We start from the raw sequence: 60,948 nt of genomic DNA, 5'->3' as shown, positions 1-60,948 counted from the left end.
AACAAGGATGGAAAGAAACTTTTTGATGGGTCCCGCAGCAAAAAACAATCCACTCCAACTTGGTGAGAAACGTTGCAGAAAGTGTCTTTTTATTGAAAAGACATAAAACCCACCCATCATCTTGTTTATATTAAATTAAAATTGTATAATACATGTGTGTATATATCATTTTTATAAAAGGGTATAAATGACATTTACAAAATATAGTTTATTCCTTCCTTCCACTTTCTATTCACTTTCACTATAATCAAACAATCTAACAAATCATCTCACTTTCCATTCACTTTCTTCATACTTTCTTTCCTTTAACAATCTTTCCTCTTACAATCTTTCCTTTTACTTTCTTTGGTGATCCAAACACAACCTTAAAATCTCGAGACGAATAAAAAAAGAAATTAAAAAAATAACAATGTCATAGCAGCACATGCATAAGCAGAGAGCACAAACAGACAAAGAGAGAATCAAAATCAAAATTCATTCATATCACATTACACAAATATCAATGTAACATATTTATTCTATAAGAAATAGGTAGGTTTGGTCCCTTTCAAACTCATGTAACCATAAACCATTCTAGGTAATTATTTATTTCCACCAACAACTCTTGTTACTCTCAAAACCTAACAGTTTTTTTAAGTTGTTTTTTGCATTTGGATTTCTTCTCTGTTTTCCACTTTCTTTCAAGACTTGTTAGTTCCGTGTAACTCTCACTTATGAGTTTTCAAGTTATTTATATTTATTTTTATATGATTGAGATATATTTCATCCTTCAAAGTTTAACCTAATCTTTTTTAGTTCTCTGTTATTTTTGTTGAGCTTCTTTATTTTATTTTTTTAAACTGTGAAATCTTGCTAGAAGGTAATATATTGCTAGTAATTTATTTTAATGTAATTTTGTTAGAGCTTCTTTTTTAGTTATGTGTTATTTTTGTTGAACTTCTTTATATATATATATATATATATATATATATATATATATATATATATATATATTTTTTTTTCTACATTTGCATGCTATTTTAATCTGTGTTACTACAATGTAATATATTGCTAATGATTATGTTTAATTTGATGAATTTTTTTAATTTGATTGCTATAGGTAAAAAAAGGAAGAGAAATTTGTGTTACTATGGGTTCTGAAACTATACCACAGATTCAGCACATAATCAACATTCCAGAAATCATTGAGCCTATGTTACATGAAAAATGTTGCATTTACAAGGTTCCTCACCATCTCTTGAAGTTGAATGAAGATGCTTTTACACCAAAGTTTATCTCAATTGGTCCTTTTCATAGTCAGAATCCAGAACTTAATCAAGAGAAACAGAAACAAAGGTACTTTCATGCTTTTTGGAAACGTTTATCAAATAAACAAACTTTAGCTTTGGTACAATATAAAGCTTTTCTTGAAGAAAACAGAGAAAATATTGCTAATTGTTATTCCAAACAAGAACTTTGCCAGGATGAGAAGTTTTTGGAAATGATTTTGTTAGACTCAGTTTTCATAATGGAGTTGTTTTTGAGAAAAGTTAATGAATCTGAACAGAAAAATGATTTCATGTTTACAACATCATGGATTTACAAAATGACACAAAGGGATTTGTTGCTGCTTGAAAATCAAATTCCTATGTTTGTTTTGGAGGAATTACACAGAGGGGTGTTATTAGCTGAAAAGAATGGTTGCAATAGCAATAAGGAAAATTCTGCTAGTTTTATTGATCTTGCTTTTAACTACTTTGAAGATTATTATCCTCAAAAGTTAACAAGTCAAAAATTGGAGTTGACTCAAAATTGCAAACCTTGCAACCATTTCACTGATTTGATTAGATATACTTATCTTCCAAGAGAAATTCAAGTAAAGGGTGTGAATCCATCAAAAAGTTTCACACCTTTTAGACCAGAATATGTACTAAGAACAGCTACAAAGTTGAGTGAAGCAGGTATTAGTTTCGAGAAAGTTCAAGGTAAAAGCTATTGTGACTTAAAGTTTAAGAAGACGCCGATTTTGAGCTGGTTTTTGTGCTTAGGTTGTGTACCATGTTTTAAATTTGTCGAATCTAAGTTACAAATCCCGCATTTGAATGTAGACCAAGCAACAGAATGTGTTCTTAGGAACCTAATCGCGTTCGAACAATGTCACTATTCAGACCAACCTTTCATATGCAACTATGTTTCTTTAATTGATTCTTTGATTCATACACATGAAGATGTTGAGTTGTTGGTTGACACAGAAATCATTAGCCATGAACTTGGAAGTCATGCAGAATTGGCAACATTGGTTAATGGTCTTTGCAAATATGTTGTGGTGACATCAAATTGTTATGGAAAGATCATTAAGGAAATGAATGAACATTATAATAACTGGTGGAAACATTATATGGGAATGTTAAGGTCGGTGTATTTTCGTGATCCTTGGAGAGTTAGTTCAACTGTTGTTGGAATTGCTATTTTCTTATTTGCTGCTGTCAATTTTCTTAGAGTTATTGGTGTATTTCGTTTGAAGTAGTAGTTTTTAGTACTAGTTGATTTTGTTAAAATTTCCAAACATATCTTATTAGTATTTTTCATGAATTATATTATTAGTTTCTGGAGTTATATGTTATGTAATGTTAACATGATCATTGGATATACAAGTTAACATTCACAATTAGTATGAATATATTTCTTGGTGAAAGTACAGCAGACAAATGCTGGTGATTAAATCGTGTATGAAATTTTGGCGATAGAATTTTTTATGTCCTGGCTAACGATGAAAGAATCAATTTTTCATGCCCTGAACTTCTCACTGAAAAATATATATAACATGTAAGTTGGAACATGTTTGGATATAATTTTGAGTGGAAAAAAGTGTGTTTAGAAGTATAATTGATTTTCACATGTAGAATTCTTTGCGTTCACATACAAGTGTTGGATTTCGATGCATCGGTGCAGCCGTTGTAAAGATTTAAAATAATGTGAAAACTGTTTTAACAAAATTTAATGAGTAAATAATCACTTTAGTCCTAGAAAATAAGTGTGCCACTGCTGTCATTTTGATCGTGACAAAAAAAAAAAAAAAACTCTAAAATAGGACTTCCATCTATACGAATTAGAGCTCTCATAAAACTATCATTGTAGCATATGTTTGGGTGAGCATTTTGATAGCAGCCACCTCACGTTTTCTTGCATTTCACCATGATTTCTAGAAGCTACAAAGTGTCGCTTATGCTTCGTTGTTGTTTTCTTCTCACATATGTAATATGTTTGATCTTTAACCTCGTCTCATTTTCCCTCAATGGATCCTGAATTTTCTTTTTCTTCCAAACTACCAAAATTTTTGCGCAATCGCACCATTGAATTTTTACACACACATATATATTTTTTTGTGTTAATCCTCAAGTTCTTTGGAGAAAACGGGCCTCTTAATCTAAAATTCATTAGAGAGGATGTAAAATCCGACCAAAAATTATTGTATATGCATATTTAAAATAGACCTGTATTTAAAATGAAATTTAATTGGAATAAAACACGATTATACATATACATAGTACTTTTTTTTTTGACGTTTGTACATATACATAGTACTTGTATGAATTTGTAACCTAACTAAAGTTGATATCAATGCAAAGTCGTGGGGTTGAAATTTAATCAAATTATCAAATTTCAAAAGTAAAAATATCATTGAATATACGCCTCATTTTGTTATGAGGAAAATCTCATTAAATATACGCTTCATTTTATTATGAAATAGAGAAATACATTCTTTGATACTAGATATATAAATAACAATATAAATTATTCAAATTAAACCACCTGAAATTATATAGAACAAATTTGGTATAATGTTGTGTTATTTGAACAACCATTTCTATGATAATTTTTGGGATAACCATAAATTTACAAAGAAAATGAGGCATTGACAAAATTACCAAAGCAATAGAGAGAGAATAAAAACATAATGTAAATATAAAAAATAAAGCTGTGAAAAAATATTATATAAATACCATTTTTCCTTTTATAATTACATCTTATGACCAGAGGCGGACCTAGACTTTAAATATTGGTGTGACTAAAATATCAAAGCAACTATACATATTAACAAAGCGAATTAGTTACACATGAAGCACAATAGCAAAAATGGTTTGGACGTGGACATGGTGATAGTACAAGCGTTTTCTACCACTAGGCCAATTAAGAATACATGAAACAAAATACAACATATATTGTACATAATGCATTATTTAAGTCTATTATATGAAGGAAAAACAATTGGGAAATAATAGCCACACTATGTGTTATGGTGGATCCGTCCCAGCTTATGACCCATCAAACTTCTAATTATAGAAGTTGCTTATCAAAATTTCAAGCACACTAACCCATTATTGGGTAGCATTTGGGTGTCATTGACATTTGATGTTATCGTTCATATATATATATATATATATATATATATATATATATATATATATATATATATATATATATATCTTAACCACTTATCATCTCTCATCTAAATAATTTATTTTAATCATTCATTCGTTATCGGTTCTCGTCTAAAATAAACCAATAGTACCAATGGTCCCAAAGACCGATGACACCCAATTATTTCCCCCATTTCTGAATAATCAAATCATGTGAAATGGGGGGACACCTAATAATTAGATCTAGCAGAAAAAGGGAAAAATAATAGTGTGGGGATGAGTTCTAGATGTTTATTTTGATATAAGAGTGTTATTTGAACAACCATTTTTATTGACAACCTAAATATACAAAGATATATGAGTGTTGACACAAAAACCAAAAGAATAGAGAGAACATAACGTGAGTATGAAAAATAAAATTGTCACAGAAGTTGTCACAGAATGATTGTTCAAATAACATTTCTCATCATTTAGATAACACTCAATTTAGTCCAATTAGATCCATGAAAGCAAGACATGTGGTAAAAAAAACATCTAAAGGCTGATATTTGAAATTAAAACAACAATTATTTGTGTTGATAAAAAGAATTAACGAATCTTGTATCCTTTCTTCCTTTTATCGCCGTCTCTGGCTTCCTCATTAAGGAACGGGTAACTATATAAGAACTCTCTCTCCCCTAAGAAACTAACGAGTCTCACGTTTAAAAGAAGTAATAAAATATGTACTATAGTTGTTTTGATTTCAAAAAAATAATTAATAATTGTTTTAAATCTTATTTTATCTATTTGTCATCATTTTAAATAAAATGTAATTCATGCAAATTATTATTATTTTTTAACGAAGGAATGTAAAATTTGTAATGTTAATTTTTTCATTTTCAAATTATTAGCAAATGTGGCAGAAATTTAAGTTCATACGAATAAATAAATATTTTATAATTTAATTTTTTTTAAGGATTATAATTAAATATTATGAGGTAGTTTATAATTTAATAAATAAATTATTTTTGTTTAATGGTGTAAAAGTAGTGGGGCCTATTTAAGTACTTTTCATTTGAGTCCTTATTAGTACTATACTCTCATTGGAGTCATTGAGTCCTTAATAAAAGTACTTTTATTAAAATATTATAAATAAGTGATGTGTAACGTGGGGTCCATTTAAGGAGTCCATATTAAGAAACTATCATTGTGGATGCTAAAACTAGTGGCAATGCTAACAAGTGCCCTCAAGGTACTTGTTAAGAAGCTTAAAGAAGAAATTTTATTTTAGGATTGATGCATTGAACACATTAAAACTTGAAAAAGTAATTTTTCTTTTACATAAAACTTACCAATTATTTCTATTTTAAAATTTTTAACAAATGCTCTAAAGATACTTGTTAGCAAGACCCTAAAACTAATCATCACTTACCGCAAATAGTTTTAGTAAATACTGTACAAAATTATTGTTTTAGTAAAAAAAAAACTTTTAGTGGTCAATATGTTTCTTATCATCTTCTTTAAAAAAAGGGGGCTTTTAACCATGTGATTTTTTTTTTTGAGCCATGTGAATTAATTATCACGATCATTTAGTTTTTTTTTACAATACTACATCATTTAGTTGTATATTTAAATATATTAAAAAATTTGACTAAAGTTGAGATTAAAATTACTCCCTCCATCTCACAATAATTGCCTCTTTACTATCTTTTCTTTTTCTCAAAATAATTGTCTCTTTAGAATATCAATGCAGCATTTATTATTTTTTTCCATTATTATACCCTTATTTATTGAATTTCATCCAACTTAACTACTCTACTAACTACAATTAATAAGGGTGTTTTAGTAAATAATATTAATTTTACCATCAAAATCAACACAATTAATCATTTCCTTAATAGTCGTGTATAAATCTTAAATGACAATTATTTAGAGACGGAGGGAGTAGTTAACTAATCAATGCACATGTTTCCTTTAGATGTGCTTATAAATAATGCGCCAGTAAGTAGATAGGGCATTAAATGGGACGATTTCACGTGGAAGACGCTTTCTCACCCCAACCATTTCTGCATGAAAAGTTACTCCATCACTCCCATTAGTAGATGACATGATTGACAATGTGCACTCTTAATCTACTTCCTTCGTCTTAGTAAAAAAGGAAAAAATGAGGAACGAATAGTCACAATAGTCCCTCAATGTGCACTCTTATTTCTATTAAGAAAATGGTTAAATGTACTACCTCCGTCCCTAATTATAAGACCCTTTTGAGAATTTTTTTTGTCCCTTTTTATAAGACCCCTTTGCTATTTCCAACTACATTAATTATTTTTTTACATACATGCCCCTATTTATTATACATCTTTTTCTTCAATAAGCAATAAATAACATGTTGAAAACATAAACCAACCCTCTCTCTTAAGGGATAAAATTGTAAAACCAATAGTAATTACAAACATATTTAATACAAATATCCACTATCTTAATTCCCGTTATTTTTTCAAAAGGGTCCTATAATTAGGGACGGAGGTAGTATTGATTTTAATGATAAAATTAGTAGCATTTACTAAAACACCATTATTAATTGTAGTTAGTGAATTAGTTAAGTTGAATGAAATTCAATAAATAAGAGTATAATAGTGGAAAAAAATAATAAATGCTGCATTGATATTGTAAAGTGACAATTATTTTGAGAAAAAGAAAAAATGTTAAAGAAACAATAATTGTGAGACAGAAGGAGTAATAAATTTTGACTATATTTTCCTACTAATATACAAAGATAAATAATTCATATCAAATGTTGTTGGATTCGTCTCGACAAATATTTTCAAAATATCAAATTCTCATATTTTTTTTAATAGATAATTAAAACTATTAAAGATAAAAAAATATGTATTATATATGTGACAGAATCAACTGTATCACTTAATAGGACACAAGAAGTATTTTATTCCATATCTACACACTTCATTATCCCGTCCCACAACACATAATTTTTTTTGGCCAAAAAAATACATAAAATTTACAAAATATTCTATATTTTTTGTAACAAAAGGTAAGTTTGACATTAAAGACAACATTTCTCATACATTTTAATACTTAATTACGTAAGTATTTATCCATTAAAGTGAATAAACGGTTGTAAAAAAAAAAACGAATACTGTATCATTCTTTTATACTTAGAATAACGAATACAAACATTCCAGAGTTGGAGCTACCACACTAGATAACTTCCACCACTCATGTTTCATTATAGGGGTAATAGTCACTTTGGTCCCTGAATGTGTAGCAAGTAATCATAATAGTCCTTCAATGTATCAAAATTCTAAAATAGTCCCTGATTGCCCACTTTGTTAGTTAAAATAGTCCCTAACGCTTAAATAATCCCTTAATACACACAATAACTCTTTTTATATAGAGACTAAAATGACAATAAGTAAGTACATATAAGGACTAATATGATAATAAGTAAGTCTATTCAAGGACTAATATGACAATATTAATGAAATAATTTAATATCAAGGACTATTTTGACTAACAAAATACATAATCAAGGACTATTTTGAAATTTCGATACATTGAGGGACTATTGTGACTATTCGTTCCTCGTTCAAGGAATAAAGTGACTATTTCCCCTTCATTATATAATGAGATTTATATGTCTTGACATGTTAGATTTTGTCTTGTTTCTCGTTTTGGGGTTTTAGGCTTTATCCCAAAAACCAACAAAAAAAGACACAGATGTTTGTGTGTTAATCTTCTAGTTTTTAAGAGAAAGAGGTTCCGATAACTCGGAGTTTCCCTGAAATATAAGTAAAGTTTGACAAAAATTTATTCCATTGAACAATTGGAATTGAAATTTGACGTCAATTAAAAAATACGCAGGCAAAGGATAATATAGAAGCAAAAAAGTTATATGTAAATTGAATTATTGGCAGATTGATGGAACGTAGAGAGACGAAAATAAAAAAGGAAAAAAGGTGGGTGCATATAAAAAATTAAAAATCTTTTCAAATTATCTGCAAATAATTGCACTCAGTGTGGGGCAGAAATAGAGTGAGATTTCAGAAAATGAATAAAAACAAAACATGCAATCGTTTCTACAATTAGTGGAAACAGATTTTTCATGCACAAATGCACTTACTTTCCATCAATGATGGCTCAACTTAAAAAAAGATACATTTGTTAAATATTAGCGAGACAATTATATGACTTTTTAATGTTTATTAAACATTACATAATTTTTTTTTTTGAGGGAATTACATAATACTATATGTAAGGGAGTATGAGCTAGATTCCTAGTGAGTATGTGCTCTCATGCTACTTCACAATAATTCCATACCTCATGTGAACTACATAATATGGCGAGTGAAGGAAGAGGTGATGATAATTATTGAGCTAATAAATGCTCCAGAGCAAGGGATGTTCCTTCTTTCCATAGAAATATACAATTTACTAGCATGGACACCCGTGCCAAGCACGGGCTAGAATGTCGTTATATTTGATGGAGGGAATATTGTGATGTATCAGGTGTTACTTAAAATTTTAGATGGAGTTTTGGTTGTATCATTATCACTTGTGTGGTTTCTCTTTATCCAAATTGTCGATCTACATCAACTTAGGCTCCCACAGAAAGCCCAACGGTGGTATCACATCCGGGTTCGACGTTGTGGGGGATCGAGAGTTGTTCTTGGTGGTGGACTACAGACACAAAGATCCTAACACTTAATAGAGAGATGTTAATGTCTCAAGTGTGAGTTAAAATTCCGTATTGTATGCAAGAGTAGATGCGAGAAACATGTGAAATGACTCATATACATAATGCCTTAAGACTTTGAAAGAAGATAGGATGTGAATCTCACTTCTGTGATTGATCTTAGCTTACTGTGATAATACAATCCATTGTAGGATCCTAGCCTAATGTGATGATTTGTTTCGTTATTTTTTGAGTGTCATTTGTTTAATTTTTCATCTTAAATTTTAGTTTTTGAATGTGATTAGCTTTCATGCACAAAAAAAAAAACCTTTGTCATTTCAAATTCCTTCACTTATGGTATTTCATGGGATCTTGCAATGGAAAAATGTATATGTATGATGAGTTGACAAAATACATATTCGTTAGACATTTTAAATAGATGTACATATTTTCAATAAATCTAATATTTTGGTAGCATAGTTGCCCAGTAATATTCAACTTCTTCAACAAATCCATAAAATCACCAGCAATTCATTATGTTTCCTATGCTCTCAAGAATAAAACGCTCACTCCTTATTTTTTTTTTCTCTTTTCATTTCTATCAAGTTCAAATTCATTTTTAATCTTCTTTTCTTTTATAATTTACTTTATCTCTTCTCATGAAAGAAAGAAACAAACACCCCTCTATGAAACTGCCGCCAACCCACTTTTTTTTACCATGTTGTGTCTCTGACCTTATGTGATATCTCACCAGATCACATACATAATAGTCTCACACTTAAGGGAGAGATGTTTATGTTTCATATGTGAGTTAAACTTGTGTGCAATAATATACATTGAGTAACATATAAGCAAGAAGAACAATATACCTAATGTCTTAAGATTTTAAGCAAAGATGTGATGTCAATCTCACTTGTGGAGTTTCTCATAGTCAAACGTGATGGTCCAACCCATTGTAGACTCCCTCAGAACTCTAAACATTATAGTGAGTTAAACTTGTGTGCAATAATATACATTGAGTAACATATAAGCAAGAAGAACAATATACCTAATGTCTTAAGATTTTAAGCAAAGATGTGATGTCAATCTCACTTGTGGAGTTTCTCATAGTCAAATGTGATGGTCCAACCCATTGTAGACTCCCTCAGAACTCTAAACATTATAGTGAGTTAAACTTGTGTGCAATAATATACATTGAGTAACGTATAAGCGAGAAGAACAATATACCTAATGTCTTAAGATTTTACGCGAATATGTGCTGTCAATATCACTTGTGGAGTTTCTCATAGTCAAATGTGATGGTCCAACCCATTGTAGACTCCCTCAGAACTCTAAGCATTAATTTTTTTTTTTTAGTTTTTGAATTTCATTTGTTTAACTTTTTATATCAAGTATAAGTTTTTGGATGTCATTTGCTTTCATACAATTTTTTTATCCAATCAATATTATATCAAATACCTCCATATTTGGTCTTTGGGTGAACGAACATGCGAATGGAAAAATACAAATGTGTTATGCTGAATTGAAAAAGTACATGATTATTAAACATTTTATAAAGATATAGCGTTTTTTTAACCGAGTCTATTTTTTGGTGAAATATTTACTCTTAAATTTCCAACACTTTTTAACTGACCCATAAAATTGTCAGTAACTCGCTATATTTCCAATACTTCCATGGACAAAACACACACTATTTTTTTCCCTTATCATTTCTTTCATGTTCAAATTTTTTTCATATTCTAATTTAATTTTATTGTTGCTAAATTTATTTCTCTCGTTTCATGAAAGATGGGAACACAAACTTCCCTCCGCAAAAACACCATTAATCCATTTTTTTTAACCATGGTGTGCCTTCGCCTAACCTTATTTGAATATCAACAAATTACAGACGCATTGAGTCTCACACTTTAGAGATATATGTTCATGTGTAAATTGTGACTTAAAGTTCCACATTATTGGATGCCAAAGTAGACGTTGAGAAACATATAAGTAAGATGACCAATACACCTAATGCCTTAAGGTTTTGGATAATGATGTGATGTCAATCACAATTGTGTGGTTTCACTTAGCCTAATGTGATAGTCCAACCTACTGAAGACACCCTTAGAACTCTCAACATTACGATAAACGGTTTCGTTAGTTTTGAGATGCCAATTATTTAATTTCTATATCAAATTTATGTTTTTGGGTGTTGTTCACTTTCATGCAATATTTTTTAATCAATCTCTAAGATATTAAATTCCTTATCCTTTGATCTTTGGTGGAATTTAACCATAGATAAACACTTAAGTGTTATGCTGAGTTAACAAAATATGTGCTTAGTAAATTCTTTATATGTTGTTGCGTTTTTTTTACCCGAATCTAACTTTTTGGTAAATTAGTTTTTTTAACGCAATCTAACTTTTTGGTAAATTAATTACACAAAAATCTTCAACTCCTTCAACAATTTCATAAAATCACTTGCAACTTACTTCGTTCTTTATAACCTCATGGACAAAATACACAATTCTTATTTTTTTTAACCGGTATCAGTTCTCTCAATATCAAATTTATTTTTCATCTTCTAATTTCTTTGATCTCTTCTCATGAAATAAAGGAACAAAAACACACTTTTAGTAAATTACCATTAATCTACCTTTTTTATCATGTTGTGCATCGGTTTGACCTTATTTGGCTATGTCACGTAATTACGGACACAGAGAATGTCACACTTGAGGGAGATATGTTATCGTGTAAAATAAGAGTTAAAGTTCTACAATGAAAGGAATAGTAGATATTAAATAAGATATAAGTGAGATGACTCACAAACGTGTGCCTAAATAATTTGAGAGAAATTGTGGTGTCGATATCATTTGTCTAGTTTCTTTTAGCCTAATGCAAAGATACAACCCAATGTAGGTTACAGTTGCAGTCCCGAAATTATGATGATTTGTTTTGTTAGCTTTTGAATGTCATTTGTTTAATTTTTTTTATGTTAAATATTATATTTTGGAAGTCGTTCGCTTTCATGCAATTTTTATTTGTCAAGGCGATAACTTTTTTTTATTTAACCTCTATTATTTTAAGTTCTTTCACTTTTAGTCTTTAGTGGGATATGACAAAGGAAAAACGTTTATGTGTTATGCTGAGTTGAAAAATACATGTTTATTGTACATTTTAAATTGGTGTGACATTTTTAATGAGTCTAATATTTTTGGTAGAATAATTACTCAGTAATATCCAACTCCTTCAACAAATTCATAAAACTACCCACAACTCACTCGTTTTGCTTGTCATTTCTTTCTAGATCGAATAATTTTTCTAATTTAATTTCTCTCTTCTCATAAAATAAATGAGAAAAAAAAACACATCTCTATGAAACCACCACCAAGCCACCTTTTTTACCATGTTGTGCCTCTGGCCTTATTTGACTATTTCATCATATCATAGACATAGAGAGTCTCACGTTTAAGGGAGAAATGCTAATTTGTCATGTGTGAGTAAAAATTCTATATTGCCAGCAAGATTTGATATTTATGAACATATAAATGAGATGAGTAATATACATATTGTCTTAAGGTTTTGGATGAAGATGTGGGGTTTCTCATTTTGAAACACAATACCTTGGTATATGTTCCTCATCAATATTATTGGACATCCAACTTTAAATCTTAATTTGTGGTTTGAAATATGCAACTGTTAATATCATTCAAGAACTCAATTGAATACCATTTGCTTTGTAGCTTTTTATTTTGGTCAGATTGACAAACCAAATCAAAGCTAATATTTTCCTTCTCGTTTTCTGGAAACAACGATAGAATAATATTGTTAAAGTGCTCAAATGGGTCCAAAGTTTGAGCAAGTATCCCTCGCTCTTGATTTTTTTGGAGATCTATATATTTTCCAAATTATTTGGATAAACAAAGTCAATAAGGGAACACAATGAATAAGTTTGATCTAACCCACTTGTTTTGGCCTGGGACTACTTTTAAGGTCTCGTGTTTGATTCTCTCTGCTGCCTTCATATCAATTTTAAGGTCTCGTATTTTCTTTTCAAATCCATGTATCAATGCTTCATTGATTTTCAATGGAATATTGAAGGATGAACCGGTTGTACGAACACCTGGAATTAACATGTAAGCTATGACCCTAGGAAAAAATGGTCAAATTGATAATAGATTAGAGCCTCGTAAGTATGTGGATAGCAGTTCAATTTCTGCCTCATGTGTATGGAAAATATTCGGCTGAGATGAGAGAACTCGTCTTATGTATCCCATAGGTTTTCCAACTAAGATTAGTCACTGCTAAGCGGTGATGTAAGCTTTATACCAATTTCATGATAACTCAAAAAAAATATCAAATATAAAATTAGTTACCAAACTTAATTGATACATTTAATTAGTATATCTAATAAACATTAAAAATCAATATTTATTATTATTAATAATAATATAATAATAATATCAATAATATTTAAAAATTGATAATTTCAGCAACCATTTATTTTGTATTATTTTCGACCAAAAATTTTCATCAATAAGTTAATCGATTCTTAGAGCATCCGCAATGGACCTCTCCTTTTGGTTTCTTAAATGAGTCTCTATGTACATGTCACTTGCTCTTATAATTAATACTTAATAAGATTTAATCTTTCAAACTCTAGGAGTATATATGTTACCAGAATAACTCAAGGACTTTCTCTTAGTTCGTTCCTTTTATTTTTCTTTTGGTTTTCTTTACTTTTTATTTACTTGTTATTTACTTTTTTCTTGGTTTGGTGTTTGCCCCTCAGCTTTTTGCTTAGCTTTATTGAGAAGGTTTTGGTCCATCCCCCAACTCCTTTTGTTCTTATTTCCATTTATTTATGCATTTATAAAGTGATGCAGCTGGTTCATAATTGAACCCCATTTAACTAAAAAAATAAAAAATCTCTCAAACTCAACACTTCAAAAAATATTAAATGGGTCTTAGTAATAAATAATTGTTGTGCATTTTATATTAAATGTGTAGTTTTTTAATAAATAATAGTTGTTTTCAATAAGAAGTTATTACTTTCAGTTGCTTTAACATGTGCAATATTGCATCTAAAAACCCATAGGTCTAGCCACTGTATATGTTGTACACCTAATTTTCTAGTTCTATCTAGTGGAGGTTCGGTTTAAAATTAACATAAAAAAAAATACACATTTGTTGGCTAGTGCCCCTTTTAAAATAGATATATTTTGATTAATGTGTATATACACTCTTTCCAACTTTGTTTGTATGAGAGGTAGTACAATACTTATATTATTGAGTAAACGTGTTTTATTCAAAATATTGATTGTTATAATGATTTTTTTAAATTACCATTTACATGCTCTTCAAAGTCAAATGAGGTTTGGGTTTTATCATTTTTTAAAAGTGAAAACGAACCAAACTGAATTGACGGTGTATGGTTTGGTTCGACCAAAATTGCATTTAAATAAAAGAGGAATTCCCTCAAAAAAAATAAAAGAGGAATTTTTTTTTTCTTCAAATGTTAGTATTTATTTAATACTGAAAATAAAATATATGAAATTCCGTGAGAACACATAATTCAGAAATAAAGTTGCAATAAAAATTTAGATTTTTTTTTTTAGCAAAATTCAGAAATAATCATATTAATAAAATTCAGAAAAACTTTTGCAACGTAAGAATCTAGAATATGTCAAAAAAGAAACTTAAGAATCTAGAAGAGAAGCTGCAACAAAGAAAAATGAAACCCTAATTCAAAATTCTTATAATGTAACACTAATCCAAACAACACAAAGAAAAATAAACAAAAGCCTTAAAAAGACTAAAATACACACTTATTACATATGATTCGTGGTATAAAATGAGTAAATGACAAATTACCAAAAAAAACGAAAGTTTGGCCCTGACAGTTAATATAGGATGCGCGACCTTGAAATGAATATATAGATAGGAAACTACTTTGTTCTCAATATTATAAAGGTCTCTGCAAAATAATGAACACATTGTAAACAAAACCGATAAAAGAAATTTCAATAATGTTGAGTTTTCTCCCAATTAGAAGAAACACAACCAAACTGGAAGGAATTAAAGTCGATTAAACTGAGATATATTTTAGTTATAAATCCGATAAGTTCTTTGTAAATTTGAGGAACATTGAGTAGCAATATGGTCATCCGCAAACAAATATATGGGAAAATAAATATGTTACATTAATAGCAAAAGAAATTTAATGAATAAGATCATATCGTTATATGATGAAAATAATGTCTCAAATGAAGCATTTTCAAAAATGATATATAGTAGACAATTATTTGGAACAAAATATAAATCATGAGAGAATTGGAACAAAATATAAATCGTGAGAGAAGATTCAAGATCCCTTTCGTTTATGCCTTTCTTCAGCTTCAAAATCAATTTCTCAACAAATTATTTGATAACTAACATTCTCCCTCTTATTTTCTCCTGTACAACTAAAAATCCAACTATTAGCAATAAAATCCTAAACCATGGTCACAAACCATGATGAAGGGGAACAGTCTGATGCAATCAACAATAAAATTTGATGAAATTGTAGGAACTAAAAGTGTTCTTGATCTTCTTACCGTTCTCAAAACCATTTTTGAAAAATAGTAATAGTGATGAGAATAGGATGGGAGATAAAGATCTGAGCTATTTTATTTCCTTTTTGTGACAAAAAGAATCATTACCTTTCACTATTTTATTTTGGTTTTAATTTGATTTTAATAGGTGAGAAACAATTCAACGATAGTCTTGAATTAGACCAATTGTCAACATTCTTTTTTAGGACTGTTATAAGTGTTGAAAAATTTGAATTTAATTTCATTAATTGACAGTTGATAGTTTCTTGTTTGATTTTTTTATGGGCAGTTTCTTGTTTGATTTGATATCAGGCAATTAAATTTCTAGATATCATTTTGATCATAATAATAAATCGAATGATTTCTTAAAATAGAGGCAGTATATGGAAGTATGTGTTGAGACTGAAATATCAGGTGCTAAGCATATACCATAACATGCCACATGTACTTTTGAATGAAAATGGTTTCACTTGTTTATATTGTAGATGTAGATGTAGATTGTAGATGTAGATAAGGATTCAGATAGAGATATTGATAGTTTAGCCGAGATTGTTGTCTTTTTTTTAATATAATTTTAAAATAAATAAAAAAATATGGGTATGAAATAAAGGCAAATAAATATTATCGATGTTGATGAGTGACTCAAACAACCATAAGTATGTGTTTTATCATGCAATTTGTAAAAAAATTAACAAAGAAGTTTGAGTATGTGTTGATGGCAGAAATAAATAATTATGTGGAGATAAAAATGGAATGCTTGATTAGGTGATAAAGAGTATTTGATGCATATGAACTAATTTATCAAATGAAACGAATGGATGAGATTTGATGTTAAAATAATTTATGTGAAATAATATATATCAACGCCATGTTTAGTGAAAATGAGTGATTGACAATAGAAACGAAAAAACTTAGTAAATTAAACCAGTTTTTTTGAATAGGAGCAAATGAAAATAATAAAGAAAATAGTCAGGTTTAGATAAAATTCATTGAAAAAAAAATAACTAAAATAAATTTTCTACATTTTCGCAGGGGTCGGTCTTGTTCTACAACATACATGAATAGTTTGCACCACAAAAATGTAAGATAAAAATATAATATCTTGAGAACTATCAACTAATATGTTACCCAAAAATACTTGAGAATTCTCTGTTTTTTTTTTAAGGAAGAATTCTCTTTTATATGCACAACTTCAACGTTGGAAGAACAAAACATTGACATGCCTTTCACATATCTCTCATTATTAATAGTGGCAAAAAAAATAGTTTTGGAATGAAGAAATCTGATTCAAAACATCTTTCAATTACGTCGATTCAAATTAATAGAAAAATAATGAAATTCATTAAAACGTGAAGCAAACTTTTTCAAAAGGTGTAAATATATATGGGGATGAAAACCCTAAAATTAACAGAGCCGACAGCTAAACCTATAAAAGGGAATCAAAATTCGGAAGGAAAAAAAAAGGTGCCTAAATCAATTTGATAATAATGAAATCAATAAAATTGAATTGGTCAGGAGGTAGAAATATATGCATTTCAAATAAATGATATTATAAACAATTTGTACGAAAGGAAGATGCATATACAAATGATGAAAGACAAATTGACTATATATAGGGAAAAAAACTCAAGACTGGCTGGCTAACTTAATATGATGATGTGTTGATTACAATTTGATTGGATGATAATTAAGAATTATGTACCAACATGTAATTGGTACATATCTTGTCATAAGCCGTTAGAACTCGAGGGTATCATAGGATGAATATGTGAATTTGAACAAAATACATGGATATATACAACATGTAGTGGAGTAATATCATAAATTGAATCAATTTTTGAAATTAGAGTGATGAAAAAAATATGTTAAGAAGAAAAGTGTTTCAATAAAATAAAAGAGAGATTTTGAGAATAATTTTAAAATTTTAGTATGAATTCTAAATGATGTGAAGATGTTTGAGACGGACAAACAATATTTATAGGAAAAAAGAAGCAAGTAAGTCACATCAATTATGCCATTAATTTAGTAATGAAATTAGTAACACATTAAATAGCAAAAATAATTTGAATAAAATATTCCATTTATTTTTTTGTCATTAAAAGCCTTTTAGTCAACTTGCATAATCATGTTAATTACATAAGTCTTGCACAAATCACATAATATGTACCAATTACACAAAACATTAAATGCACCTTTCAATATAAGGATGCCATGTGTACTATCAAAATAAAATAGTGCAAATATATATAATAGAGATGTAATATGACGTATCCATAAAATCTCATCCCACCTCATCAGATATACGTAAGCAAATAATTATTATTTGTGTAGGGTCATAAGATCAAATTTACACTGTGTAAGCGCACAAGATTATTGATGACAATAAATAATATAGGTTTTTAGTCATCAAATAGCATCACAAATAGGTAGTTTTAGTATAAAATTCTTTTAAAAAGTCATGAAAAACATTAAGATGGAAAGAAGCCACCGGAATTAGACAACTTTGTAACCGTGCTATGTTTTTTTAGAGGTTTATCCTTGATTAAGTTTGGGGCATAGTCATTACGGACATTATAGTGAGAAGAAATGGAGCAAAGTGCAAAGAAACCAATGAGTCAACTACTGCCTAACTCACGTCGCGGGCTATAAGTTTTGCATCGTGAGAATGAAAGGAAATCCATTATGATCGCTACTGACATAACCTAATCGATTTCTATCTATCTCTGTTAAGGTCATTCAACCAATAATTTGTCACGAGCAAAACCCCCCGTCATAACCTAATCAAATTCGCGATAGTTTAGTTGAAGCTAGGAAATCTAGTACACACTTGCTAGTAGATACAAACTCCTCAAAAAATATAACTACTTACCGACAAACTAGTACACTTGCTAGTTTTAAAAAAAAAAAAGTACACTTGCTAGTTTCTTTTTTAGGGATAGTACAGATAATTTTTGTTCATCAGTTATCTCTTAATTATTATTGACTATACAACTGTCATGTAACTATCAAACTTTTTATGTTTTGACGGGCATAGAAAACTTTATTACTTTATTGGCATATGGAAAGGAGAAAGATAGCCTTATTCAAAAACCAAGGAGCTCCTTCCAAGGACGTACTCGGGGAATATCGGGTTCGATTTTTAGGGGGAACAATGCTTGGTCAGTACGCATGCCTCTACGTAAGAGTCGGATTAATCGCCCACCTTTGATGGGTCGGAAACCGGTGCGAAAGCCAAAAAAAAAAAAACCAAAGCTAATAATCAGGTTTATATTCATCCTTCAAAATAATAGATATGTACCTAAAAAAATTATTCGTAATAAGTGCATTAAAATAGTATAACTGTAATTTATTTATTTTTTTATAAAGAAAGTTTAGAATAAGCTAGAAGACGGTGTTTCAGTTTAAGATAGAGAAAGATTCTATTTCAAAGATCACATACAAAAATATTTGCATTATCCTTCATTTAAGGGGATTAACGGGGACTTAAACTCAGGATCTTTCAAATTCAACGGTTGTCTTTTAACCACCGGACGTGACACTTGAAGTTTATAAAGTTTTTGTTTTACTTTCACTTAATTCAAGAAAAAAAAATACTTAAAGACCGTTTTGTCCTTCATGGTTTAAAATCATAAATGGATCCATGAATAAAATTTATATTTTCAATTTATTTACTTACTAATATATATTTAAGAACAAACTTAACTACATAATACAATAAGAAATACTAATAATAAAATATGTCATTTGAAAATAACTTATCAACAAAATTAGACAAACTTTTGCAGCTTCAAAAGTAAGATATATTTGGTTTTAAAAGCAGCACTACATGATTAAAGTTAAAGGGCAGTGGTATGAAGACTTAACATCAGTCAATACTCATCGAGTCTTTTAGCAACAATAAAAGCACATACATTGCACACAACCATGTGCACATGTACACTTGGTGACAACTATTGCTCAAGAGAAGAAGCTCACTAAATTCCTATCTACCAACCAACAGGTTCAGAATCTCATCTTGTTTTTCAATTCTTATTCTATTTTGGTTTTTCATTATAGTCTACTAATAATTTCTTGTCCTTACATATATGTTTTGTCATTAGCAAGTTTTCTTCAGCATAATATATGTGCATGCATAATTGATTTCACTTATTATACACTAACTGGAGTTAAAAGTAATGACCTTATATATAATTTTGTGTCCATTTATATATTCTTGATTAGTAAGTTCTACAGATGCATGTGATTGTTCACTTTAGCCCATTTGGGAAACTCATCAGTGATTCATTGTTTCATATAATACCAATTACCAAGTCATGAAGGATTTAAACCTCTTCATGTGCCCGTAGTTGTGGTGTGATGGATTAAAACAAGGTTCTTGCTGACCAATGGTTCCGGAGCACTAGTTAACGAAACAAAAAATCTCTTAGAAAATTAAAAAAATAGGAAACAAAATAAAATATTTGCATTAAAAACATCATTTTTAACACTTTTAAAATTTTGACTATATAAATTCCAACATATTCATATTATATTTGGTTTTCTTAACTAGTGTCTCATAATCACTAGTTAGCATTTTTCTAAAAATAAAACCACATCGCAAACTGCAATGTAGACGGTGCAACGACTGCATCAGACTCCAAACAAATTATGTTGTGCTCACAAAAATTATTTGGCTATCTTCTTTTTTATATATATAATTGATTTAGAGGGTATTTTAAATATCGTCAGACATAATTTACAGTGATTGAGAGAGTTAATAATGAGATAGATATGATATTTTAGGAAAACAAATAAGAGTTTTAATTATAAGATAGGTAATGGATAATAATGTTTAATGATAATAAAAAATAAGTTTAATTGTATTTTTGGTCCGTCCTATTTTATCATTTTTTTGACGTTGTCCTATTTTATCATGTTTACGAAAGTAGCTTCCCTTTTTAAATCAAAGTTTTTGTCTCTCAATGCTCATTTATCGGCATTTTGGTCACAATTCGTATTTTTTTCCCCCAAAATCATGGTTTTCCCCCTAAAAAAAGTTTGTAAATTTTGGCCCAAAAAATGGTATTTTCTTTTCATTTTCAAAATTCAAGCCACCATTTTTACAAGCTAAAAGTCTAAGTTGTGACAATAATTGCAACATAAGTGATATTTGAGGGACCAAAAAGTTTAAGGAGAACTATTTTGGTAAGCGTGATAAAATAGGGGGAATCAAAAATGGATGGCATGAACAAAACTATGATTAGAAAATATGGGAGTAATGCCCCGCCGACCTAAGATATCATCCCAAAACATTCACTTACACATAATTGAGAAGAGAATCACATCTTTTCCTACCTTTCAAAACATTCCCATCTTTATTTAACATTTTTTCAAGGAGTGAAGATACTCGTAAAATTCATTGCGATAAGTGAAAAAAGGTGTCAGCGACTTGGGTTCCTAACATAAATGAGTTTGGTCGACTCAACTAGTGTACACCCCTAACTAAAATGTAATCAATTGGTACATATACACTACACAAATAACCATCTATATTGATATGATACAAGTATATATTAAAGTGTTCTGGTTGCTCAAAATGATCCTTCACATGTCACAGGGAAAAATAATATTATGGCACATGCTAATACTTCTGTTGATGCTTTATCTGAAACTGAATATGAAATGGTGAAACACATCATTGACGTTGAAGTCCTAGAAGAGTTAAGTTTAGCAGATTGTAGCATCTACAAGGTTCCTCACAATCTCCGAAAAGTGAAACAAGAAGCTTACACTCCTCAATTAATCTCAATTGGTCCAATTCACCTTGGAAATAAAGAACTTCAACCAATGCAACAACACAAAAAAAGGTATTTCCATTTCTTCTATGAGCGTCTATCTCAATTCAATCAACAATCCATGATCAAGAACTACAAAGTCTATCTTGAAAACAAAGAACAAGAAATAAGAAAATGTTATGCAGAGAAATTTCCCAACATAAGCAAAGAAAAATTTGTGGAAACAATTTTGTTGGATGCTGTTTTCATCATGGAGCTTTTGTTAAGAAACCGTTCATGGAAATCGGATACATCAAAACATGAACATGAATACAAGCAATCCAAGTCATTTAGATTGAAACATAGTGATGATTACATTCTAACACAAGCTTGGCTCAGCAAAAGCATCACAAGGGACTTGATTTTGTTGGAAAATCAGATACCTTTTTTTGTGCTGATGAATCTTTACGATACTGTCGTCCCTAACGACGACAAAAAAGAAGACCATAAAAGTTTTCTTGATCTTGCACTTGAGTATTTTGCATTCTACGACACACAGAAATCGTCATCACGTGAAACTAAGCTTGTTTTGGATAAGAATCAGACAAAGAAATATTATTTTGTGAGTGGCTTAATTGGTGATGTTGGTAGTGGTAATTCAGTTTCCAAGAAAAAACATTCTGATAAATCTATGAGCAATAACCATAGGTTTCAAGGTCCTAAACATTTCACTGATTTGATAAGGTTTTTTTACCTTCCAGCTGATTTAACGGATTTAGAAAAGAGTGGTTGTTCTCATACTTTTCCAAGAACAGTAACAAAGTTAATAGATTCTGGTGTGAGTTTTGAGAAAGTTGTGGGGAGAAGATTGCTAGAAATAACATTTGAGAAGAAACCATTTCTGAGTTATTTTCTCTGCTTAGGTTGTTTACCTTCATTTTCATGTTTGAACCATTTCAAAGCGCGTCTAAGGATTCCGCAGTTGAAGGTTGATCACACAACAGAATGTGTTTTAAGGAACCTCATTGCCCTAGAACAATGTCAGTATCAAGAACAACCTTATATATGCAATTATGTTTCACTTGTTGATTCTCTTATCCATACACAAGTTGATGTTGATTTGTTGGTGGAGAAGGAAGTGATTGTGCATGAAATGGGAAGTGATAAAGAAGTGGCAGTGCTTGTTAATGGTCTTTGTAAACATGTTGTGGTGAATTCAACTTGTTACTATGATATTATTAATGAGCTTAATAAGCATTATCAGAATATTTGGAACCGTACCATGGCTGCATTGTGGTTGGTGTATTTTAGAGATGCTTGGAGAGCTAGTTCTACTTTGGTTGGAATTGCTTTTCTTGTTTACACAGCATTCAACTTTGTACGTCTTGCCAGAGTTCTCTTCTACCAGAAACTTAAAAATGTATAATCCATGGTTTGCATTATTATCATAACTAGATTTATGTGTGTGCGCGCACGCGCATTATATATAGTTTTTGTTGTTGTTGGAGTGCTATGTGTTAGCTTGTTTACTCTGTACGAATTAAAGAATAAATGGTATTATTGTGTAATGTAATGTAATGTAAGTATTAAACTCTGGATTTTAATTGTACCACTACAATATTACGAACAATGTTATGATGTTGAAGGGTTTATGCAAATATGAGAAGATTATGTAATGAAGGTGAGGGGTTTAAGGTTTTAAATTGAGTTGCGGCTAGCTTATCGTAAATTTGTAGAGAGAATTGGTAAGACTAATTTGAATCAGAACGCAAGCGGATCATTCACTTTTATGATGCCCTAGCTTGTTTTATCCTAGGGTTCGCTATCAGCCACACCAAGCCCCAATGACCCAAATTTATATAAATAATAAATTCATTTTTGTTTAATGACACATGGAATTATGAGGGGCTAGAGTACAGAAGTAACGGGGAAACCCATGAGAAGAAAAGAAAAATCAAAAGAGAAAACGTCACCAAGAACTCCCTCAAACAACATTTATATCAGAAATAAATTCATTTATATTTGTCTTAATTAATCATTATTTTTTTTGCCACTGCATTAGCTTAAAATAATATTTTTAAAATATTGTTTGTTTATGGGACCTGGTAGAAATCAAGGTGACAATAATTCATCCCTGAAAAAAAAAAGTTGACAATAATTCAATATCATTGTGCAATTTCTTTGACCACTTTAGAAAAAGGTAGCGCAAAAAACAAAAGTAGCTAGTAATAATTCGCAGTGTCGTGGATTGGAAAATAATTGCTTTTTCAAAGGAGAAGATGATTTGACAAATCAATGTTTTAGATATATTCATACATAAAATAGACACATCAGATACACTGTTAATTTTATTAATACAGAAAAATTATATTTGAGGCTTATGATGAGAGATGGAGCGAGTATTATGATAATATATTATTGAATGTTATGTTGAATATGTGGTGTTGTTGATCAAAGATTTAGGTGTGGAGCTCGGTTTGATTTTACTATATTAAAGATTTTTTTGAACAACCAAAAATGAATTATATTAACACCAACAAATTAGTCTCTTTTGCACAAGATGTTTAATTAAAAAAAAAAAACCACTAAAGTTTACAAAAACACAATCGAGTCATAAGACATTAAGGCCACATTAGTCAATGCTCAAACAAGTAAACGGGCATGACCACCAACTATGATAGCCTAAGACAAAATTTACATTCTCTACCTTCATCCACCAAAAGGAATAAAGTTTAACTTTATCCAACAACTAAGGTATGGAATTCTCTGTATTTTTGAATAATCTATTATTTCGTTCATTTAGCACAACCTAAACACACAGAAGCCAAATACACTGCAAAAAGGAGCGTCGTGCATTCAAAACACATGTTGAATAAATAAACTGAATAAAATGATATGAAAGATGATGTGGATCCGCCAACGAAAAACTAATCCAAGACCTAACTAACGTCCAAAGAGAACCAAAAGTGTCGCAGGAAATAAATAAGTGACGAGCTGATTCAACACCTCCACAACCGGTCATGCAATAGTAGGCATCTGGAGGGATAATGCCGCCGGCCACCAAATTTGCCTTTCTTGGTAACCTGTCACGAAAGGGTCTCCACGCAAATATAGAAACCTTCAAGGGAACCTATCTTTGCCACATTAAATCTGCTATTACATCCAAAGTATAAGACTCTTGGGAAGTTAACAGATCATAAACACCACGAACAGAATAACTCCCAACGAGATCAGGCTGCCATTGCCACTGATCTTAAGAATGAGTATGCAAAATAATATCATGAAGTAAAGTCGTACACTCCCCTAACATCTCCTCCTCCCATGCCCACAACCGTCTCCGCCAATTCCACGCCCCACCCCCTTCGACACACCCTAAAGAGAACAAATCAGCCACCGTACTCGACTTATTTCCAGCCAAGTTGAATAAACGCCTAAACCGCACACACAAAGGAGTCCCTCCTAACCACGGATCAATCCAAAAATACGTGTTTAACCTATCTCCCACCTTGTTTGAGATACAATCATCAAACGAACTACCCCCGACTCCACCAACACCATCACATATTTTTACAATCTCCCTCCACCATGATGATCCACCCTGCCCTCTTTCATTCAATCTCCTACCCTCCACTCCATAATGGGCTGCTAACACCCTAAACCACAGACCCCCATTTATCACCAACACCATTTACATAAAAGAGCAATGTTAAACTCCCTCATATACCTAACCCCCAACCTTCCATACTCTTTTTGTAAACAAATAGTTTTCTAACCAATCCAAGAAGTTTTCTTATGATCCTCACTCCCACACCAAAAGAATTAATTCAAAAGAGGTTCAATAGAAGAGATTATATATGAGGGAGCTTTGAAGAAGAAAATAACATAGACGGGCAGAAAAGTCATGGCAGAATTAAGGAGAATCAAATGGCCAACAAATGAAAGAAAACAACTCTTCCAACTAGACAATCTTTTATTAATACGAGACTGAACCCTTATCCCAAAACAACAAACGTCTCGGATCACCACCAACAGGAAGGCCCAAGTACAAAAAGGCACCTTTCCCACTTTATAACTCAAAGTTATCGCTGCCTCATTCAACCAAGAGTCAGTAATATTGACCTAAACCAACATACTTTTAAGAAAATTCACCTTCAATCCTGACATCACCTCAAAAAGCACAAAAACAATCCGCAATGCACGAAAAGTTGCCCATCTTTTGACCCTAAAAAGTAACATATCATCGACAAACTGAAGATGGGAAATAATAGTTGGAGCATACATGCCAATGTTGTACCCGGTAAAAATATTGGACTCAACCATGGATTTCATCATCACATTCAACCCCTCAGCAGCCAACAAAAAAAAAAGGAGAAAGGGGATCACCTTGTCTTAAACCTCTTTTCTATACTCATCCACCACCTCATTCACAACTAGGATACCATCAAGAATATGTCTATCTTTAACAAACGCGGTTTGTGACTCAGAAATTACACTTCCTATAACCGAGCACAATATGTTTGCTAACAATTTTGCCAGGATTTTATACAGAATAAAGTCATAATAACTAAGAGCATCTTAATATCTCTAGAACTTTATAGCTATGATACTAGTATTTCTAGATATTTCTTGTAATAAATTAGTAGTATTAAATGCTTCTAGATCTTTCGAAGTGGAGCCTTACTAGAGTAGTATAAATAGGGCTGACCATCAAGTGTTTTCGCATTCAAGCATTAAAATAATCTAATAATAACAACTTTCTTTGAGAATATTAGAGAGTTTCTCTATTTATCTAGCTTTCCTTCTATCCTCGAGCCAAAAAGCTTTGGTAAAATTACACGCATCGTCCTTTAAATTTATTTCAGATAACACTTTCATTTATATATATATATATATATATATATATATATATATATATATATATATATATATATATATTTCATTTCATGTTTGTCCTTTTGGAGCATTAGAATATGGATTTTCAAGCATCACGATTAAAATGTATATGAAAAATGATTGAAGGACCATAAATTTAAACACTAAGAACTTATATCGAAATACAATCACAAATTTGAATATGAAAAATTTAAGGAACCTCATTGCCCTAGAACAATGTCAGTATCAAGAACAACCTTATATATGCAATTATGTTTCACTTGTTGATTCTCTTATCCATACACAAGTTGATGTTGATTTGTTGGTCGAGAAGGAAGTGATTGTGCATGAAATGGGAAGTGATAAAGAAGTGGCAGTTCTTGTTAATGGTCTTTGTAAACATGTTGTGGTGAATTCAACTTGTTACTATGATATTATTAATGAGCTTAATAAGCATTATCAGAATATTTGGAACCGTACCATGGCTGCATTGTGGTTGGTGTATTTTAGAGATGCTTGGAGAGCTAGTTCTACTTTGGTTGGAATTGCTTTTCTTGTTTACACAGCATTCAACTTTGTACGTCTTGCTAGAATTATCTTCTACTAGAGAAACTTAAAAATGTATAATCCATGGTTTGCATTATTATCATAACTAGATTTATGTGTGTGCGCGCACACGCATTATTTATAGTTTTTGTTGTTGTTGGAGTGTTATGTGTTAGCTTGTTTACTCTGTACAAATTAAGGAATAAATGGTATATTATTGTGTAATGTAATGTAAGTATTAAACTCTGGATTTTATTTGTACCACTACAATATTACGAACAATGTTATGATGTTTTGGTCAAAAAAAAACAATGTTATGATGTTGAAGGGTTTATGCAAATATGAGAAGATTATGTAATGAACGTGAGGGGTTTAAGGTTTTAAATTGAGTTGCGGCTAGCTTATCATAATTTGAATCAGAACGCAAGCGGATCATTCTTGCTCCGAGGGCATTCCCAAATTTATATAAATAATAAATTCATTTTTGTTTAATGACACATGGAATTATGAGGGGCTAGAGTACAGAAGTAACGGGGAAACCCATGAGAAGAAAAGAAAAATCAAAAGAGAAAACGTCACCAAGAACTCCCTCAAACAACATTTATATTAGAAATAAATTCATTTATATTTGTCTTAATTAATCATTAAATTTTTTGCCACTGCATTAGCTTAAAATATTGTTTTTAAAATATTGTTTTTAAAGTAACGGCCGATTTTGAGCTGGTTTTTGTGCTTAGGTTGTGTACCATGTTTTAAATTTGTCGAATCTAAGTTACGAATCCCGCATTTGAATGTAGACCAAGCAACAGAATGTGTTCTTAGGAACCTAATTGCGTTCGAACAATGTCACTATTCAGACCAACCTTTCATATGCAACTATGTTTCTTTAATTGATTCTTTGATTCATACACATGAAGATGTTGAGTTGTTGGTTGACACAGAAATCATTAGCCATGAACTTGGAAGTCATGCAGAATTGGCAACATTGGTTAATGGTCTTTGCAAATATGTTGTGGTGACATCAAATTGTTATGGAAAGATCATTAAGGAAATGAATGAACATTATAATAACTGGTGGAAACATTATATGGGAATGTTAAGGTCGGTGTATTTTCGTGATCCTTGGAGAGTTAGTTCAACTGTTGTTGGAATTGCTATTTTCTTATTTGCTGCTGTCAATTTTCTTAGAGTTATTGGTGTATTTCGTTTGAAGTAGTAGTTTTTAGTACTAGTTGATTTTGTTAAAATTTCCAAACATATCTTATTAGTATTTTTCATGAATTATATTATTAGTTTCTGGAGTTATATGTTATGTAATGTTAACATGATCATTGGATATACAAGTTAACATTCACAATTAGTATGAATATATTTCTTGGTGAAAGTACAGCAGACAAATGCTGGTGATTAAATCGTGTATGAAATTTTGGCGATAGAATTTTTTATGTCCTGGCTAACGATGAAAGAATCAATTTTTCATGCCCTGAACTTCTCACTGAAAAATATATATGAGATGTAAGTTGGAACATGTTTGGATATAATTTTGAGTGGAAAAAAGTGTTTTTAGAAGTGTAATTGATTTTCAAATGTAGTATTCTTTGCGTTCACATACAAGTGTTGGATTTCGATGCATCGGCCGTTGTAAAAATTTAAAATAATGTGAAAACTATTTTAACAAAATTTAATGAGTAAATAATCACTTTAGTCCTTGAAAATAAGTATGCCACTGCTGCCATTGATCGAAAAGAAGAAAAAAAAAAAACTCTAAAATACGACTTCCATCTATACGAATTAAGCTCTCATAAAACTACCACTGTAGCATATGTTTGGGTGAGTATTTTTATAACAGCCACCTTGCATTTCTTGCATTTCACTGTGATTTCTACAAGCTACAAAGTGTCACTTATGCTTTGTTGTTGTTCTTTGCCGCAGTTGTAAGAGTTGTTTTCTTCGCACATATGTTTGATCTTTAACCTCATCTCATTTTCCCTCAATAGATCCTGAATTTTCTTTTTCTTCCAAACTACCAAAATTTTCGCACATTCGCATCATTGAATTTGTATGCATATATATATTTTTTGTGTTTTAAGCCTCAAGTTCTACGGGAAAAGGCCCCTCGTAATTTAGAATTTGATGGAGAGCTAACTAAAATTCGACCAAGAATTATTGTATGTATATTCAAAATGGACCTGGATTTAAAAAGAAATTTAATTGAAATAAAACACGATTTCACATATATACATAGTACTTGTATGAATTTTTAACCTAACTAAATTTGATATCAATGCAAAGTTGTGGGGTTGAAATTTAATCAAATTATCAAATTTCAAAAGTAAAATATCATTGAATACACGCTTCATTTTGTTATGAGTAAACTCATTGAATATACGGTTCATTTATTTTTTTAAAGAATACGCTTCATTTTGTTATGAAATAGAGAAATACATTACATTCTTTGATACTAGATATATAAACAACAGTTCTCGTGAGCTTAATTCAATTTGTATGGACAATGCATAATATATGCAAGGTCCGGGGTTCAAACCCTGACCACCAAAAAAAAAATATATAAATAACAATATAAATTGTTCAAATTAAGTCACCTGAAATTACATAGAATAAATTTGGTATAAAATTATGTTATTTAAACCATTTGTATAATAATTTTTGAGATAACCATAAATTTTAAAAAAATGAGGTATTGACACAAAAACCAAAATAATAGAGAGAGAATAAAAATATAATATAAGTATAAAAAAGAGTTGTTACAAAAATTGTAAAAAATGGTTATATAAATATCATTTACCCTTTTATAATTACATCCGATACTATGACCCCTCATACTTCTGATTATAGAGGCTGCTGCAAATCAAAATTTGCAAGCACACTCTAAGCCTATTACTGAATAATCAAATCATGTGAAGTGGAGGGACCCTAATAATTGAATCCAGCAGAAAATGGAAAAAATAATAGTGTAGGGATGATTTCAAGTATGCTCTATTTAAATAATGCTCTATTTAGTCCAATTAAATCCATGGATGCAAGACATGCGGTAAAAAAAAAAAAAAACTAAAAGCTGATATTTGAAATTAAAACAACAATTACTTGTGTTGATAAAAATAAGGCTTAATTGCTCTTTTAGTCCCTTAATTATTTTTTGGTATTGGTTTGGTCCCATAATTAATAAAAAGTCCGTTTGAGTCCTTTAATTTAATTTTTGTTACACTTTTTGGTACGTTCCGTTACGGAGTTAACCCCAAATGTCTTATATGGACTAACCTTATAGATGGTCCACCCTAAACCTCATTAATTTTTTAATCTTAACCGTTTAATCTATTTGTTAAAACATAAACCATTGGATTTTGAAGGTCTATTGTAAGTAATAATACACCGTCACTGATGTAGTATCCAAAGTAAGTATTTTTTGTTATCGTCTCCACAGGGACTAGCGCGATATTCAAGCCATTCAACAATTGATATTGTTCTAAACTTATGGTTCAATTGATTGATTGATTAAAAACTAATCTAAATTGGAATATAGCAATAAAATTGAGACGAGGTAGGGCAATTCACGCCTGGGGTTAGAGTCGTTGGCCAAACATTAAATAATGCACTCTTATAATTACTTAAACGGATTCTAACTTTACTCGATATTATCACATATCGCTCAACAACATCATTCGTGTCCAAATGATGTCATGATTTTTAATAGATCATTTAAATGTCGATTTCCCAAACTATTAAACAATCCAATAGCCGATTGCATCGTTGTATTGTCGATTTCCCAAACTATTAAACAATACAAAAGCTGAGTTCCAATATTCAAAGTGATTATCAAAACCTAATTCCATGTCTAGAATTAAAGTTTTGCTAGATTATTATTCTAACCCTAGATTCAAAAAACATCTTTCAACATCATTTCAAATCATAAATATAACATTAATCACAAGAATAAAATCAACATCAAGTAAAATATTACTAGAATCATATATTTAAGTATCAAAAAGAGTACATATTAACTTGATCCAGTACCTCTAATCCCAAAGGATAGATTTAGCTACATACTTTCATAGTAACCTTGCAAAAATGGAAGAAAAGATGAAGATTCATGACAAGATTCATGATTTCTCTACAAATCTTGGAAAGAATCCACTTCTAAGACTCTTGCTTCATGTTTCTCTCTCTCTAAAAATCGGAAAAATATCAAAAACAATGAATAGGTTCCTTAAAAAATGAGAGAAAAGCTATTTATATGGCTGAATCTGTGCTCGTTCGCTTAAGTGAGCGGAGGTCGCTTTAAGCGAACGGCTGGAAAATCTTCCGTTGGCCATAGAGAAGCTGCCACGTAGTCTTATCCTGTTGCGCTTGCTTAAGCGAGCTGTAAGCGAACTGACCTTGTGCTCTCTGGAACTTGCTCGCTTAAGCGAGCTGACTTTGCATTTTGGTTGATTTCTTGGTCCTTACTTGTATTTTCCTGCACAAAAAGGGTATAGTAAGGCACATAAAGCATAAATGGCATATTTGCATAAAATTAGAGCTTTTCCATAGATAATCTTGCAAAACAAATCACTAAAATGCCTAAACTAACACATGAAATATATCACTTTTGAGCACTTATCAAACTCTCCCCAACTTAGTTCTTTGTTTGTCCTCAAACAAAAGATTCAAAAAGGAAAATTTACAAGCATTCAGACAATTTTTTTAGCACAGTGCAAAATAGTTCAAAGTTTAAAGACTTCTCAGATGCATGACTTGAATGTAAATGCGCAGGCAAGCATGAGGTCTTCCTCTAATCTAAGCACAAACTATGAATGTGAAACAAGTCCTATGCACCGAATTTGCATCACAAAGTTCTAAACAAAAACATGATTATCTATGAACCACACCTAACACACTTCTTTGCAAGTAGATGAGACAAAGCAATAACAATGAGTGAGGGCAATGACCACACATCCAACAATCATGCTAACATCCTGATTCAGTTATGTGTCCATCCAAATATTATCTCAAAAAGCACAAAAAACATGGATCAAAAGGTCTTTCTAGGGTTATAACTTGGCTTGGCTACAAAAGAAATGTCATATGTGGGATAATTGAATTCAAAAGGCCAAACATAGAGGAGCATTCTTTCTATTTACAACCAATTTCTCTCAATTTCATTCCAAATCCTTGGTGACAATCAATCAACATACTAATCTTGACAACTTATTATATTATTGATTTTTCTTTCTTTTTCTTCTTTTTCTTTTCTTTTTCAAATGTACACATTTGTGTTCTTTTTCTACACAATTTCTTGTTGTCAGATTACTATAAAATTCACCATGATACTTGACACAATAATTTAACCTCCCTTTCTCCCCAACTTAAACACAACATCACCCTAATTGAATGTTCCCCTATACTTAGGCAAGGGACAAAGTACAAGAAGGTTAAGGGTTCAACAATGTAAAAATATCAAAGTCCTATAGTGAATAAAAAATGAACTAGGTTTTGAAAAATTTTGGGCAAATTCATTAAGCATTGTGCTTATGAATATTGACAGTTCATAATTGAGGACTTTGATTCATTAAGCTCATGTGGGGTTAACAGATGCTCACTCTTCTCATGGGATAGGCTTTATGTGGTCAAGTGTTTCAACTCAATTTCAAAAAGTGCCTTGATCATTTACATGCTTTCATGCAATTCAAAACAATTATTAGAATTAACATACAACAACCAAGTTAAACAATGATTATTGGTCTCCTGCATATAATACAACAATTTGAGGCTTCCTCACTTTTAGGCTAAGTTCTACATGGTTCAAGAATAAGCATGTTTTTGATAAGAACTAAATGAAATAAGTTTTGTGCAAAGTACTAGTTTCAAATTCTAGTACATACCTAGAAAAATAGGAAACCAATACCTTGGCTTTGCGCTTTCTCACAACTTATATCATAATTACACACCTGAGATATTTGCTCAATCTTTGGATCTTTCGAGCACTTCACAAGTTGAGGTTCATGAGTACTTTTCTTTTTCAAACACAAGCAAGAGTGAAACAAAAAAAAAAAGGGAAATGCTAACTCGTGCCCTTAGGGCACAAGATAAGAATCTTAAAATAGAATTAAACAATAAATATTGCATTGGAAAGATAAGTTTTTAAGCTTTTAAGGTTATGAATGTACAATTTCCAAAACTGAATTTCTATATTTAGTTTCTTATCTTGTGCCCTTAGGGCACAAGTTAACAAGACCCAAAAAAAAAACTTCCAAAGCATTTGAAAGCTTTGATCAAGTCTTTAAATAACGGTACTTAAAACACACATTAACTAAAATGCATAAATAAAGCATAAAAACTTATAAAATTGGGTTGCCTCCCAACAAGCGTTTGTTTAACGTCGTTAGCTCGACGCTTGTTTTGTTAGGGTGGCCAAAATGACACCGACAACACATCATCCTTTGTGTTCCTTCGCTTTGGGAGGAATTTCATGAACTTGAAGTACAACTGATGTGGAGTCTATACCCTCCCTAGCTCTTGTTTGCTGAACAAGGCACATATTTCGTCTATTACACGGTCAATTTCTGCCTTGCTCACCTTCGTCCCCTTTTGTTCACATAATTCTTCCTTGCTAAGTAACCGTTCCATCTGAAACAGATATAACTAACAAGAAATTTTTTTCTTTGTATGCCAAAGAGGGGTAAGTGCAAACAACGTATACAATATCAAAGCAAAATAATTACAGCTTATATACAGAAGCTCAAAACAATACAAATTGTTGCGATGGTTAAAATATCTAAACACCAGTCCCCGACAGCGACGCCATTTTGATGTAGTATCAAAAGTAAGTATTTTTCTGTTATCGTCTCCACAGGCACTAGTGCTATATTCATGCCGTTCAACAATTGATATTGTTCTAAACTTATGGTTCAAATGATTGATTGATTAAAAACTAATCTAAATTGGAATATAGCAATAAAATTGAGACGAGGTAGGGCAATTCACGCCTAGGGTTAGAGTCGTTGACCAAGCATTAAATAATGCACTCTTATTATTACTTAAACAGATTCTAACTTTACTGGATATTATCACATATCGCTCAACAACATCATTCGTGTCTAAATGATGTCATGATTTCTAATGGATCATTTAAATGTCGATTTCCCAAACTATTAAACGACCCAATAGTCGATTGCATCGTTGTATTGTCTATTTCCCGAACTATTAAACAATACAAAAGCTTTGAGTTCCAATATTCAAAGTGATTATCAAAACCTAAATTCCATGTCTAGAATTAAAGTTTTTCTAGATTATTATTCTAACCCTAGATTCAAAAGCATCTTTCAACATCATTTCAAATCATAAATATAACATTAAACACAAGAATAAAATCAACATCAAGTAAAATATTGCTAAAATCATATATTTAAGTATAAAAAAGAGTACATATTAACTTGATCAAGTACCTCTAACCCCAAAGGATATATTTAGCTACTTACTTTCATAGTAACCTGTTTTATCTTGGTTTTCGGGTGTCAAACATTGATTACGTTTGAACTTTTTTAACCGTGGATATCTCATTTTTTCTTGGGAAGGGAAAAAATAAGCAAAACCCTTGAGAATCGAGGTCCGGGAGTTGTTTCCGCTACGGGAAGGTGTTAGGCACCCATAACGACTATAGTATCCTATAGGAACCGTCTTTATCTTCTACGCGCGCGCTTTATTTTTAAATGCTATTTGAAAGTGTTTATTTAAGCCTAAGAGTTTTCTAAGTGAAGAATTGGAGGGAGAAGAATGTGCTTGAATTTTGTTTTATTTGAATTGAAGGAGTTTTGATTCCTTGCCTACGTACCCTTTTAAGGGATCAAATCCACCGTAGTTCTCTTCCAAAAATGTTTTCGTTTTTGTTGGTTGATTTTAAGTTTGAAAATAGAATTTGAAGAATGAGAGAGAGAGGCCTCAAGGGCATAAGATTGTGAAATTGTGAGGTTGAATTAGTTATTTTGCAAAAAAGTCTAAGTATGATTAAGACTCATTGAAATTTTGATTAAGAAAATGAAAGAGAAAGTACAATGGGATTTGGTCCCAAGGTTTATTGTGAAAATGATTTGAGTGATTGTTGTTCACATTTTGTTTGGAAAATGATTTTTTTCTAAGTATAAATCCTAGGCATTCATCTAGACATACGATCCTAAACATACGTCTAAACATGCATATCCTAGCCATACATCTAAAAATATCTATGTGATGCGTGTGCATGTGTCGGTGCTTGTGTCGGTGTACATCATTAGAGTCCATTGTCCTTTACATCATTGGCCTAGATACATTCTATGGTCTTTGTGAGAACTTAATCCCACACAAATGAATAAGAAAGCAAAAGAAATATAAAGAGATGGGATAAGAAAGTGTGATGGAGAACATGCTTATGATGTATGAAACATGGAACAAGAAAATGTTAGTAGCATAGGATGATATTAAAGAAAATAAAGCAAGTAAAATATTAGGACAAAAGCATAGAAAAACTTCACAAAATAAAGCCAAACAATGCAAAAATATGGCTAAAATTTACTCACAAAATGCAAGAATCCTATTGTCTAAAATTCTCACATTCTCATACATTTTCCAAAGGCTTAGAATCCAGTCTTAAAGTGAGAATTAGGGCAATATGATGGACTTGACATTTTTAAGGTGAATTTTAGACATATATGCATTATTTATTCACAAATGTAACTTGTAAATCAAGCAACTAATCAAGACTCACACACAAGCATCACCATTATGTACAAACAGTAGCTAAAGATTCATAGAATCATATAACATGTATATCAAATAGTCATTAAGAACATGGAATAGAATTGAGCAAATTTTTAGAGGTTTTTTCTTATAAAATCAAGAAATAATGCAAGAAAATGTGTTAATATTTTTTTGACAAAATTTTCAGTGAACATAATGCATAGAAATATCACAAAAATAACAAGAAACATACATGAATTTTTTTGGAATTTTCAAAGGGTTTTTTAAAGCTCAAAAACATATAAAACTCCACAAATTTTAACTAAAATAGTAACAATTAATAAGAAAATACCACACATATTTTTTAACCAAGACTTAACACATAACCACATCACAAAAATATCAAGAAAAAGGTCAAGAACACATAGGAAATTTATAGGAATTTTTATCAAAGTTTTTGGACAGACAGGGGTGTAATTAGCAAGAAAACAAGTGCATATAGCAAAAAAGAACCAAAAAAACGAAAGGAAAAACCCAGGCCCAAAGAAAAAAGGGTCTGGATCATCCAAACGCATCAGGGGCGTTGGATTGATCCAGATCAACCTAACCCTAGATCAGACGGTGAGGACGTTGGTCCAAGGGTGAACCAGACTGGTTCATGTGAACCGGTCTGGTTCAAGCACTCTATATAAGTGAAAGGGACCGGTCCAGGTTCATTTCCCTTCTATCTTTCCCTCTCTACGTTGTAAACTTCTCTCCCTTCTCTCTAGACTCTCCGATCATCTTCTCCGGCGGGATTAGCCATCGCCGGTGATGACGGAACCCTAACTTCATCAAATCTTCATGATCTAACTCTTTTCATCGTTTATCTTTCGTCCTGAACATGAATCTAACACCAGAAATCACACAAGAGGTCTAGATCTATGTAGATCGGAACTCAATCCTTACGGTTTTTAGGTTTTTGGAACTTCTTCAAAATTTCTTGGCACGAAACCCTAACTTACTTTATTTTCTACACTGATGACGAATTTGAACTCTGATTTGAAAAATAAACGGTGAATCTTCATGATTTTTCAGTTTAGGGTTTCGTTTCGAACTTTTATTGAATCTTTTCGAAGTTTTCACTTCGATTCACCGTTTACTTTCAATTTTGAGCCTTCGATGATGATTTAAAGTGAAAAACGAGAAGGTTCTTTGAATATACCTGTTGAAAACTGGAGATTCGAACCAAAAGAAAGAGGAGAAAGATGTTGAAGCTTCTTCTTCGTCTCTGAGGTATATCTTGATCGAAACTTCAAAAATAAATCGAAGTTTCTTCGTCTTCTCACTCTTCGTCTCTGTGACTTTGTCGAACTAGTTTTTTCTTCGATTCCTCTTCTTTTCACCTCTTCGTCTCTGTGATCACACTGGTTCATCCTTTGGATGATTCAGTGTTGGAATTGCAGAGGCTTTTGTTCGATGATGAAGATTCTCTTCGAATCTCTGAGAACTTCGAACTAAAATTTTTAATTCGAACTGATTTTGTTTCGTAATTGTTGGATTGAGTCTTGTGTGATGAAATTGATGAGAATCTGTGGTGAATTGGCGTGGATTTGTGTTCTGGAAATTCAGTTAGGGTTTGAAAGGGGATGAACATTCATGGTGTTCATATGATTTTCTGGAATTTCCTGGTGTTTGATCTTTGATGATCAGAGAGAGAAATTGGGGATTGTTTTTTGGTGATTTGGCGCGTGATGAATGGTTCTCTGTGTAATTGGTGATGATTGGGCCTTTTATAGGCTGACACATGTGTTAGTTGGACCAATACCTTGCTGCCACGTGGGTTTGGACTTGTAACAAACTGCTGGACCATTCTGCAATTCCCAGGACTTAAAGGACTGACCTGTAAAAAAACATTAAGGACCAATCTGCATTTTCCAGGACTTAAAGGACTGAAATACAATTGACCTAAAAAAGGACTAAAACCAAAAAGTTTGACCTAAAAAAAAAGACCTAAAATAAAATGACACAAAGGGGCTAAAATGCAATTTTAGAATTTTTTAGGACTAAAAATTAAAATAAAATTGAATTAAAATTGGTAAAAATGGAAAATAACGTAAAGTGAAACGATTAAAAATGACAAAACGGACTAAAATGAACCAATTACTTAAATGAGGTACTTTAAAGTAACCTCTCTCTGTCGAAATTTTGTGTGAAATGACCAAAATGCCCCCTGGGGACTAAAACGACTAAAAATGACTCAGATGCAATTTTTTAAAGTGGATTTCATCGTGAAATTAAAGCAGGAATTGATACAAGCAAATTAAAAGACTCAGAGACAATTTTTAGAATTTAAACAGAGTTTTAACACATGAAAAGACTAAAATGCCCCTAGGGGCTAAACTGACTCAAAATGACTTCAAATGCAATTTCTAAAATGGATTTTGACATAGAATTGAAATAAGGACTTATTCAAACCAATTGAAAAGGCTCAAACAATTTTTAAAGGAATAAAATGGGTTTGGATACAGGAAATGGCTAAAATACCCTTTTTCACGAATTTTGTAAATATCATTGAAATAAAATGCAGAGAAAGATGCAATTGATCAGAGACAAATTCAAATGACTTAAAATGCAAGAAGAGAAGAATTGAGCTAGTATTTTTAGGTCCAAAATTAGGGTGTAACAGCTGCCCCTATTTAAGTTTCTTTGTCCGGAGAGTCAAGAGACGAAGTCTTTGATTTGGCGGGACGAAGATACTTAAATATTAACATTTGCACTATTTTTGGACATAAAAATACGCTCTTAGATTTTCAAAATATGAATGTCATGCAACGTTTTGATTATGAATGCAAGACAGACGACTGGGAGTCTAACAGAGCATGTCATATCCCTGGGGATTTAGGTAGACATTGACAGGGTAGACAAACCAGGGGACAAAAGAGAGGTACAAGTTGTTCTTTGGATCGAACTAGCCACTTGACCATGGAATACAAGCAAGAGGTGAGTACAAGCTGTTCTTTGGATCGAACTTGCTGCTTGACCGGAGGCAATAGACATATAGAGAGATACAAGCTGTTCTTTGGATCGAACTTGTCGCTTGATTGAAGATACAAACATATATGAAGATACAATCTGTTCTTCGGATCGAACTTGTCGCTTGATTGAGAATGTAAATAGATAGGCAGGTACAAACGGTTCTTTGGATCGAACTTGCTATTTGACCTGGAGGCATAGACAATAGGTTGATACAAACTGTTCTTGGGATCGAACTTGCGGCTTGATCAATATCACAACATGTAAGTTGGTACAAACTGTTCTTTGGATCGAACTTGGCGTTTGACCGGGAGTATAGGCATATAAGGAGGTACAAGCTGTTCTTTGGATCGAACTAGCCACTTGACTGATAATAAGATACAAATTGGAAGTTTGATTTGGAAAGATACAAATTGAGAGTGAGTTGATATTGACTTGACTTGGAGATAGACATGACCATTTTGTTGGCCCAGAAGCAAGTTGAGAGTGAATTATCATTGACAAAGATATTGAATTGAGAGTTTGAGATTGAAAGAGAAAATTGAACATTGAGATTAATCAGAGACATAGACCTAGACATTGAATTGGAGAGTTGAAATTGAATTGAATTGGAGATTGAAATTGAATTGAATTGGAGATTGAAATTGAATTGAATTGGAAATTGAGATTGAGTTAAATTGACATTGAGATTGGGTTGAAAGTTGAGATTGGATTGAATTTGACAGTTGAAATTGAATTGAAATTGAGATTGGATTAAAATTGGAATTGGATTGAAATTGGAGATCGAGTTGAATTGAGGATTGAAATTGAAGATTGAGTTGAGTTGGAAATTGAAATTGAGTTGAATTGAAAGTGGAGATTGAACTGAATTGAAAGTGAAAACTGAGTTGGATTGAAAGTTGAGATTGGAAATGCAACATGTATGTATGGTATAACAGGACTATTGAATGTATGAGCACGTAAAATGCATGATTAGGCATGTATGAATGCTTGAAATGCATGATTGGTTTGTAGTTTGACAGAGAAGTTTCACAGAGGCAGACGAAACATTGGAAGATTGGGCACAGCTACAACATATTCACACGGAGATCCTCTTTGGAGAGACCGTCGGTGAGAGACGTATCAAAACCATGGCTGAGGGCAATAAAGCTTGTAGAGGAGGGACCCTTGGAAGATTCTTGGATACAGGTCGCCGTTGTTAGGCGTGTTAGTGCTGGGTAAACATTGGATGTTCGCATCTGTGGTCAATGCTTTTCATTCTTTCATTCTTCCTTTTTCATTTTTCAATCCCATTTCTGCCTGAACCGCCCTTTCGGGTTTCCGATTCACCGGGAATAAATTCTTTTCATTGCCCCATTTTTGCCTGAATTTCTTTCATAGGTTGTCAATCAGCGGGGTGCTCATTTTTTCCTAAGCCGCCCTTTCGGGTTTTCAACTTAGCGAGCTTTTCATTCTGCATTTTTTCAAATTTTCATTTTCATTCTGTTTTTTCATTCTTGCCATTGACCACAGATCATCCTGGGGAGTAACCTGCTCGTAACATGTATTGAAATGGACATTGACACTCATTTATTCATGCATGTTTCATTGAAATGTACCCTGTTGCTCAGGTTTGCTTTCAAAATAGACAAAAAAGTTTTTTTCAATTTTTAAAAATGTTTGTTCCAGACATTGACATTATCAAATAGAAAGGAAATATTTTGTATGAAGTTTTGAAAATAGAAAGAAAAATAGAGTTTCAAACAAATAGCACAGGCTCAAATTGATGTAGAAGAGTGGAAGTCAGCCAAAGGCGTGACTCCACGGATTTACAAAGTTTGGAAAATGGTAATTTTATTGGTTGGTGGTACATTGAACACGATGACCGCTACATTTCATAGAAATTTCGAATTTCACAAGTACAGAAGCTTCTGATGAAGACGATCATTGACAGTTGCAGATGCCCCCAAAGGGTGATGGTGATTTGCCAGATATAGTTACTTGTCTTTTATTGTCAACCTCATTTTTGCATGAACCGCCCTTTCGGGTTTTTGGCTCATCGAGGCGCTCATTCTTGCCTGAGTTGCATACAATCTCAGCGAGCTTTTTCATATTCATATTTTTTTGTCCCTAACTTTTGCTTGGATCGCCCTTTCGGGTTTTCGATCCACCGGGAAGCGCATTTTTGCCTAGGCCGCCCTTTCGGGTTTTCGACCTACCACGTTGTTCTTTTCTTTTTAGACAAAGTATTTCTTGACTATATCGACATTAACAGGATTTGGGAGTTCAATACCATCCATGTGTGTAAGAATCAAAGCACCACAAGAGAAAGCCTTCTTGACAACATAAGGACCTTCATAGTTAGGTGTCCACTTGCCCCTTGGGTCGGGTTGCTGACTTATTCTTCTTTTCAATACAAGTTCACCTTCCTTGAATTCTCGAGGTCGGACTTTCTTGTCAAAAGCATTCTTCATTCGTACTTGATACAACTGTCCATGAGCCATAGCATGTATACGTTTTTCCTCAATCAGATTCAATTGATCATACCGACTTTGACACCATTCAGCCTCAGTTAATATTGCTTCCATGATCACTCGAAGAGATGGAATCTCCACTTCCAGAGGGAGAACTGCTTCCATACCATATACCAAAGAGAAAGGAGTTGCCCCGGTTGAACTGTGCACTGTAGTACGGTAACCATGCAAGGCAAACGGTAGCATCTCATGCCAGTCTTTGTAAGTAGTGACCATCTTCTGAACAATCTTCTTGATGTTCTTGTTAGCAGCCTCAACTGCACCATTCATCTGAGGTCTATAAGGGGAAGAGTTGTGATGTTCAATTTTGAATTCTTCACATAAAGCTTGCATCATGCTATTATTCAGATTGGAACCGTTGTCAGTGATGATCTTGTTGGGAACACCATATCGACAGATGATGTTATTCTTGATAAACTTGACAACCACTTGCTTGGTCACATTTGCATAGGAAGCAGCTTCAACCCACTTTGTGAAATAGTCAATTGCCACCAGAATGAAACGATGTTCATTGGAAGCCTTTGGTTCAATTCTCCCGATCATGTCAATGCCCCACATAGAGAAAGGCCATGGGGAAGAAATAACATTGAGAGCATGTGGAGGTACGTGAATCTTGTCAGCATAGATTTGACATTTGTGGCATCTCTTAGCATGTTTGTGGCAGTCACGCTCCATAGTTATCCAGTAATAGCCGGCTCTTAACAATTTTCTTGTCATGTTGTGGCCCGAAGCGTGGGTCCCAAAAGTACCATCATGTACATCATGCATCAATTTCTCAGCTTCTTGTTTGTCAACACATCTTAACAAGACCATGTCATAGTTCCTCTTGTATAGGATTTCCCCGTCCAGAAGGAATTTGCTAGCCCATCTTCTCAAAGTCTTCTTATCCCTGTTGGAAGCACCAGGTGGATATTCGTGATTCCGCAAGAATTGTTTGATATTATGATACCAAGGCTTGCCATTATTCACATCTTTATCAGCTTGATCTGGCATATTTTCAATAGTAAACACATGAGCGGGTCTATCAAGACGCTGCACCTTGATCACGGGAACATCATTCCAGTGATTGACACGAAACATGGAAGACAGAGTAGCAAGAGCATCAGCCATCTGATTTTCATCCCGAGGGATGTGGTGCAGCTCAACCTTGGCAAAGTATGTCAACAGACGTCTTGCATAGTCACGGTAAGGGATCAGCTTCTCATGATGAGTCTCTCATTCACCCTTTATCTGATTAATAACAAGTGCAGAATCTCCATAGATGTCAAGGTGCTTAATTCTCAGGTCAATGGCTTCTTCAATGCCCAAAATGCATGCTTCATATTCAGCTATGTTGTTCGTGCATTCAAAGGTTATTCGAGCAGTGAAAGGAATGTGGTGCCCCTGCGGAGTTACAATAATGGCCCCAATTCCTTTACCATAAGCATTGACAGCACCATCAAACACCAATCCCCACTTGCTATTGGGATCTGGTCCGTCATTGATCAGTGGTTCTTCACAGTCTTTCGCTTTCAAATACATAATCTCTTCATCAGGGAAATCAAACTTAATCGGCTGGTAATCATCAAGAGGTTGACAAGCAAGATGCTCAGCAAGGATACTTCCTTTGATTGCTTTCTGAGCTTTGTACACAATATCATATTCAGACAACAACATTTGCCAACGTGCGATCTTTCCAGTGACAGTAGGCTTCTCAAAGATGTACTTGATTGGATCCATTCGGGATATCAACCAAGTTGTGTGATTCACCATATAATGACGCAGGCGTTTGGCAGCGCAAGCTAAAGCACAACAAGTCTTTTCAAGCATTGTATACCGAGTCTCACAGTCGGTGAATTTCTTGCTCAGATAGTAGATAGCATGCTCTTTCTTTCCAGTCTCATCTTGTTGACCGAGGACACAACCCACGGAATCATCTAACACTGACAGATACATAATCAAAGGCCTTCCTTCCACTGGTGGGACAAGGATAGGTGGTTCCAACAGGTATTCTTTAATGCTATCAAAAGCTTCCTGGCATTTATCGTTCCATGCAACAGGCTGATTCTTTCTGAGCAATTTGAAAATTGGTCCACAGGTAGTAGTCATGTGAGATATAAATCTTGAAATATAATTCAGACGTCCGAGGAAACCTCTGACTTGCTTTTTAGTTTGAGGGGCCGGCATCTCTCTGATGGCTCGGACTTTATCAGGATCAACTTCAATGCCTCTTTGGCTGACAATGAAGCCTAGCAACTTCCCAGATCTTACACCAAATGTGCATTTATTAGGATTCAACCGCAGCTTGTACTTTCTCAATCTTTCAAACATCTTTTTCAAATACACAACATGATGCTCTTCATCACTTGATTTCACAATCATATCGTCAACATATACTTCGATCTCTTTGTGAATCATATCATGAAACAGAGTTGTCATACCCCTTTGATAGGTAGCACCGGCATTTATCAAGCCAAACAGCATCACTTTATAACAGAATGTTCCCCATGGAGTGATGAAGGACGTCTTTTCTCTATCTTCAGGTGACATTCGTATCTGATTATAGCTAGAGAAACCATCCATAAAGGAGAACACTTTGGATTGAGCAGTACTGTCAACAAGCACATCAATATGAGGCAATGGGAAGTTATCTTTTGGACTGGCTTTGTTCAGATCTCTGTAATCAACACACATTCGAACTTTCCCATCTTTCTTTGGTACTGGTACAATGTTGGCAATCCACTCGGGATATTCAGCTGTCATGAGGAAGCCCGCATCAATTTGCTTCTGCACCTCAGCCTTGATCTTAAGAGCCATGTCTAGACGAGACCTTCTCAATTTCTGTTTGACAGGAGGACATTCAGGTCTTGTCGGTATCCGATGTTCCACAATCTTGGGATCTAGACCCGACATATCTTCATAGGACCATGCAAAGACATCTGGATAATCATGGAGAAGCTGAGTAATCTTCTTTTTCACTTCTGGCTCAAGTGCAGCACCAATCTTGATCTCTCGCTTGTTCTCTTCAATACCCAGGTTGATGAGCTCAATCTCTTCCTGGTGAGGCTGAATGGCTCTTCTCTCTTGCTCAAGCAGTCGAGTGATCTCATACGGTATCTCTTCATCATCCTCCTCATCTTCAGCTTCATATACAGGGAATTCAAAGTTTGGAGGAACCATAGGGTCACTGTGTTCAACGGGTTTATTGTGGTTCAATCTGCATAATATGATTGGGATGATTTTAGAAAAATGTTTTTCATGCAGATTTTTGAAATTAATAAGAAAATACAGATGTTTTGGTTTTTTTTGGCATTACCATTATTTCCAAGAAAAATGCACTAAAAAGTAAAAAACAAAGAGTCGTGAGAAAGACGATAACTTTTATTGATAACGGCAATGCCGAAACAAACATGCCCTTACAATGATATCACTTTCGCCTTGGGCAGAGCGAAATGATTGTTATTTTGAAAACAAAGAAAAACATGAGCAACAAGGCACATTACATGGAAGCATGCATGACTAAAGGAACATCAATGGCCTCCCAATTTCTCACGGCGCCTCCTGGTACAACAAATGTAGGCACATAACTACTCTCAGCAGCATCTCCAGCAATAGCATTGATAAACCCAGCACTGTAGAAAGTTCCTGTTGGAACGCTTGAGGTCGGGGAGAATCCAAGGCCCTCTTTACGCTTGTTCTCCAAAATCTGAATCACTTTGCCCCAGCCGGCAGCTTGCCCTTCTTGAACAGCTTTCTGGGCGTCTTTCAATGAGGCCATAGCAGTACCAGCTCTTCGAGGCTCCGCGCCTTCAATAGTCAAGCCTTGAAATGACGTCCCTTCAGCGGACCCATTCCTCACGAACTTGAGTTTCTGATGCAAAGTAGAAGTTACAGCTCCAGCGTCGTGAATCCACGGTCTTCCGAGGAGACAACTGTAAGAAGCATTGATGTCCATGATCTGGAAAGTAATTTGAAATGTCTCAGGACCAATGGTAATTGGCAAGTCTACTTCCCCAAGAACATCCTTGCGAGATCCGTCGAAAGCTTTAACCAAATAGCTGCTTCCCCTCAGAGAGATTCCATGATGACTCAATTGTCTCAGGGTAGATTCAGGCATTACATTTAAGGATGATCCAGTGTCCACCAACACATTGGATATCATGTCAGACTTGCAGTGTACCGAGATATGCAGAGCCAAGTTGTGGTATTTCCCTGCTTCGGGGAGTTCATCATCACCATCGAACTGATCCACGGACACTTTATGATCAACATAGGCCTATTTCAGTACTTTCATCAACACTTTCCTGTGAGCTTCTGAGCTCAAGAGCAGAGACAAGATGGATATCTTTGACGGAGTTTGTAGTAGCTGGTCCACGATCTTATAATCGCTCTTTTTAATAAGCCTCAGAATTTCGTCCAAATTAGACTCGTCGATAGATTGGCCTGATGGGCCGGCATTCTTGTCAACAGGAGGAGCAACTGGCGGAGTTATTGTGGCAACAGGTGTAACCACCTTCTTTTGGAACAAGGGTGGACGGACCTTACCGCTTCTCAGGGCTGTAATTTCACCGGCAACATTATCAACCGTAGCTGGGGATACTAGAGGTACTTCCACTCCATTCTCAATCATGGTTGCATCTTACTTGTAAGGGATTGCTTTAGTAGAAGCATAAGATACTGGACCAGGTAACCTGATCACCAAAGGTTCAACATTCCTGGTCTGGGATGCACTTTTAGCAGGAGAATCATGGAACACTGGCACAATCACACACACATCACTGGCAATCAAGTGCTTGTCATCCATCAGGCTCTGGATATCATCTTGCACCACACAACAACCCATAGGATTTTGAAGACATTCTGAACAAGAAGCATGATCGTGATTGAACAAAGAAGCCTGACAAAGTTTGACATGTAGCGGTACCAAGGGAGTAGCAACATTACGGACATCCAACATGGGAGCCTCTCTAGGAACATGAACTCTTTCGAAAGCCTCGATCATATTAACAACAGCATGGTTTGGAAGTGGATTGTCAAGAACATGAGGAACACTATTTTCAAAGGTCAACCGTCCCCTGTCCATCAGGTCTTTTACAATATATTTCAGAGCGTAGCAACCCTCAACATCGTGGCCTTGAGTGCCCTGATGGAATTCACATGTGAGATCCTGTCGGAACCTGGGAGGCAATGGTGTAGGCGGAGGCTTGCCTGGTCTGGTGACACAGTGGCCCTTGGCAAGTAAAGTTGGGAGCAGCTCAGCATACCGCATTGGTATTGGTGGAAAATAAGTCTTGGGCCGAGGACCCTGTTGTTGTTGCTGCTGTTGTTGTGCAGGAGGCTGGTGTTGTACTTGTTGAGCAATGGCATTAACGGGCACTGGTGGTTGACCCGGTGGCAAAGGATATTGCTGGTAGAATGGTGCGAAGAAGGGATGTTGAGAGTACTGCATGTATTGGTAGGGCAGAGGTAAGTGAGTAGCAGCTGTAGACGGGTTACCGGATACCATCCCTACTTTGGATTCTTTCTTCTTATGGTGGCCATTACCGTACTTCTTTGGTGCACTGGCTGAATGTTCACCCTTCTCAAGAACAATGATACCCTCTCTGACAGCCTCCTCTAGACGAGTTCCCAAAGTAACCATGTCGGAAAAGTTGTTTGGAGCAGAGACTATCATTCTTTCCTTATATTCCTTCTTCAGAGTTTTCAAGAATGTCTGTGTTAATTCTTCCTCATCAAGCCGAGGAGAAACACGGGCAGCTGCCCCTCTCCACCTCTGAGCATATTCACGGAAGGTTTCATCTGACTTTTGAGACAAAGACTTAAGAGAATCCCTATTCGGCTTCAAACGGGTGTTGAACTCATAATGACTTTCAAAAGCAGCAGCAAGTTCTTCAAAAGTATGAATATTGTCTTTGCTCAAACCCGTGTACCAGTCTGCCGCATCTTCCATCAAGCTATCCTGGAAGCAGTGAATCATCAGTGCATCATTATCTGCGTAGTTGGCCATCTTCCGGACGTACCGAATGACATGACTGTGTGGACAAGAAGTTCCATTGTATTTGTCAAAATCTGGCACTTTGAACTTCTTAGGAACCTCAAATCGGGATACCAAGCATAGATCACGAGCCTTAGCAGAGACACCATTCCCACGGCTAGCTTTGACCTCACAGAATTCTCCAGCTAACTCTCTTAACTGTTGTCTCATAGCCTCCATTACAGGGTCTTGTCCACGCGGAGTATCAACATTAATTACCTGTTGCACAGTGTGGACAACAGGATCGGTAACAACAGTAGTTACTTGAGGCATGGAGGTGGATACGGGAATTTGTCCTTGACCAACAAAACCAGAGATACCAGCCGCAGTATTAGGAGCATAGAAAGCTGAGAGTCCATAAGGGCGTCCATTGGGCATAACAAACCGAGCATCACAGTAGACAGTGGGATAGATGGAATTACTTCAGTGGAAGCTGGGACAGATGTGGCTGGTTGTTCTTGTGCAGCCATCATAGTGGACATAGCGTCATGAGCCTTAGCTAAGTCTTCTTTCATAGCAGCCAATTCGGCACGGAGCTGAGCATTTTCTTCTTCAAAGTTAGCCATGATTCTTCTCTTGTAAAATCTTGTTTGATGAATTCAATCTGGTTGGTAAACCTTACGAGCACGAGCCACTTTTCAGACTGCGGCGGAAAAAACCAGGAGGCAATGAGCACGAGAGAAGTCTTTTGTGACCAATGAATGCATATGATGCATGAGATGTGTTAATGCATATGCAACAGACTCTTTTTTGTGTTATCAAAGGGTTTTAGACAAATTAGGATTTTGTAAACATTACTAAACAGCTGAAACATCAACACCAGACAAAAAAATCAAACATCATAGAGTCTTACAAGATGATTCTGAAGGTGAGAAAAAACACAAGAAGGGGGGTTGAATTGTGTTTTAGAAAAATTCTTCTTTTCTCCTAAAAACTGAACACACTGATCAGAAGCTAAGCGAGACAGCTTCTGAAGTGATAATCAGAATCTAAATGCAGCGGAATAAAACAGAGAGAGAGAGAGAAGAAGAACGACACAAAGCAATTATACTGGTTCCTTCCACAATCCGGAAGTAGTCCAGTCCCCCTTGCACTTCCAAGGAGATTTCACTATGAGTAATATCTGATTACAAATGCTCAAGCACACAAGCAAGAGACTTCCAATGCTCAAGCACACAAGCAAGAGACTTCCAATGCTCAAGCACACAAGCAAGAGACTTCCTTTGCTCAAGAACACAATCAAGAGACTTCCTGCTCAAGCACAACTGCAAGAGACTTCCTAACTAAACAAAATTACACAGAAAATTGTTTAAGGTTGAACACTTGATATACAATCAGAGGTGCTCACAATACAAATCAGATACAGACTCAATGGACTTAAGAATTTCTAAGATATGACTTTGAGACACAGAAATTCTAAGTGAATGCAGAACAATTTCAGCAGAGGTTTGGTACTTGTGAAAATCTTGTGAGTCTTTCGTTCAGCGTTCTTGCATTACCAATTCTCTAGGTCTTCACTCCTTTATATAGAGGTGTGAGAGAGACGTTGTGAAATTGCCAGCACACCAAAGAGTCGTTGTTGAAGCTTGATCTTTCACCAATAATCTTTTGCCTGATTTGGCTGTTGTCCTATGAAGAACAAATTTGAAATCCATTCCTTATCCAAAGGAACATCTATGCAGGCGAAACCGTATTCTGGAGCTGTTTTCTTGTCCTGTAGCGCGGACACAAAACAGAGTAGTGGAGAACGTGGTTGTACAATTCGTACAAAGTACAATGTCAACGCTTTCGTCCAAATTGCAAACACACGCCTTCAAACACCTTTGAAATGACCGTTGCAAACTCCACTAATCCTTTGTTTGTGTTTTCGAATCCAATAGACAGCTTTTGCATTGATAATTCTTCAATTCTTGATTCTTTGCAAATCCAGTTGATATTCAGCTTCTGGTGAAATGGCTTCTGATGAGGCAGCTTCTGATGATGCAGCTTCTGATGATATGACTTCTGCAGCTTCTGATGACGCAGCTTCTGATGATGTGGCTTCTGGACCTCTTGTCTTCAGAAGCACTATTCTTCAGGAGCAGCTTACTTCAGGAGCGCTATTTCTTCAGGAGCAGCTTGACTTCAGGAGCGCTTTTTCTCTTCAGTAGCAACTTGCCTTCAGGAGCGTCCAAGCTTCAAATTTTTGTTGTTTCCATAGCTCTTTATTTGCTCATTCAGAACCAATGATGATGTAACTTTATAATTATGGTCCTGTACACTTGAACAAATATTAGCTAGTCCAATTTACAATTTTTAATACCTTGTTATCATCAAAACCCTTTAAGGTTCATTGTTAAACACATTTTGTTCCAACAGATTCCCTTTGAAATACTAAGCTAAGGGATAGACTTTGAAATGTAAAACAATCATATAACAACAGGAAATGTAAATCCTCAAGCATAGGAAGTGGAAGCATCATCCTCAGACTCAGACCCAGACTCATAGCTGCAGTATCGTGCATAGAAGTTACGGGCCCCCTAGCCCTCTTGGAGTCCCTCATAAGCAACCTATCTTTTTCTTCAATCTCTTTCCGAGCTTTACCCAACTCTTTCTTTAGTGTCAACACCTCATGAGTCTTCTGCTCATCCTTTCCATCCAAAGTCATGATCAAGTTCTCAGCCTCATAGTATCTAGTCCTCCACTGATGCTTCTCCCGGCTCTCCATACCTAGATGCTCCTGATACATCTCCTGAGTAGGTGGAAGTAGAGGCAAAGGCCTGGTAGGAATAGATGCAGACACATATCTCATGGAGGGGTAAGGCATGCCAATTTCCTCAGCTTGGTTTATCACCCACTGTGTATAGGCCTCATGAGCAACACCGGACCTTACGCCCATATGTTTCACCTCTTTCTTCCGAAGCTTGGACCAAGCTTCCATGAAATCCTCTCTTATTCCCGTGGGTGCATTGGAGTAGTGGAAGAAGTAAGGAGATGTAGCAAGATTGATGGGCTTTTCTTTCATCGGGAAACCAAATTGTCGCAAGGCGAGCTCCGGGTTATAGTTGATTCCACCCCGGGTACCAAGAAGAGGTACATTAAGAAACTTCCTACCACCGAAGATGATTTCCTTGACTTTAGAAGCTGGAGTGAGCCAAACCACTTCATTAGGAGTGAGAGCCATAATCCTCTGTGAAATAGACCAATTCTCCGGATTGTCGTGGAAAGACTTCAGAAGGTGCGAAATAAACCACCTATAGAGGAGAGGCACACAACAAAGAATGTATCCACGACCCTTGCCGGATCGATCGTGAATAGCATGATATGTGTCAGCTAGCAAAGTAGGAACCAGATTCTTGGAGTGGAAGATCATAATAGCATTCATGTCCACGAAGTCATTAAGGTTTGGAAAGAGAATAAGCCCATAGACGAGGAGTGCGAGAATAGCCTCAAGAGTGTCCTGACAAGTGGTCTTGAGGTTGGCTCTCTCAAGTAGATATTTCGAAGTGAACCCTCGGATACGAGCCTTAGTGACAAGATTCTTGGAGACATCGGTGGTCTTGAGATAGAGATCTTTAGCAATAACCAATGGAGTAGGAGGATTCTCATGTCCCGCGAAGGGTACCCCCTTAGCAATAGGTAACCCTGTCAAGGAAGAATAAGCCTCTAGAGTAGGCACTAGCTGAAAGTCGGGAAAAGTAAAACACCGATACTCCCGATCATAGAATTGCACTAGAGTGTGCACAAGCTTCTCATCCACATTAGTCTGGAGAATAGTAAGTAAAGCCCCGTAACGATGTCGGAAACCAGTCGGAATCCTCGATCTTGAGTGCCAAATCTCTCAAACTAGCCAGATCCACTTCCTTGAACTTGTAGGACTTAGTCTTCCCCATTCCTACAATGTTTACAAATTCAATTTGTCTAAGCCCTTCGATAACAATGCATGGAAAAAGTTTATGCATGTATGCATGTATGCATGAATGCATGATTATGTTCAAGTACGGAGAAAACATTGTGGGTTGAAATTCAAAGTCGAGGAGTCATGGGTGGACACGGTGTCCGGTGAAACTAGGGCTTTAGGAGATAGTAACCGGGTTCTAACAAGGTTCCCAAGTTGCAACCTCTCCGACGTATATCACGGTGTCACGAGACAACACTCGCTCCATGATTATCCGTAAGAAGGTCTAACTTGAGTGTAGTATCGCGTGACGACTAAAACTCGAGACAACACTCGGTTTAGCCTCCGCACTACGTCCTAGAAAATGGCCATGGATGGGTTTGGTTATCTACGGTTCATAGCGTCATAGAACAATTAGAAGTAAAGTGCCTAAACGCGACAACACGCACCGACAACATCACCTCCAAAATGCCTTAGCTATGTGGGATTGATCGCATAATCCAAAACACGAGGCAACCCCCGGAATGAATTGTCGATTATATCCCTCCTAAATCCTAAGTTCACTCAGCCCGGGTGCAGGACTTTTGATATTCTCACCCCACACGATTGCAAGAGATTAACCATTTATTCACATAGGAAAGTAAGTAAAAGAAACAAGTAAAAAGAGCGCAAGCGTGGAAATAAAGACTAGGCGTAACTCTCGAATCTCCCCAGTGAAGTCGCCAGCTGTTTTATCTTGGTTTTCGGGTGTCAAACATTGATTACGTTTGAACCTTTTTAACCGTGGATATCTCATTTTTTCTTGGGAAGGGAAAAAATAAGCAAAACCCTTGAGAATCGAGGTCCGGGAGTTGTTTCCGCTACGGGAAGGTGTTAGGCACCCATAACGACTATAGTATCCTATAGGAACCGTCTTTATCTTCTACGCGCGCGCTTTATTTTTAAATGCTATTTGAAAGTGTTTATTTAAGCCTAAGAGTTTTCTAAGTGAAGAATTGGAGGGAGAAGAATGTGTTTGAATTTTGTTTTATTTGAATTGAAGGAGTTTTGATTCCTTGCCTACGTACCCTTTTAAGGGATCAAATCCACCATAGTTCTCTTCCAAAAATGTTTTTGTTTTTGTTGGTTGATTTTAAGTTTGAAAATGGAATTTGAAGAATGAGAGAGAGAGGCCTCAAGGGCATAAGATTGTGAAATTGTGAGGTTGAATTAGTTATTTTGCAAAAAAGTCTAAGTATGATTAAGATTCATTGAAATTTTGATTAAGAAAATGAAAGAGAAAGTACAATGGGATTTGGTCCCAAGGTTTATTGTGAAAATGATTTGAGTGATTGTTGTTCACATTTTGTTTGGAAAATGATTTTTTTCTAAGTATAAATCCTAGGCATTCATCTAGACATACAATCCTAAACATACGTCTAAACATGCATATCCTAGCCATACATCTAAAAATATCTATGTGATGCGTGTGCATGTGTCGGTGCTTGTGTCGGTGTACATCATTAGAGTCCATTGTCCTTTACATCATTGGCCTAGATACATTCTATGGTCTTTGTGAGAACTTAATCCCACACAAATGAATAAGAAAGCAAAAGAAATATAAAGAGATGGGATAAGAAAGTGTGATGGAGAACATGCTTATGATGTATGAAACATGGAACAAGAAAATGTTAGTAGCATAGGATGATATTAAAGAAAATAAAGCAAGTAAAATATTAGGACAAAAGCATAGAAAAACTTCACAAAATAAAGCCAAACAATGCAAAAATATGGCTAAAATTTACTCACAAAATGCAAGAATCCTATTGTCTAAAATTCTCACATTCTCATACATTTTCCAAAGGCTTAGAATCCAGTCTTAAAGTGAGAATTAGGGCAATATGATGGACTTGACATTTTTAAGGTGAATTTTAGACATATATGCATTATTTATTCACAAATGTAACTTGTAAATCAAGCAACTAATCAAGACTCACACACAAGCATCACCATTATGTACAAACAGTAGCTAAAGATTCATAGAATCATATAACATGTATATCAAATAGTCATTAAGAACATGGAATAGAATTGAGCAAATTTTTAGAGGTTTTTTCATATAAAATCAAGAAATAATGCAAGAAAATGTGTTAATATTTTTTTGACAAAATTTTCAGTGAACATAATGCATAGAAATATCACAAAAATAACAAGAAACATACATGATTTTTTTTGGAATTTTCAAAGGTTTTTTAAAGCTCAAAAACATATAAAACTCCACAAATTTTAACTAAAATAGTAACAATTAATAAGAAAATACCACACATATTTTTTAACCAAGACTTAACACATAACCACGTCACAAAAATATCAAGAAAAAGGTCAAGAACACATAGGAAATTTATAGGAATTTTTATCAAAGTTTTTGGACAGACAGGGGTGTAATTAGCAAGAAAACAAGTGCATATAGCAAAAAAGAACCAAAAAAAACGAAAGGAAAAACCCAGGCCCAAAGAAAAAAGGGTCTGGATCATCCAAACGCATCAGGGGCGTTGGATTGATCCAGATCAACCTAACCCTAGATCAGACGGTGAGGACGTTGGTCCAAGGGTGAACCAGACTGGTTCATGTGAACCGGTCTGGTTCAAGCACTCTATATAAGTGAAAGGGACCGGTCCATGTTCATTTCCCTTCTATCTTTCCCTCTCTACGTTGTAAACTTCTCTCCCTTCTCTCTAGACTCTCCGATCATCTTCTCCGGCGGGATTAGCCATCGCCGGTGATGACGGAACCCTAACTTCATCAAATCTTCATGATCTAACTCTTTTCATCGTTTATTTTTCGTCCTGAACATGAATCTAACACCAGAAATCACACAAGAGGTCTAGATCTATGTAGATCGGAACTCAATCCTTACGGTTTTTAGGTTTTTGGAACTTCTTCAAAATTTCTTGGCACGAAACCCTAACTTACTTTATTTTCTACACTGATGACGAATTTGAACTCTGATTTGAAAAATAAACGGTGAATCTTCATGATTTTTCAGTTTAGGGTTTCGTTTCGAACTTTTATTGAATCTTTTCGAAGTTTTCACTTCGATTCACCGTTTACTTTCAATTTTGAGCCTTCGATGATGATTTAAAGTGAAAAACGAGAAGGTTCTTTGAATATACCTGTTGAAAACTGGAGATTCGAACCAAAAGAAAGAGGAGAAAGATGGTGAAGCTTCTTCTTCGTCTCTGAGGTATATCTTGATCGAAACTTCAAAAATAAATCGAAGTTTCTTCGTCTTCTCACTCTTCGTCTCTGTGACTTTGTCGAACTAGTTTTTTCTTCGATTCCTCTTCTTCTCACCTCTTCGTCTCTGTGATCACACTGGTTCGTCCTTTGGATGATTCAGTGTTGGAATTGCAGAGGATTTTGTTCGATGATGAAGATTCTCTTCGAATCTCTGAGAACTTCGAACTAAAATTTTTAATTCGAACTGATTTTGTTTCGTAATTGTTGGATTGAGTCTTGTGTGATGAAATTGATGAGAATCTGTGGTGAATTGGCGTGGATTTGTGTTCTGGAAATTCAGTTAGGGTTTGAAAGGGGATGAACATTCATGGTGTTCATATGATTTTCTGGAATTCCTGGTGTTTGATCTTTGATGATCAGAGAGAGAAATTGGGGATTGTTTTTTGGTGATTTGGCGCGTGATGAATGGTTCTCTGTGTAATTGGTGATGATTGGGCCTTTTATAGGCTGACACATGTGTTAGTTGGACCAATACCTTGCTGCCACGTGGGTTTGGACTTGTAACAAACTGCTGGACCATTCTGCAATTCCCAGGACTTAAAGGACTGACCTGTAAAAAAAACATTAAGGACCAATCTACATTTTCCAGGACTTAAAGGACTGAAATACAATTGACCTAAAAAAGGACTAAAACCAAAAAGTTTGACCTAAAAAAAAAGACCTAAAATAAAATGACACAAAGGGGCTAAAATGCAATTTTAGAATTTTTTAGGACTAAAAATTAAAATAAAATTGAATTAAAATTGGTAAAAATGGAAAATAACGTAAAGTGAAACGATTAAAAATGACAAAACGGACTAAAATGAACCAATTACTTAAATGAGGTACTTTAAAGTAACCTCTCTCTGTCGAAATTTTGTGTGAAATGACCAAAATGCCCCCTGGGGACTAAAACGACTAAAAATGACTCAGATGCAATTTTTTAAAGTGGATTTCATCGTGAAATTAAAGCAGGAATTTATACAAGCAAATTAAAAGACTCAGAGACAATTTTTAGAATTTAAACAGAGTTTTAACACATGAAAAGACTAAAATGCCCCTAGGGGCTAAACTGACTCAAAATGACTTCAAATGCAATTTCTAAAATGGATTTTGACATAGAATTGAAATAAGGACTTATTCAAACCAATTGAAAAGGCTCAAACAATTTTTAAAGGACTAAAATGGGTTTGGATACAGGAAATGGCTAAAATACCCTTTTTCACGAATTTTGTAAATATCATTGAAATAAAATGCAGAGAAAGAAGCAATTGATCAGAGACAAATTCAAATGACTTAAAATGCAAGAAGAGAAGAATTGAGCTAGTATTTTTAGGTCCAAAATTAGGGTGTAACATAACCTTGCAAAAATGGAAGAAAAGATGAAGATTCATGACAAGATTCATGATTTCTCTACAAATCCTGGAAAGAATCCACTTCTAACACTCTTGCTTCATGTTTCTCTCTCTAGAAATGCCCCCTCTCTCTAAAAATCGGAAAAATATCAAAAACAATGAATAGGTTCTTCAAAAAATGAGAGAAAAGCTATTTATATGGCTGAATCTGTGCTCGTTCGCTTAAGCGAGCGGAGGTCGCTTCAAGCGAACAACTGGAAAATCTTTCGTTGGCCATTGAGAAGCTGCCACGTAGCCTTATCCTGTTGCGCTCGCTTAAGCGAGCTGACCTTGTGCTCTCTGGAACTTGCTCGCTTGAAGCGAGCTGACTTTGCATTTTGGTTGATTTCTTGGTCCTTACTTGTATTTTCCTGCACAAAAAGGGTATAGTAAGGCACATAAAGCAAATGACATATTTGCATAAATTAGAGCTTTTCCATAGATAATCTTGCAAAACAAGTCACTAAAAGGCCTAAACTAACTCATGAAATATATCACTTTTGAGCACTTATCAGTCACCACCTGATTTTTTTTCTTCCTTTCTTCATCTTCTTCCTGTCAATTTTTCATCAACGTCAACATCATCTTCATCAAAAAACCCAGAAAACTTAAAAAGCTAAAATAATCATCATAAATTTTTTCATCATCCTCTCATCACTACACCACTATTTTCGTAATCAATTCATTTCCTATTTTTTTTTCAATTCTTTCTCAAGTGCCATCAAAAAACCCACCTTGAATATGTTAGGGTTTCTCAAATTTCATCAAATTTCAGTGAGAGTGTTTTTGAGTGCGGCAAAACAAACACACATTTCTCCTCTGCGAAATTTCCAAGCTTCTTCACCGTGGTTGAACAAGTAACTAGCTTCATCTTCCGTTTTCCCTTTATTTCGATTGTTCTTAGTTTTGTTTGGATCTTCAATTAATTTTTTTGTTGTTGTTGAATTTGTGTGTTACAAACTGAGAAGGCTTTTCTGAAGTAACATAAAGTGTTTCTATGGTATGTTCAATTAAATATTCTCAAAATAATTTTTATGGGACTATGTTTGATAGTGAAGGATTTAGAAAGAAGAAGGTGAAGTTTCGTGTGAGAGAGAGAAGAAGAAGAAGAAGAAGAAGAAAAAAGAGAAGATGAAGAAGAAAATAAGACGGTGAGAGATATGGTATGTGTTGTTGTTGTTGTGAGAGATGAGATTTTGATGAAGTTTTTCTGGGTTTAATCGATGAATATGATGAAGGTTTTGATGAAGATGAAGAAAATGAGAAAAAAAGATAATAAAATTTCCAGAGCCAATGCCAAAACGACACGTGTACCACACTTAACGTTTTTTTTCATTAAACCTAATGGAAGGGACCAAAAGTGTAATAAAAATTAAATTAAAGGACTCAAACAAACTTTTTTTTTACTTATGAGACCAAAGTGATACTTAAAAAAAACTGAACGGACGAAAAGAGCAATTAAGCCTAAAGATAATTAAAAATTCTTATATCCTCTCCCCTCAACCTTTTATCGCCGTCTCTGTCGGAAACAAATTCCCTCCAATGAACTTTTCAATGGAGAGTGTGCTGTGAAAATCAAAGTCGTTCAATTACTTCAATCTAGAGGGGCCCACATAGAGTAGTTGAAAATGAGTGTTTCAGATCTGACTGGACTCTCCAGTTACAGAAGAGAATCTAGTCCAGTCTTTGGCTTCTTCCTTCGTCACAAACCAATCCATTGTTGCGCTTCTCCTCTTCCACACCCTTCTTCTTCACCACGTTCAAGCTACATCCAAGTTTCAATTCAATTTATCAATGAATTTCTCCTTTTTATCTCTCTAAACATTCACCTATTATCTATCTCTCAATTATTGTTATAGAGAGATGTTACATGATTTGTTATTTTTTCATTAAACAAATAATTGTTGTTTTAATTTTAAATCTCATCCCTTAAAAGTTTTTTTGTCACATGTCACGCATCTATATTCTAAAAGAACTAAATAGAGCATTGCATAAATGAAACATACTTAAATTTATCGGGGATTGGCCGTTGCAAAGGTCACAAGAAAATGGAGTGTCTTCCCTAAAAAAAATGGAGTGTCTTGTTTCTTCCATTTACAAACAAATACTATTATTATATTTAAAAGTGTAATAAAACTAGTCATCACTTACCCCAAATAGTTTTAGTAAAAATTGTACAAGAAAATAGTTTTAGTAAAAAAAACTTTTACTGGTCAACATGTTTCTTACCATGTTCCTTAAAAAAAGGGGCTTTTTACCATGTGAATTTAATTTTTTTGATAAGCCATGTGAATTTATTATCACGATCATTTAGTTTTTATTTTTATTTTTACAATACTAATCATTTAGTTGTATATGGAGTATTTAAATATATTAAAAAATTTGACTAACGGTTGAGATTAAAATTAGTTAACTAATCAATGCACATGTTTCCTTTAGATGTGCTTATAAATAATGCGCCAGTAAGGGCATTAAATGGGACGATTTCACGTGGAAGACGCTTTCTCACCCCAACCATTTCTGCATAAAAAGTTACTCCACCATAGGGTTGGGAATAGGTCAGGCCTTGATAGACCTAAGCCTGGTCTACAAAAATTTTAGCAAGCCTAAGCTTGGTCTATGGCCTTTCATAGGTCTATTTTTTTGGTCTGGCTTGACATATTTAAAAGTTTGGACTGACTTGAAAGCCTATTTACATGCCTATTTTATATTAAAGTCATTAAATACTCAATTTTATTTACTTTTAAATAGGCTAAATCGGCCTCAAAGCCTATTTAACTACAAGACTTGTCTATAGACCTTAAAGCCTAATTAAAAAGTTTATTATTTAAGTTGTTTCTCTATTTTTATGTTTAATATATAAATAAAAAAGTTTTATTAATTTGAATAAACAAGCCGGCCTATTAGGCTTCATAGGCTTTTTTTGATAGCCTAAGCCTGACCTATTTACTTAAATAGACTTTTTCAAAAGCCTAAGCCTGATCTTTTTAATAAACAGGTCAGGCCAGACCAGGCTTAAACAGGCCAGGCCGTAGGCCCCTGTAGGCCGGCCTGGCCTATTCCCAACCTTCCTCCACCATCTCTTATTAGATGATATGTTTGACAATGTGCATTTTTAATCTAATTACGTAAGTATTTATCCATTAAAGTGAATAAACAGTTGTACCAAAAAATAAATAAACGGAGTGTTTGGAGCTATGAAGCACATATACTCCAAAACGGAGACGTATCGGATACCGATACTCTACGGATACTCGCTGATACGTACTCGTGAAGTATTGAAATTAATTATTTTAATTTTAAAAAAAATTTATCAGATACTTATGTGATACTTCACAGATACACAAAGATACTTCACAGATACATATCCTATAAAAAGATGAAGGGTAAAAAAATGATACAATGTTGTAAAAAATTAGTAGAGATGTATATGATTCAATTTTAGATATGCATCAATAAAATTGTTTTTCGATGAACCACTTAAAATTATAATTCTCGTGGATGAAGGTAACGAGAGAGGTGATTCAGCTAATCAACATTAGATAAAATTTGTGTTGAGTTCTTTTATCGATGCTTCTCTCGATATCCCAACATATACAAATATAATATGGTTTATAAGAAAACTTTACATTTTTATTTTATTTTGATCACATGTATTATTTTTTTTAAAATCGTGACTTTTATAATAACATAATTATGAAGAGTAATCAATGTTTATTTTCTTCAAGTATTGTACATATATAAAAGTTTTATTATAAATTTTTTGTTAACGTATCATGATCGTATTGTATTCTAAATTTTAAAAATATCGTGTTTCGTGTACCCGTATCGTATCGTACCCGCATCTGCACCAGTATCCGAGCTTCATAGGTTTGGAGCATACTTGTACAGCATTTCAGATTTGTCATATAAAACAATAATGGATCATTTTTTTATACTTAGAATAACGAATACAAACATTCCAGAGTTGGAACTACCACACTAGAGAACTTCCACCACTCATGTTTCATTATATAAGTGAGATTTATATGGCTTGACATGTTAGATTTTGTCTTGGTTGTTTCTCGTTTTGGGGTTTTAGGCTGTATCCCAAAAACCAACAAAAAAGACATAATTTTTTTTTTGTGTTAATCCTCTAGTTTTTAAAAAAAATGGGTCATAATAATTCGGAGTTCTATCAGATAAGTAAAGTTTGACAAAAAATTTATTTTATCGGAAAATTAAAATTCCACGTCAATTAAAAACTACACAAGCAAAGGATAATCGAAGCAGACAATGTTATATGTAAATTGAATTATTGGCAGATTGATGGAACGTAACAAAATAAAGAGAGACGAAAATAGACAAGGAAGAAAGAGATGGATGTGAATATAAAAAATTAAAAAACTTTTCAAATTTTCTGCAAATAATTGCACTCAGTGTGGGGCAGAAATAGAGTGAGGTTAGAAAATGAATAAAAACAAAACATGCAATTGTTTCTACAATCTTAATCTTATCTTTTATTTATATATATATATATATATATATATATATATATATATGTTAGATAGTCTCCAATCAACTCTATTTAACCCTAATTCTGCCATTCTTGGCGGGTCTAAATAATTTTTTTTTTAAAAAAAAGATTTGCAGGGAATTGAACCTGCTACCTATATAATTTTATTGAAAAAAAAAAGATTTGCAGATAATTGAACCGGCTACCCATAACAACTCCTTAGAGCTTTTACCACTAGACCACTAACATTTTTGTTAAAATATTGTTGCTTCTAAAATGGATATGTAATCCTAAAGGCCTTTTTTTAAGCCACTAACAATCATTTTTATTATTGTGTTTATTTCCATGTTTGATTACTTTGATTCCATATTCATTTTTGTTAATGCAAACTAATGTTTTTAATTTGTTTTTTTTGAGATTTTGCATGTCGATCATTCTCAATCATCACTTAGTTTGATTGCTTCTATGACTTTGAATATAACTCTAAAATTAATAATATAGCCACTTTGATACTTACATATGAAACTCTACAAAACCCGTACATCGTACGGGTTAGAGTCTAGTTAGTGGAAACAGATATTTCAGGCACAACTGCACCTACTTTTCATCAATGATGTCTCAAGTTAAAAAAAGAGCCATTTGTTTTTTTCTTGACAAAAAAAAGAGCCATTTGTTAGCGAGTCAATTATATAACTTTTTAATGCTTATTAAACATTGCATTATATGCAATGTCCGAGATTCGAATCCTGGACACCACAAAAAAAATTGTAGAAGGGCTTAAACTACAAACACACCACTTATTCATCTTTATGGATGAATTTTTAGTTGTTAGATTACTTGGTTAAAAAAAAAGAATCTA

General features: G+C 33.7%; 2 protein-coding genes across 8 annotated transcripts; both read left to right on the top strand.

Annotated features, from left to right (window-relative positions):
• The first annotated feature begins 381 nt into the window (after window positions 1–381).
• On the top strand, window positions 382–2,702 carry LOC146896292 (UPF0481 protein At3g47200-like). 6 transcript variants are annotated; one of them, XM_085733624.1, is made up of 2 exons: window positions 382–577; window positions 1,100–2,702. In XM_085733624.1, the coding sequence occupies exon 2, from the start codon at window positions 1,130–1,132 to the stop codon at window positions 2,504–2,506; it is 1,377 nt and encodes a 458-aa protein (XP_085589750.1). In that variant the 5' UTR covers window positions 382–577; window positions 1,100–1,129; the 3' UTR covers window positions 2,507–2,702. The 6 variants fall into 6 exon arrangements, with proteins under 6 accessions (XP_085589750.1, XP_085589752.1, XP_085589749.1 ...); XM_085733626.1 differs by having other exon boundaries at window positions 447–531; XM_085733623.1 differs by having other exon boundaries at window positions 556–689.
• A 16,870-nt stretch (window positions 2,703–19,572) lies between these two features.
• LOC146896291 (UPF0481 protein At3g47200-like) lies at window positions 19,573–28,120 on the top strand. 2 transcript variants are annotated; one of them, XM_085733908.1, is made up of 3 exons: window positions 19,573–19,644; window positions 21,241–22,320; window positions 27,553–28,120. In XM_085733908.1, exons 2-3 carry the CDS (start codon window positions 21,255–21,257, stop codon window positions 28,029–28,031), a joined length of 1,545 nt encoding a protein of 514 aa, XP_085590034.1. In that variant the 5' UTR covers window positions 19,573–19,644; window positions 21,241–21,254; the 3' UTR covers window positions 28,032–28,120. The 2 variants fall into 2 exon arrangements, with proteins under 2 accessions (XP_085590034.1, XP_085590033.1); XM_085733907.1 differs by lacking the exon at window positions 27,553–28,120 and having other exon boundaries at window positions 21,241–23,055.
• The last annotated feature ends 32,828 nt before the right edge of the window (window positions 28,121–60,948 follow it).

Source organism: Medicago sativa, chromosome 8, assembly GCF_051527215.1.
Source record: "Medicago sativa cultivar Bolivia chromosome 8, Bolivia_mono, whole genome shotgun sequence".
Lineage (NCBI taxonomy): Eukaryota > Viridiplantae > Streptophyta > Magnoliopsida > Fabales > Fabaceae > Medicago > Medicago sativa.
Note: the sequence above shows the minus strand (reverse complement) of the source record. Positions and strands in the feature narration are given on the sequence as shown.

Excerpts from the sequence above, each read along its gene's own strand:
- LOC146896291 (XM_085733907.1), top strand. The coding sequence starts at position 21,255 with ATGGCACATGCTAATACTTCTGTTGATGCTTTATCTGAAACTGAATAT.